Source organism: Chamaea fasciata, unplaced genomic scaffold, assembly GCF_029207755.1.
Source record: "Chamaea fasciata isolate MVZ Bird 193981 ecotype frontalis unplaced genomic scaffold, bChaFas1.0.hap1 SCAF_7, whole genome shotgun sequence".
In the NCBI taxonomy this organism is placed as follows: Eukaryota; Metazoa; Chordata; class Aves; order Passeriformes; family Sylviidae; genus Chamaea; species Chamaea fasciata.
This window is the reverse complement of record NW_027094092.1, coordinates 6430332-6485717: the sequence shown is the minus strand read 5'-3', so window position 1 is coordinate 6485717 and position 55386 is coordinate 6430332. Positions and strand designations below refer to the sequence as shown.

The following is a 55386-nucleotide window of genomic DNA, read 5'->3' as shown; positions in this document are numbered from 1 at the left end:
CTAAGTCACATGCCAAGGTTTTTGCTCAGGGACTGTATCAGCAAAAATCTGTCTCAGAATTTACTTTGGGCAAATACTGTCCAGTATTTGTTTAGGAGTCCTGTTTTCTGCCCCTTTGGAAAGATCATGTACGAGAAGGGCACAGGTAGAGTCAGGATAAATGATATTAACGTGTGGGTAGGAGTCGTGGAAACTTTCCCTTTGTGTATATCTTGATCTCTGACCTAATAATCTTCTGTATCATATTCAGACACTCACCAAAGAAGCTCTGATTAGTTTTGCATGCTTAAAACTCAGCTTTACTGTGCCTAAATTGGCGGATTTTGGGATCTGTGCCCTGTGTCCAGTAGCTAAGCTGTAAACAACAAGAGAGCTTGCTCCATTGTTCCTGATGGGACATCATCCAAGGGAAAACAGGGGTTGTCTTCAACAATTTGAAGCTTTTGTAGGCAGACAATACACTGTTTTTGCCTGTGGGCAGCAAGAACATGCCTCTACTTCAGCCCAAGAAAGCAGCTGAGAGGGACATGAATTCAAAGTCCTCACATGCTGCCGAGAGGATGGGACAGGCCCTGGGCAGCTGGGAATATTGGGGGATAAAAAGGTACTAAAATAAGGGAAGATTTTCTTCCTAAACAGTAAAGATTTTTTTCCTAAAGAACTTTACAGACATTCTTGGGAAGAAGCCTGCTAAAAGCATCACCTTACTCAAGCTGGGCTTTCCATCCAGTGACTTTCATATTTAGGAGGGAATTCTTCCCTGTGAGGGTGCTGAGGCCCTGGCACAGGGTGCCCAGAGAAGCTGTGGCTGCCCCTGGATCCCTGGAAGTGTCCAAGGCCAGCTTGGATGGGTCTTGGAGCAACCTGGGATAGTGGAAGGTGTCCCTGCCCATGGCAAGGGTGGAACAGGACGATGTTTAAGGTCCCTTATAACCGAAATCAATCAGGGATTTTATTTTAAATGCATTTGCACAAAGAGCAGCACAAGATAAAAGGAGGCCTGAACCGAGCCGTGAGGAAACAATATGAAGTAAAGTCAAAATTAAAACAGTAATTTGAGACAGGAAAAATTTGGGAATGGCTGAACCTAATTCCGTATGAGAGCAGTGTTGAATTCTTCATCTTGGTCACCAAGACATGACCCCCGTAGCTGTGCAACCCCATGTTTCCTCTCCTGCCCACATAAATCCACTCTCATCAAAAACAATGTGCATTGTGCAACTCCAGAAAGCAGAATTTAGGACTTCTCTAATTCTACTGACGTGTGATCACGGGTGGCACAGACTGTCCAAGCTGCAGAGGAAATATTCCCGTAACAAACTTTGCAGTTGTGGAGGTTTGTTTGATGTTCCTGTTATGAAGACAGTCCCCTGTGAACAGAGTAATAAAGAAAAAAAAAAAAAAAGGTTCTGCCCAGCAGCTACTTTTTTTTTTCTTTTTACATAAGCATTTCTGTGGGAGGAGAACAGGAGATCTGAAATGTACCTGGCAGCCTGCTGAAGCATAGGTATGACCCACGTTATCTTATAGATCTTAATTACTTGTGATGGTTAACCGACAGGGGCAGCAGAAAACCCTGAAACAAAGGGAGGCCGAGGCTCCCTGTTCCCTCCAGGGCATTTGGAGTGTCTGGAAAAGCGCCCTGGTGCTGCCCTTTACCCACACACAGGCACTTGTGCAGTTGGGCGTGGGGCATCCCGCAGTACCGGGAAGGGTCAAAGACCGGATAAAAATGCGTAGAAAGAACTGGTGAGAGGAAAACAAGTATTTAATCCGAGTTTATGGTCTGAGTACATACAGGAAAAAGTATTTAATTTGAGTTTTCAGGCTCAGTACGTAGACGAAAAATTATTTATTCTGAGTTCACAGGCTCAGTAAATTGTATTTCTGATGGATTTCAGCAGGAACGTTGGCTTGGGAAAAACCAGGGTTGAACGTCGGCTTGGGAAAAACCAAGATTGGGGCGTTCAGTGCTATGGGATGACCTCAGTTTAAGTAGTTTCTATTCCTTTATATTCTGGTTAAGAAAGCAGAAACTAAAAGACTCCAGTGCTTATTGTAAATTAATGACTGAACTGAATGACTGAAGAACCCGATATTTATTGAAAATAAATGAAGGCACACACCGAGTGACTGGGATAGCACTAACAGTAGCTGAGATAGTCATCTCATTGCCAACAGGTTCAGTTTTTGACATCTGGCCTTCAATTTCTGGATTTAACTTGGATTTTAGGAACTTTTTCTTCTCACGGGGAGGGCGGTCAGGCATTGGCACCAACCGCCCGGGGTAGCGGCGGAGGCCCCGGCCCCTGAGGGATGTAGGATGTAGGACACGGGTTGGCGGCAGACTTTGCAGCGTGGTCGAGGGGAAATGGCCGGATTTGGTGATTTTGGGGGGATTTCCCAACAATCGCAATCACCAGCCATTCCGTGATGGACGGCGCGCGCGGCGGGAAACGAGGGCGCGCCGGGGCCCCGCCCCTTTTGTGGGCGTGGCCAAGGCGGGTGCTGAGTCACGCCGGGCCAGCAGACGGGCGCCAGGACGCCCCGCCCCTTGGTGGGGGCGTGGCCTTGCGCGCGGCAGTATAAAAACCGCGTCGAGGGGCAGGCGGTCGTCATAGCGCGTCGGCGGCGGAGCGAAGCGGGTTCCTGCGTCAACAGTGCTTGGACGGAACCGGCTGCGCTCGGGCCCGCCGCGCCTTCCCCCCCCCCAACACCACCGCCTACACAGTCACCGCAGCACCCACCGGAGCACCCCAGCCATGGCAGCGCCCCCCTCTCAGGTGCGCCAGAACTACCACCAGGACTGCGAGGCCGCCGTCAACCGCCAGATCAACCTGGAGCTCTATGCGTCCTACGTATACCTCAGCATGGTGAGGGCCGCGGGGACAGCGGGCGCGGCGGCGTGAGGGAAGGGTCCTACGAGGGATGAAGGGGCTGCACTTAGGCCTTGCTCGGCTGGGGGTTCCTGGGTGCCGGGCGGTGTCTGCGGACCCAGCTCCTCCTCCTCTTTTTTCTCCACCTCCTCCTCCCCCCTCTGCCTTCAGGCCCGTCTGGGCCGTCCCCTGGGTGTAGGTGAGGCCTTTTTATCTCGGCGGGCCCCGCCGCGGCAGTTGCCCTTGGCGGCCCCGTTATCAGCCGCGCTCAGCGCCTCGCCGGCGGCTCTGCCCTTGGGGCCGGGCTGGGTGCGGGAGGCGCCTAACGAGGCGCTTGGCACCTTTCCCGCAGGCGTGCTCGCCTCCCAGGCTCGGGTTTTCCTCCAGGAATCGGTAGGAATCCGTGGTTTCCTTGGGCCCTGTGTTTACATGTCTCCTTTGGCCCGAGGCACCCGTTTTAGCCGTTCCCTGACCTCTGTGCAGCAATCCTGGTGCTTTGGGCGTGCTGGGACATTGAGACTTCCTAGTGACGCTGTGCTTTGGCACTTTTTTTGTAGCTTTTTTTTCTGTATTAATTTGTTTCTGAGCCGTGCTTTGAGCTTCTGTTGGTGGGTGATGGTGGTACACAAGCACCGGTGCCGTTCCTTAAACCTCCAGGCCGCTGGTTTAAGAGCAGGGAATTCTGTAGTAGGTTGGTAAATAATTGGCAGTTGATATAGGACTTTCCATTGAATCCTGGTAATGGCTCTGAGCAAGGAATAAGCAAGCTGTGTGATGGCTTCTAAGTGCTGTTACAGGTTTTTTTGGCTTTCAGAAAAATAGTTACTGTTGAATTCATAATGTAGTTCAATTTATCTGTAGTATTTTAAATGTGACTTACTTTTCTGCCCCCCCCCCCCCTCCCCCCTCGAAAAGTAGAAAGTGTATTCCTTAGGCCAATCCCTGGAAAGCCCAGGGAAGCAAGTGAGCTTTATTGCAAAAGTACCTAAAAGTTCTTGGCTAACCTTACCTGGTGTTGCAAGTCATGACCCTGACTTGGAGTTTGATCATTGTAAACAAGCTCAGGTCAACAAAGGGAAGATTTCTCCTTGAAAAGGGCTTTTCAAGGCTGCAGTTTAATGGTGCTTAGAGCAGGTATCTGTGGGCTTTCAAGGTTTTTTCGTTTTTGTATTTTCAGAACTGAGCCGAGGACACAAACAGCATTTATTTGTGCCCTTGGTAGGGATACAGGTTAAAATTTAATCCTAGCTGGAAAAATCAAATGATACTGAGGGCAGAGTTGTTCTGCACTGCCTTGCTGGTCTGAGCTTGGACTGCAGCCGTCCTGAAGTAGAGGTTTTAGAGCCTGTGAACTCCTTTATTTTTCAGTCCTACTATTTCGACCGGGATGATGTGGCCCTGAAAAACTTTGCCAAGTATTTCCTGCATCAGTCCCACGAGGAGCGGGAGCACGCTGAGAAGCTGATGAAGCTGCAGAACCAGAGGGGTGGGCGCATCTTCCTGCAGGACATCAAGGTGAGCTGGGGGCTGCCCAGCTGCAAGGGGATGAATTTTCCTCTGGGTCCTCTCCAGAAAGACCAGCAGCTGACACTGGAGAGGCACAGTAATTTGAGATGTGGAGCAATTTGGTTATTTGTGCTGTTTGACTAATAAAAAAAGCACTCCTTGTGTAAGGAGAAGGTGCTGAGCCCCAGGTTGTTTGCTGTGGGGTGAGGGCAGAACCAAAAGGCAGCTGGTTCATCACCATCATGAAATTGGACACATATCAGATGTGCTTTGTGCGCTGTTTTGAGAAGTGGGACTTTGAGGGTTTGCTCAGTTCTGTTCTGAGGGTGCACTTCAAATTTTTGACTTTGCATAAATGCCTAAACTTAGTCTAAACAGGTTTTGAGAATGCTCTAAAGATTCTCCGCCTGCTGGTCTGTGGGTTGTTACAGAAAACATGTCCTGTGCTTTCCCCTTGCAGAAGCCAGACCGTGATGACTGGGAGAATGGCCTGACTGCCATGGAGTGTGCCCTGCACCTGGAGAAAAATGTGAACCAGTCACTGCTAGAACTGCACAAATTGGCAACCGAAAAGAATGACCCACATGTAAGTGCATGCTGAGGATCAGTGTGGCTGTCCAAGAACCTGTCTTCTAATTGTGTGGCTTTAGGGCAGAGCTTTGTCTCCCTGGTGTTGTTAGAGGTGAAAAAAGGTGTGAACCAGGGGTGCAGCCCTTCTAGAGTCTGTTGGTGGGGTCATTGCTGCCCTTCTAGGAGCATTTTTAAAGTGGCTGGGACCTACTTTTTTCCCTCTGAAGTGTGTCTGTGAAGAGTCTCTATGGAGACCGTTTCTGAGGGGGTTGAGTTCCATCTTAAGGCTTTTTGTCACAAGGGTTTTTTGCCACAAAATTCTAGAGTATTAAAAGCCCCGATGTTTCAAAACAGCATCTGAAAACACAGAATTCTCCTCAGATGGCAGTTTTTGGCAAGGCTGGATTGGATTAAGGTTGCTTAGTATCAGGAAGAGAAATCAAGCACTCTTGGGAGTGTTCTGCCTGAGTTAGAGGGACTTCTTAAAACAAAATGCGGTGTAAATCCTCACTCCTGTGAGTTTGCTGTGCAGTGGGAGTGTCTCAATCTGTTCAGGAGCTTGGCTAATGCCTCCTGCTGTGAGGAAGAGGAGAGGCTTCCTGAGCTGCCTGGCTCTTTGGGGTTCTGGAGCAAGTGAGCTTACATAAGGCTGGCTCACTTTGATCTTGTTCTGCAACAAAACTAGAAGCTGCTTCCTCTCAGCTTGAAAACTCTGCACCCTCTCCTTTCCTTAGAGAGCCTCAGTAAATTTCAGGCCTGAATTTAAACCTCTGGTCTCGTTTTCAGTTGTGTGACTTCATTGAGACCCATTACCTGGATGAGCAGGTGAAAGCCATCAAGGAGCTGGGTGACCATGTGACCAACCTGCGGAAGATGGGGGCCCCGAAATACGGCATGGCAGAGTACCTCTTCGACAAGCACACCCTTGGGGACTGTGACAGCTGAAGCCTTGCCACCAGCCACGCTGTGGGTTTCATTGGGACTCCTACTTACTGTCCAGCCATGCATGCAGCTTCAGCTACCTAGATAAACAGTTCCATACTCTGTACCAAATATCCCCCCCTCTCTTTGTGTTTTATGTACTGCCCTCCAGCCAATAAAGTGACTTGGTTCCAGCTGGCTTTTCCTGTTTAGTTTAGAGGGAGGGCAGGCAGCTGTAGTGAAGGCAGTGGGACATCGGTTGGTTGTGTGACATGGGGAATTTGCAGCTACTGCTGAAGGCAGAAGTAGGAAAACCTCTGGTTTCTTTGAATTCCTTGCAGGGAACTAAAACGAGGAAACAAAACCAAGGTCCTGGGCTTGAGCCTCACTTTTATTTTCTGAGGGTGGGCAGTAAAAATCAGCTGAGTGGTGTCTGCTGCCATCCAGCTTTCTCTGAGCACTGTCAAATCCGTGGTGGGGAATGTGGAACTTCAGAAGGAAGTAATGTGCTGGGCAGATGCTGCCACTGCCTGTGCTTGCAGGCCCTTACCCTGGCTTTATCCCAGTACTGGAAAATACCAGCCAGATAGGACTGGAAGAGGCACTGTGGGTCTGCATCACAAATGATGGGACTTTATTCAGTCCCTTACTTTATGCTGGAGTATCTTGCTAGGAGTGCAAGTTCTGCCTGAGGAAGGACTCATTCTTGCTGTGAGGAGGAGGGAAGTATCCATATTAACTGAGCTGCTGTTGTAGGCTACACCTGGCTGGTCAGGCTGGTACCTGCAATATTTAACACTCAAATTCTTGTGCTTTAGCTACAAATTGGGGTTTTTGGTGCTTTTGTTTCTGTTGCAACACGAGTTGTGCCTGCTGCTGTAGCTGAGGCCAGGAGCAGCATGTCCTTAATGCTGGTTTCAGCCCAGGCTGGGCTCCAGCTGCATGTCCAGCACTTCTGTCTGGGTGAGTGCCAGGATATGGCAGGTATCCCATGGGTTCCTCTTTAGCTGTACTGGTCCATCTGCTCCTCCCCCGGGCTTTCACTGGCCTCCAGGATCACCTCCATCAGCCCCACGTAGTCACCCTCAGCTAGGGAGATTCCAGAGTCGTTAGGGGATGGACTCTCTGCTCTCCTGGGCTCTTTGGGAGCTGGGGGGTTAGTGTTTCCATTCCCAGTGTCTCTCATGTTCCTGGAAACGTCTGGGTGCTGGTCTGGAGCACTGGCTGCATCTTCCAAACTCAGGCTGCGAGCCTCAGGGCCCAGGTTGCCCTTATGGGACCTTTCCAGCGCTGGAGAGGTGACAGGAGTGAAGGAGAAGCAGAGGGAGGTGCTGCCTCCGGGGGTTTTGTTACTGGGGGTGTGAAAGGCACTGGAATGCTCTGAATTGGGAGTGGCCGAGGCCATGCTTTCCAGGTTTAGCCAGGGTGGGTGCGAGGCTTTGGAGCTCTTCAAGCTTTTGAAGCTGCCTTGCTTCTCATGCTCAGGGGGCTCTGGCGGGAAGGGGAATTTGGGACTGTTGGATGCTGTGGACTGCACTTCTGGGCTTCCCATGATGGCAGCTTCCCTGGAGCTGCTCTTTCCTTCTTCCCCTGTCACAGCCATGGAGTCAGGACCTTTGCTCCGCTCTGTTGGCCAGACAAAGGTTTCCTTTGCAGCAGAGCCCAGGGAGCTCTGGCTCTTGTCCACATCGCTGGCCCTGGATGGGGAGGTGTTGACAATGACATCCCGAAGGGAAGTGGAGCACGCAGCGATGCTGGAGAGCGCTGGTGGCTTCTTGCGCCCTTGGCGTCGGGAAGGGAAGATCATGGGGATGGAGCTGATGGGCGTCTGTGGAGCGCTGTAGAACCCAGGCCTCTCGTAAAAGGGGGTGGACATGAAAGCATCAAACTCCCTTAGTTTTCCCTCTTCGCTGTCCCACTGCTCCTGGGAGTCTCCCCTTGGCTGATTGATGCCACAAGGGCTTCCGGCCTTCCCCATGTCCTGGTAGGTGTAATGGGAGAAGGGCGATGCGGGATCTCCTCGCCGGCGCAGCAGGTTCATCCGGGAAGAGGACCTGGAGAAGTTTGGGGATTGGACACCCAGGAGGCGGCCCAGGTGTCCCAGCAAGGGAGTGGAGTGGTTGGCCTCCTCGTTCTCTTTAATCTGCTCCAGGGGCTGGAACTCCATCTCTTCCTTCTGCATGCTGGGAAAGGCAAAGTGGACTGTTACACAGCCACAGAGGGAGGGATCTGGAGAGGCTGGCAGCACTGGGAATGCTGCTGCCAGTGGCAAGCCTCTCCCTGTATTCCCACTAGCCCCCCTAAACAGGGATGCTCATCATACAGGTGAGTGAGAAAAAGAGGTTAGATTTATCCTTTTCCTTGGAGAATCTTGGCTGTTGCTGATGAGCCTAAAAGCTCCTCAAGTGCAGTGTCCTATGCCAGACCTGATCCAGGTGTTGTGACACTTTGCCCCTGCACTCACCTGATGTCAAAAGTGGAGCCCAGGAAGGATGGGCGCTTGTACTCAGCAGTGGCTGCAGTGTAGGGTGGCTGGGGATCGGGCTCGTTCCAGTACAGGTCCTTCTCCAGAATGGGTAAATCCTGGTGCATCTCATCCACTGCCATGAGGGAGACCTGCAGAGGACAGCAGGAATGTCACGGGGAGTGAGCAGCCTTTTGTGTGCCTGTTATCATAGGACAAATGAAGACAGAGCTGGAGGAAGTGGTGCAAGCACAGAAGCCAGGCAAGTGGCTGGGGTTGCTGTGGTTTCCTGTCATTTGGGTTGTTTCTCACACAGGGATTTGATTAATTGGAAGGAAAATGGTGCTGAAGGAGACTAGGACAGAAGGGCAGGAGGTGTGGAGTTCTTGCATGACAGCAGAGGAGGCAGTTTTAGATGGACACAGGTAAGAAAGCAAGGAGGGGCAGGAATGACATGTCATTCAAAGGCAGTTGAGGCCTGAAACAAGCAGCCTGGATCCATCCTATGTGCCAGAGCATGGACTGAAGCTGCAGTTGCCCTCTGTGTACAAAGATAGGCCAGAAGCCCCAAATTCCCTGGTGTGGACTGGGGGGATCCTTCCTATTGCATGCAGGGAGGTGGGGGCAGAGGTGTTGCAGGAGAATTTGGTCACTGTCCTGCCGTGGTGTTCTTCAGATGAGGCTCACCTGGTATATTTTCCTCCCCTTTACCTGCAGGTTCCTGTCGATGAGCCAGTTGGCTTCAAAGTCATCATCGTCCTCCCCAAAAGGGTTGATGAGCTGCTCGGCCACCTGCATGTGGAGAGCACACAGCAAAGGTCACCATCGCCCCTTTCCCTACAGGGAGAGGTCAGGTGTGATGTCCCTTGAATTGCAAGCCCTGTTTTCCCTCCTAAAAGGGGGCAGGTTAAAAGTGGAGGCATCCCAGGGGCTGGGAGACATTGGAATTTGTATTTTTCCCCCTGCTTACACAACCCTCCTGCAACTAAAGGAGCTCCTTTTTTGCCTCTAGTAAGGACCAAAGCCTAGGAAAAGTGCAGCTGGTGTCCAGAATGAGACAGTTGGAAAATTAGAGAGTCCTGGCAGTTCCCTCAGCCCCTCTTGGCTTCCTGTTGTTGCCTGTAGATCAAAGAACACAGCTGGGTTCCTGGTGAGTTCACACTGGGAAAAACCCTTGGCTGGGTCAGTCCAGCTCCAGCCATGTTTTCTTGGACTTACCTTTAACCAGCCAGCATAGAAGAAGAACTGCAAAAATGTAAAGACAGGCACGAAGAGATCCAGCTCATGGCCAGGATATGCTTTCTCTGGATCCAGGAATTGCCTCCCGATCAGACAGGCCAGGAAGAAGCTGTAAACAGCCACGGTCACCACCTGGGAAGGATGCCAAGGGACACACCAGGGCAGCGTGAGTTCCCAGCATCTCCCTTCAGTCCCACCCCACACAGCTCCAAAGCCAGGCTCTGTAGCCTCTGGAAAGCCTTGGATTCAGTTCTGACAGGCTTTTTTCAGGAGGATGCATTTCCCTGCAGAAAGCTACAGACATTCCTTTTTCCCTTCAGCTTTTACCTACACTGTGTGCTGTCTCTGGAATGATACCTGTGCAGGTGTCACAGGTCAGTGGCAGCAGCAAGCACATGACATGCTGGATGGGCTGGAAGCTGTCTCATCGCTCATTCCATGCTGGCAGGCTACTTCAAGTCCAGGAAGGGAACCCTGGCATTGCTATTTGCTCCTTCCTTCCTGCTCCTCGTGCTGAGCTTTTATTAATATTTGCCTGCCTGGATTTCAGGCTGTGCTGAGCTTTGTGCTTTTCCCTGTCACCACAGGACTGGAAACTTCCCCTTTTCAAGTTAAAAGTAACCAAGACTCTCACGTGGTCCCTTGTTGCAAACAAGGGGGTTCAAAACAGGAATACACTTTCCAACATGTTCCCCATTAACCTCTGGGGCTGCCAGGGCAGCTCCTGTTTCATGGTGAAGGGCATCCCTGTTATCTGAGCAGCTGGATTGTAGGAGACAAAGGAGCAAGGTGGTGCCAAAGTGTCTGCCTGGCCTGATAAGCAGCTGAGTACATGCCTGGCACAACCTGCCCGGGATGTGATCCCTGTGAGGTGGTGCAGGGAGTGCATCTCTGTGTTCCTGTGTTTTCCATGGATATGGATGGATTTGTTACCCCTGGATAGAGGTTATTTCTGGAGAAATGGATGTGTCTGAGTTAGGGAAAGGAGGCTGGGCTGGGTGTGTACTGAGGTACCGATGGAAGAGAGATGATGTGTGCAGTTGGGAGATGAGGGATTCAAGAGTATCCTGCATTTTTCATGGGTGGGTCAGGTAAGAAGCACTTCTACAAAGATAGGCTGAGAGAGCTGGGGTTATTCAGCCTGGAGATGAGAAGGTTTTGGGGAGGCTGTGGCCCTTCAGTACCTTAAAGGAGCTTACAGAAAAGGAGGGACAGGGACTTCTTACACAGGCAGATAGTGACAGCACAGGGAACAATGGTTTAAAACTCATAATGGGCAGGTTTAGATTAGATATGAAGAAGAAATTCTTTACTGAGGGTGTGAGTCCCTGGCATAGGTTTTCCAGAGAAGCTGTGGCTGCCCCATCCCTGGAAGCGCCCATGGCCAGGTTGGACAGGGCTTGGAGCAGCTTTGTCTAGTGGAAGGTGTCCCTGGATGAACTTTAGGGTCCCTTCCAACCCAAAGCATTCTGGGATTCCAGGTGTGGGTGTAACTGGGGATGTGCACAGGCAGTGGTGGAGCAATGGGTGTGAGGATTCCCTTCTCACCTGCGTGTAGACCAGGGGGATGCTGATCCAGTCATATCCATAGAGTTTCCCGCACTGGCTGCGCAAGGTGTTGAGCTCCTGCAGCAGGGAAAAGGGAATGGCATGTCAGGATAATTTCACATCTCCTTGCAGAGCCTCTCCAAGCACCACTGTCCTCCATTGCTCCAGCCCTTTCCCTTCTGCTTATACCTTCTCTGGAAGAGGAGCTCAGTCTCAGCCTTGGAGGAATTCCCTGCTGCCTGGGTGTCTTCTCCTGAGCCCAAGATCCCTTCCTAGCTCAGTTCACAGCAGAGTTTCTCCTCAAAAAATGAGCAGCCAACAGGTGAGGCAAAGAATGCCCTCAGGAGCATCCATTTTTCTTTCCTGTCTATAGATAAATATCCCAGAGGGAGATCTCTCTCTCTGTGGGCAGATGAATGCTACTCCAGGCAACAGAAACCACATGACTTTCTCTGCATATGAATACCAAGAAGGATGAGCTGCTCCAGAGCCTTTCTATGTGCAGCTGGGCAGGGATTGTTGCCAGGTTTTGCTTGTGGAGCAGGGCTTGTTGCCCAAAACTATCTAAGAGTTTTTAATAGCAAAGTCTTCTACTGGACCTCGGTTGCTGAGGATGTTTTTGACCTCTCCTAGACTCCCAGATACATTCTTCCTTGTGGCTTTCCATCTGGATCCTATAAACCTCCACTAGCATTGGCTGGAATGTGTCGAGGACCTGCTTCACAGGTGCCTCCTGTTCCCCAGGCTCTCAAAGACCTGCCTGTCCCCTCTGTCACTCACATTCAGGATGCCTTGGAGCAGCACACTGTCCCGGATCCTCCCATCATTCCTTGCCTTCACGGCCAGGTTGGAGAACCACACACACGGGATCCAAAACTTGTTGTGGGGGGAATTCAAGCTCTCAAACTTCTTGTGCTCTTCTGGTGTCATGAGCCCTGGATGGGAAAGAGCAGATGGGAGAAGGATGGACATAGAGGGCAGAAAGAACTGATCTGCTCTGAAATTAAAGCATCTGAATCTCAGGTGGATGCCCTGGCTCTCCCTAAAAATCCCAGTAATGACTCAGAATTTGGGGAGACCTGCAGAAGGACAAGGCTCCTTGTTAAAACATTGAGTCATGGAGGTGGGATAATGGGATTTCACTTTGGATGTCTGCAGCACATCAGATCAGAGCCATCAGGGAGATAAAGCACTGCTGAGGGTGCAGCTGCCTAGTGTCCATAGATAGTTATTGAGAGTGGGATAATTTGTGTCCCTGAAGTGGCTTTACCTTTTAGGAGGCCAACAATATCACATCTCTGTGGATTGCCAAAGGAACCCAGACAGTGTGGGCAGACTGGGAACCACTGCACCTTGAAGGGCATCTCCCAAGAAGATTCAGGATGCCCAGCAGTTAAGCTCAGAGACCAGGGGCTTGAATTCCCACTTGCCCTGAGGGAACAGCACCACCCCATTTCTAAAGAACCATTCCCAGGGCTCCCTGCCCCTAGAGAAGCAGCAAGGAGCAGTGCTGACCCGCCCTCACGACGTGCTCCATGCTGGGGAAGCGCTTGTAGACGGCAGTGCTGACGGAGCGCAGGATCAGCACGCTGACCAGGTTGCTGTAGCGCATCAGCGTGCGGCGCAGGAGCCTCCCGTACTCGTCCTCCCCATCCACGTTGCAGGACACCAGGTTCATGATCCGGTCTGGCCACGGGATGCTCTCATACTGGGCCCACCAGCGGGACACCACCAGGGCCACATAGAAGCCTAGAGGGGAGCTGAGAGAGTCAGGCATCTGAAGAGAGCTTCTTCCTCCCACTCTGTCTGCTCTCTATGGGTGCAGGAAGGTCTGGAGAGGAATTCAGTCCTCCATGCTGACAGGAATCTAGATTTCCTACTTGGCTTCACAGAATCAGAACAGTTTAAGTTGGAAGGGACCTTAAAGATGATCTCATTTCAACCCCCTGCTGTGGACAGGGACATCTTCCACTAGACCAGGTTGCTCAGAGCTCCACCCAGTGTGGCCTTGAAAACTTCCAGGGATGTGGCAGCCACAAATTCCCTGGGCATATCTGGTGCCACTTGGAGCTTGCCCTCCTGTGCTAGGGGACGCTCACAGCTGTGACAAAAAAAAAGACATATTCCACTTGAGGAGTTTTACAAAAGGCAGAGGGAGGGACCTGCTCTGCCAGCAGAGCTCTGCTGAGCCAAGGAGAAGAAGTGCTGTACCATTCCCCTCCCTGCTGGATTCCAGACAGCTCCTTACCCAGCACGAAGGACACAGGGATTAGCTCGGCGTAGCTGTTGCAGTACAGTGCCAGCTTCTCAAACATCAGCCTTTGGCTCTCACTGAGGATCAGCCTACAAGGGACAAATAGAAGCAGTTCTCCCTCTCCCTTCTCCTGAGAAGAGAGTCTGGCAAGTGCCTGTCCAGCAGGATCCCTGCCCTAATCCTGTGTTTCTCCCGTGTCCTGCCCCAGGCCAGGCTGTGGGTTTGAAGTTGCTCACCTGTAGACAAGGCTGATGGTGAAGTAGAGCGAGATGAAGATCAGGAACTCGGAGTAGAGCAGTTTGTAGATGCTGCCTTTCCATTGGAGCAGGAGCTGGGAGAAGGTGCCCAGGCGGGCATCAGCCACACGGTTGGTGTACGTCACTGTCATCACAGCTCCTGTGCAGGTACATGACAAGCAGGGCTTGGAGCTTGAGCAGGAGGAGGACACAGGGACATCCCAAGTGTCCCATCAAGCAAGATGGGAAGGAAGGAGAAAATGGAATGAGCTGAGATCAAAAGCTAGGTAAAATGGAGGCAGCAGCACAGAGAACCAGGAGGCAATCTTTGGCAGGCAATTAATTTGATGAGTTTGCCATCTTTTCTCTGTCCTTGAGCTGGTTATAGTGACCAAGGATGTATTTTCTGGTGGGTCCACTTGTTTTTAGTGTTTGGTTTTTTTTGGTCAGCATTCAAGTGGGTTGGAGAGGTTGGTTGGAGAGGACAAAGCCCACCTTTACCACCCCCTTCTACAAAACACTTGTGGTAAGATCAATCTCAGGGACACAAACTCCAAAGTTTATGCTTATCCCAGTAATTTTCTTAATATAACTTTTGTTCCAAATATGTTTCTGTAAACCTACTTGCTGGGAAACTGCTGGGAAAAAAACCCCAACCCAAAGGAAGGGAAAAACCCCAGAAAGATTTCTTGGGACTGATCCAGATGAAGGCATCCCAGCAAGGATAGCTGTCTGCACTCTACTGGTCCTAGTCCTGCAGGCAGAGCAGCCTTCCCTATTGGAGATCTGTGGGATGGAGTTCGGCCAGGCTCACAGGGCCCAAATTCCAGCAGCTCCACCTCCCCTCTCCTTCAACCATATGTTGCACAATAAATCACAGTAGCTGAAAAATAAGCATCCAGGCTCCTAAAATGCTCCCCAGACATGCAGCATCCCCATTTCACTTCTAGTCTAACTTGCATAAATAATTCTTTATAATCAATTAATAATCAGACTCATAGTTGCATAAACCTGAATTTATTTTAAAAACACCCCAACAAACAACAAGACACCAGTGTTATCCAGGCCAGGCAAATTGGTGAATGATTTCTTGGGTTAGAAATAATTATCCAGTGTGAAACTATTGGTATTTCAGAATCCTAACATGTCACCAGGCATTGCTGTTTAACAGAGGTAATAATGTTGATGATTATGGGGCCTTGGGCTCTTCCCTGAATGATGGGGATGAAAAAGCACTTCAGGGGACAGTTCACACCCTGAAGCAGCTGAAGGCAGGTAAGTTTGGGCCCATGTTCCTCATTTGTTTCTCTTTTAACCATCCTACTGGAAGGTTTACACTTAGGTGGGGACAACTCGGGTCCCAATGAGCTGCTGCTGTGAAGAAAACCAGCAGTCTGGATTTTCAGCTGTTTCAACCAAGCAGCATCTTTGTCCCACAGATGTTATCAAACCCAATCTGGGTTTGGTGGTTTTGTCATCAAATCCAGTCTAGGTTTGGTGGTTTTGTCATCAAACCAAGTCTGGGTTTGGTGGTTTTGTCATCAAACCCAATCTGGGTTTGGCTTTTTGGTGCTGCTCCTCCTTTGGGTTTCCCTGTCATAACTCAGGTCCCTGAGTCCCTTCTTTAAGGGTGATAAAGAGGAACAGAGCTGTCCCTGTCCCCAGCTGCACAAATGCCCATTTCAGTAAATCCTTGTGTCCATTCCATATGGGCACAGAACTTGGAGGAGTGGGTTTCAACTGCCCCAGATGTTGCACACACAGGTTCTCCAGAAGAGAAAAACATGCCCAAAACCCCATATATTTTTGGGGCCCCTTACGAAAAGCTGCATCTTTTCTCTGGGCTTCAGGGATTGAAAGCGCTCAGGGAGATTCTTTGTTGCGTAATTCAAATACAGATTCCCTTTTTTACCAAAGAAGGAAAACTCCAGCTCTTGTCCATGTAAATAATGGATGTCGCTCACCTCTACTCTGTTCTACTCCCATGTGGGATATGGGGCTTTCCCCAGTGTTTTTCCCTCCAGCCCTGAATGGTTAAAGCACCTCCCTGCCCACCTGCCAGCCTGTGCTGGGCTGCCCTGGGATGTCACTGGGCAGCTGGCACATTCCACTTGTGGCTGAGGTCTGTGGTGGGAGGTGGCTCGCTGGCACACTGGAGCTGGGATGGGCAGGAAGAGCCCACCCAGGCAGCTGCTGCCTGCCGCTGCCTGCATCCCCTGCACGTCCCTCTGGACTAACCAACACACCTGGAAGTCGACTGACCAGGAATTCAGTTGTGGGAGCCCACAGCAAGGAAGATTCTGGGACACCAGGTGCATCACCCACCGCAAACAGACCCGAACAGGTATCACAAAGATGGACAACAAGCAGACAGAGCAGAGGGACAGAGGCAGAGGAGGTCACGGATAGACAGGAACATGGATCTCTGCAGGAGAGAGTGATCCTCCTGCTGCTGTTAGGAGGACCAGATACTCACAGTCATGGGCTCCTGAGTCGTGCTGGAGGCTGGAGAGGTTTGGTCCTGCACGTGTCCCCGCAGAGTCCTTTGTGGCCCGGGCCACCACCCGCCTCCTCGTGCCCCCTTGGCTCATAGGGGGATTGGACCTGCCCCACACGGTGTGCTAAGGAGCCTGAGACCCACTTGGGAGCTGCAGCCGGTCACTTGATGCTGTAATCCCTCCTCATTACAAAAGAGACTCTGTTGTCTTTTGCCCTGTTCCCTCCTAATCTTCTGAGTAAGCCCTGCGTGTTTATAGAGGCGGACGGAGGAGGGGGAGGCAGGGCTGGCTGCTCTGCTGCTAACTCCTGGCACAGCCATGGTGGCTGCCAGAAGAGAGGCATTTTTCCCCTAATTCTTTCCTGTTTGGTCCCTCTCTCTGTGTCACAATCTTACAGGAACCCCAGGAGATTATGCAGGGCTGGAATTTTCCACCAAGGCTGTAAAACATGGCACGCTTGGGGGCTGCCCTCTCTTCCCTAGGTCAGTGAAACACCTGGTCCATGCTCTGCCTTGTTCTCACAGGCTGTTTCCCTGTCATCCCTCACTCTCCCTGGATGAGTTTGCCGCCTCTTCCAGCTGTGGTTTGGATGCTGGGGATTTCCACTCTGCCACTGGCTCTCTGGGACTTTCCATGTGTTCACTTTCTTTTGCTCTTGCTTTTCCAGTAGTGCTTGAGAGCTGTCACTGTGCTTCCTTGTATGACATCCTGAGAAACGTTGGTCCTTGCCTTCCCCTCAAACTTCCACCAAGCCAGGGGACTTCTTCCCTCTGTCTTTCCAGGGTCCCTAGTCCCTTTTCTGCTCCTGCTCCTTCCCAATTGTGACCATTCTTTTCTTCCACCACCTCAATGCCTCTGGTCAGGTCTTTAGGACATTCCCCTTCCATGAAGCTCTGAATCAAGATCTCTTCTTAATGAACTGGTCTTCCATTGTTTAGGCAGCTGTGGGACACTGTGGAGAGGGAGCACAGGTCTGATCCTTGCAGGTAAGAGCATCTGGAGACCCAGACTCCTGTAATAACTAACTTTCTCTTGTGCTTTGTCTTTGACACTTACTTAACATCAGTAGTTGGGATCAATTTGTCCCATCTGTAGTTTTCTCCTTCCTGTGGCTGATCCTTGGCAAGGGGAGTGGGTTGTTTCACTGCTCCTCTGGAGCAGGTGCTGCCTGGCATCTGCCTAATGTGGGATTTCTGGTGCAGTCCTGGGAATTGTTGCCAGTGGCAGGGAGATCATAATTTAAAACATGGGATTCAGTGCTCTGTGAAGGGAGATGAGAGCAGGGGGACCCTCTCTGAAGGGAATATCGTCCACTTCCAGGGATGGAATTGGTGAACAGGAGGCCGAGATAGAGCTTGAGGGTCTTGGTGCCTGAACTCTCATTCCCACACACAGCACGGAGACCAAAATGCTTCAGGTGAGACATTTCCTGCAGCTGTTGGGAGCAGCTCAGCTGCTCCTGGGGACATGGAACAACAACCCCCTGAGTGCCCTGCTATTTGTGGAGGGATGTGCTGGCATCTGGGGGCCTCTGCTGCCCTCCTTCGAGAGCAGCTCTGCTGGCAGCTCGTGTGCTCCACAACTGCCCTTGGGACAGCAGGAACTATGTGTGGAATTTAATATTTTAAAGTAAATAACTGAGGGGCTACCAGCGTGGCAGAGCTGCTTGGATCTCTTTCCACATCCCTTATGGCCTCAGACCTTGAGGAAGAGAATGGTCTGAAAGCCTGCCTTGCTCAGCAGAGCAGGAAGCAAAGAGGTGCTGACAACCATCCTCAGCCTCAGAGCCCTGGAATCATCATTTTCTCCATGCTAAAGATATAGAGATTGAATTGCTGTGCTGAGAGTTGAATCCCTGTTTTGGGAATGCCAAAGGGCCACTCTCAGTGCTGAGTTAGAAGCAGCTGCCTGGGAAAGGCACAAGTGCCCTCCTTGCACTCTCCCAGAGAATAGTAAGTGTTTTTAGGGACAGCGGGTCCCAAAGCTTGGTGAAATCCCTGTCCCTTGTCCAGTTTCAGTGCTGGGATTGACACAGAGGCAGCTGGCATCAGAGGTGTATCTCCAAATTACATTCTTCCTCGGAATCTGATATAATTTTAAAGCAATTGACGTGGGAAGTGTCTGGGGAGATTCTGTTTTTCATGGATAGGATTTATCCAGAGGTTTGAGCTGGACAGAAACATTTGAAGAGGCTGCAGTCACCCCGCAGTGCTTTTGTGAGGACCCCCAGGTTTGTTTCCCTTATACTGCAGAATTTCTTACTAATTCTGTGCCACCCTGGGCTGCCCCAGGAGCTGGGAGTGCCTGTCCCTGTGCCAAGCTCCATCTGACCTTTTGCATTTTGCTTTTAGGGGCTTGGATGGTGACAAATTTCTCACTTTCCCTCTGATGTTGCACAGTTCAGTGTGTACAGCATGAAAATGAGGGAGGGGTCCTTAATGAGGTCCCTTTTCTCTTGCCTTAGGAATTGTGGTGGGGATTAGGTGCCACAGGGAGGTTCTAATGTGCTGGTGCTGGAAATAAGAAATGCCAGCAGAGCCTTGCTGCAGCCCTTACAGCCAGTAGAGCAAATGTGGCACGTCTGAGGAGCCAGCCGGGGGAGTGGGGTGAGGGGGGATGGAGCCTGCAGTTTTAGGCTACTTGTTCTCCTTTCCATGGCAATAACATCCGGTTTGAGTTTTCTGGGTAAGGGCTGTCAGCAGGTCAGATCCTGCTTTCCAAACTCAAAGATAATCCCTGTTCTTCCTTCCCTCCCCAGCCTCTGTCTGCCTTTTTCCTCTCCTCCCTTCTTCCCCCTTTCCTTTCCCTTTCTCCTTTTCTTTCTTGTCATTTCCCTTCCTTTTATTTTCCTTTTCCCCTTCTTCTTTTTCCTTTTCTTTCCTGCTTCCCGTCTGGGAAAAAGAGGTGAGCACATGCCACTCTCCCCCTTGTGACAAGTTACTTTTTCAAGTGGCTGGGATTCAGCATCTCCAGGACATCCCTCTCAAAGCTTCCTGTACTATCAGTTCTCATCCTTCCTGCCTTTGTTGTCTCCTGGAAGCACTTCTTTCTTTCTACCTTTCTAATCCAAGGACCTTCTGTCGCTGCTGGCCAAGCCTAGGGAGTTAATAATTACAAAGACTAATTACTTCTAGTGCTGCTTTGCAGAGCTGAAGATCTTTCACCTCCTCCCAAAAGTTCCCTGAAGATAGCAAAGGTTGCAGCCAGAGACACAAACATCCCGGACACTCTGTTCTCAGACTTCAGAGCATGGGCTTGGCCTGTGCTGTCCCCATGGACCCCAGCCATGAGGCAGGGCAGGACTGGAAGTGACACGGACACCCAGAAGATGCTGGGGCAGAGAACTGCTCCCTGTGTGGTATCCACAGCAAAATCCTGCAGTGGACAAGAGGATCACCATGTCTGACTCTCCTGCCTCTGGCACTGGGTCTGTCCCAGAGGCAGAGGATGGACAAGCTGAGAGCAGGGAGGGAGCTGTTGCTGTGTGTGACGGCTCCAAAGGCATACGGCTGACTGGAGGGAAGCCTAGAGCAATGGCAAGGTAGGATGTGATGGGAAATGTCCTCTGAGGACAGGAGCAGTTTTGGGCTCAAAATTCCAATGCTGTCAATCCACAGGTGGCAATGGGATCAACTGTGGGGCAGGGGTGACAGCAGGAGTGGTTTGCCTGTTGGGTTCCAAGCCCAGTGCTCCCCTCGAAGTATAAAAACCCTGGACAATCAGCAGCCTTTTTTCCCCCAGCCAGACTTCCCCCATCCTTCCATCTTCCTGCATTTACGTCCCAGGTTTCCCCTCTGTATTGGTTTTGTGTGGCACCGTTTTGGTAGTGGGAGGCTAGAGGGGAGCAGAGATCCACCTGCAGCCCATGGAGGAGCCCACGCTGGAGCAGAGGCATGCCCGAAGGAGACTGTCACCCACAGGGAGCCTGTGCCGGAGCAGGGTCCTGGCAGGACATGTGAAGAGAGGAGCCCACGCTGGAGCAGCCTAGTCCTGGAGGAATGACCCTGTGGAAGGGATCCACGCTGGGGCAGTGCATGAAGAACTCCTTGGAGAAGGAGGATTTCTCCCGTGGGAGGAACCCCACGCTGGAGCGGGGGCGGAGTGTGAGGCATCCTTCTCTTGAGGAAGGAGAGGCAGCAGAGGCAGCAGCCCCGATTCCCCATCCCGCTGTCGGGAAGGAGGCGGAGGAAGCCAGGAGCTATTCCGAGCCGGGGACGAACAGCGGAGCAGAGGGACGGTTGTTGGGCATTTCCTTTTCCCTCCCCACTGCCCCGCGCTGAACTGATGGGTGACAAGCGCCGCTAACTCGCAGCTCCAGCCCGTTGTGCCCGGGGTCCGCAGAGCGGCCCCGCGGGCCCGGCGGCGCTCAGGGCGCAGCCGCGCCCGCGTCACGTGGGCGGCGGGGCCGCGGCGGCTCGGGCTCCGCTCCGGCTCCTCCGGGCACGGCTCCGGCGGCGGCTCTGATCCCGCTCCGGCTCCTCCGGGCACGGCTCCCGCTCCGCCTGCGGCTTCTCCGGGCGCGTCTCCGCTTCTCTCTCCGGCATCTCCTCCGGACCCAGCTCCGGCTTTTCCCCCGGGCACGGCTCCCGCTCCCGGTGCGGCTGCCCCGGCCATGGGGGTGGCGGCGGGCGCGCCTCCGCCGTGAGCAGCAGCAGCAGCAGCGGGACCCAGCGATGTTGCGGGGGTAGGTGCGGGTCTGGACGGGGAAGGAGTGGCGTCCATATGCCGGGGCTCTGTGTCTCCGTAGAATCCTGGAACGGTTAGTGTTGGAAGGGCTCTTAAAGTTCATCTTCTCCTGCCACGGGCAGGGTCGCCTTCCACTAGAAACGGGTTGCTCCAAGCCTTGTCCAGCCTGGCATGGACACTTCTAGGGATGGGGCGGCAATGGCTTCTCTGGGAAATCCATTCCATCACCCTCACGGGGAAGAAATTGTGTGGAAGCCAAGTAAGGAGATGGAATAGGGAGACAGCAGCATCCCCAGACACGGGACTTGGCGTTTCATTGCTGAGGCAAAGACAAGAAACACCGATGTGTGTTCAGCTATAATGTAATAACATAAAAATATAATTATCACTGCCAGATGCTTTGCCAAACACTTGAGGGATGATGCTGAGCACACATGGGATGATGAGCCACTCTGGACTGATGCTGGTCCGTGGTGGTGCAGGTCAAGCGTCCGTCCCGATGGGGATGGAAAAGTCAGGCCCTGCTCCCAAACCTGCGGGTGGGAGTTGAACCTGGAGAGAGCCAGAGGCTGCTTGCACGGGAAACAACCCCGTCGGATCAGTGCTGCAGGAAACATGTGGGGCCCACTGGAAAAAGTGCAGATCTTGCACATTTTTTTGCTTTTTCTACAGAAAACAACTGTAGAAGGTTGTGGCGTGCTGGGACTTTTTTTTTTTCCCTTTTTTTTTCCTTTTTTTTTTTTTTTTTTTTTTTTTTTTTTTTTTTTTTTTTTTTTTTGTGTGTGTAGTTTGCATTTCTTGTGTCAGTGCGTGACACTTAGGATATGATCCATTTTTCCTGGAAAGGCAGCTAGCTACCAGTCAGCAAGAGAGGGAGTGTTTGTGATAGTCCTTTTGGTCTGTGGGATTGGATTTCAGAGCTCCACCTGGACACTGAGCAAAATCCAGCATAGCCAAGGCTTCCATAGGGATTCTGTTTGCATGACAGAGAGTAAGAATGAGCTATTCCATCACAGATGATTTTCCAGGATATGTTTTTTGGCATTACAGTGTGTGGGTGGGACTGTTTAATTCCTCCATATCCTCCAGTTTTCTTCCGTAGTGAGTGGAAATACGCTGAAATATTTGTCTCCTTAGGCAACTTTCAGTTGAGAATTAGAGAGTCATAAAGGACCAACATTATTTTTTCTTCCTGTGGGTTAGATTAAGTGTATTCATATCAGTAGACTGGTGAAATGTCCCTTTTCCTTGCTGCTTCTTTGATTTATTATTTTTATTCTCTGTGCTCTGGTTTCCTTGCTCCTTTCTGATGTGATTTCTTCCCAGTGTTCAGAGAGTTCTTCACGTGTATTTTTCCACATGCTTTCCTATAATACCTGAGCTGATTTAGCTGGGAGCTGCTGCTTTGTTCCCTCTTTGGAAGGTGGCTGTGGGCAGTTTGGGGGGCACAGAAAGGGAGAAATTAGAGTGGAAAAGGTGATAGGACACTCTTGCACTGAGGAGATAAGCCCAGCCTGTGTGGAGTCAGAGTAAGGGGAAGGAGCATGGCCTAGCTGGAATGCAGGAGAGGAAAACACTGAGATGGAGCAAAGGGAAGAGGAAAAAGTGAACCTGAGCAAAAAAAGTGATGGCTGCTCTGCAGGAGGAGGTGGTGGGCAAGGAGCAGTGTCCAGGAGTGTGGGAGGAGGTGAACAAAAAGAAGGTCGCCAGGGCTTGTGAGCCAGAGATAAGCAGCAGCAGGTTAATCTGCAGCGCAGTGTCTGTGTCTGGGCAGGATAGAAAACTTCCACATGGGGAAGGCTTGGACACGCTGCCCCTGCCTTCAAATGGAGGGAGATTCCATGGGGAGAGTTCAGTGAGGAAGAGGAGTAATGCAAATACTGCAGTGACAGCAGTGCCCTGCATGCAGGCACTCAAATGATGTTTTCTGTTCCTAAAACTTCTCCAGCATCTCTGTTAATTAGGGAGTTGACAGCGCACTGGGGTGCAGTGTCTTAGGTGACTCTTCTGGTTTCTTCTTTCTAGCACATCTCTGCTTGCTGGCCACTGAATCTAAAAAATAGGGCTTTGACCCAGCTTGGGGAAAATACACTGGTTTAGACAGCTCTGTGGAGGATTTCAGTGGGAAATAGGTGGGAAAATAGGTTAAATCTGTTAAAAATAGATTTTTTTTTTTTACCTTCTGAAGCAGGTGCAGGAGGTAAGGGAGGGCAGGATTGGACAATGGAGGGGATTGGGGTCTTTATAATAGAAATTGGAAAGCTGTATTCTTTTTTTTTTTTTTTTGTTAATTCAATAGGGAAGTCTGACCTTAGGTCTACTGGGTGTATCCTGGAATCCTAAAAATCCATCTGCAGGGTATTTCTCTTGGACAGCAGGTGAGAATGGGATCCCTGGAGGAGCTGTCCTTAGTTCTTCTGCCTTATCCTGAGTTAATAAGGACAGCCTGCCAAACGGGTAAAGCACTTCCATAGGGATGCAGGACAAAGGAACAGGTGCAGCTGTTGCTGCCCAAATTCTTCCCCATCACCCTCCCTGCCTCATTCCCACTGCTTGTGCCTGGGACTGAATATGTTGTGAGTGTAGGAGGAAGGCTCTGGATCACCCCCACACTGATTTTCCCTGTGCTGTTACCCCACAGCCAGGTCAGTTTTGAGGAAGAGAGCCAGAATCCACCCGCTGTGGGACACTGGAAGCCCCTGATGCCATCCAAAGGTGACAAGGAGGAGCCAGAGAGTGGATGCCAGGATGCTGGAGGTGTGCATGAACCCCAGTCCGTGGAGCAGCTCAACGTGTCCCGGCTGCGCAGCTCCTCAGTGGAGATCCGGGAAAAGGGCTCTGAATTCCTGAGAGATGAGCTGCACAAAGCACAGAAGGTGAGCCCCAGAGTTTTTAGGAGCTCCTGGGGAGGGTGGCACAGGTTGGAGCAGGGGGGGCTTTCCTAGAGGTCGTGTCAGGAATCGGGTCAGGGATCAGGTGCTGGGGTGGGGAGGAAGGGCTGTAATTGACAGGCTGGGGGCAGGGCATTCCTATCCCTCTCCATTTCCTCTACAGGAGCTGAAGCTCAAGGACAAAGAATGTGAGAGATTGTCCAAAGTCAGGGAACAGCTGGAGCAGGAACTGGAGGAGTTAACAGCCAGCTTGTTTGAGGTACCACCCTCTTCCTTTTCCCATCATTTCTTAAGCTAAGCTTACATCCAGCTCCTTTAAGACAGGCTTTCCCTAGACTTCTGGCCATCTCCTCCCACAGTTTCCTCCTCTCCCCTGTTGTTCTTTCCCACTTGGAGAAGCAGAGCTGGCCAGTGCTGCAGGTGGAGCCTTTTCCTGGATTTCTTTCCCCTTCTAGCAGCTGTGGGGTGGCATAAAGAGCACAGTAGTTATGGTTCCAAAATGTGGGAATGCCTGGAGCTGGAGCCAAGCACAGCCCTCTGTCCCTCTCCATGCCTGCTCTGTAGTCTGGGCAGCCGCTGTGTAATAGAGACGATTCCCTGGCTCATCCCAGCCCTTGCTGGGAGTTGGGACCATGCTGGATGTCCTCATCCACCCAGCTTCAGTGAGTGTCCAGAAGGCCTGTTGGTTGTTGGCTTGGTTTTGTTTTGGTGATTATTTTTGTTGTAATGTGATTCTTGCCAAGCTGTATCCTGGCAAAATCCCATTCACCAGCAGCTCTAATGTCTGGATCTGTCTGGATAATGAGGAAAGCCAGAGCCCATCTGTGCCTTTGAAACACAGGGCTGTGAGAGCCAAGGGAGCACCCGCCTCCCAAAATTTTGGCTGCCTGAGCCCAGAGTGATCTTGGAGATCATGTTGCCGAGGGCTGTCCCCTTCCTTTCTTTGGTGGTCTTGGCCAGATGTTGCTTCCAGATTTCAGGGAGGCCCTAGCTGGGCTTCAACCCGCTCCCCTCTTCCTGTGGGAGAAGTTTCTAAGCCGGTTTCCACATTTGGTCCCCACCTGAGCTCCAGGTCCTGCTGTGTCACAGCCGTGCCTGGGGCAGTGGGGATCAACTACTCCGAAAGGGAAGTGGGAGCAAAGTGCAATAGCAAGGCAGGCAAGAGCGATGCTCTCACCAAGACATGGAGCAGCAAGTCTGGATCAGGATCAGAGCCACAAGCAGCAGTCAGGGTCAGGAATCAGTGCAGGGATCACCCAGCAAGGCTGCAGTGACTGCAGGAGCCAGGTTGAGGTGAGGTTGGAGTCGCAGGGCTGTTGGAATAGGGGCAGGCACAGCTGTGGTGTGGAACAGGTGGGTTCCAGTGTTAAAGCAATTCCCAAGGGCAAGGAAAGGCAGGTCCTTGCTTCTGGCATTCTTCTCAGCAGCCCCTATCAGTGAGAGATGACCTTGGCTAGCTAAACTCCTTAACTTAGCCAGCTACAGTCCTGGAAAGGGGAGTCTTCTCTGGGAAATTCTGAGGGAAGGCTCTGCACAGCTGAGGAACAAACCCCCTGGATGTGGCAGGGATGTCTGTCCCCTTGCCTGGAACACATGATGTGGCAGATCTGTGACCTGCCTTGTTGGCTCTGTGAGCTGGGGTGCAGCAGGTGGATTAAAACTCTCTCTGGTGCAGGAAGCCCACAAGATGGTGAGAGAAGCCAACACCAAACAGGCTGCGGCAGAGAAACAGCTCAGGGAGGCCCGGGGCAAGGTGAGTGGGTGACTTCATTTTTGGGGTTGGTGTGGTGGCATCTCTGCCCAGCCTGGCCACAGGGCTGTTTGTTGGCTGAGCAGAGTGAAGTGTAGCTTCATCTCTCTGGAATGCTCTGGTCCCTTTCCGGCAGACACTTGAGTGAGAGGGAAAAGGCCTCACAGACATCCTTGCAGTCTCCTGTTGATCCAATTCTCATTTGGGAAATGGATCCACAGAGAAATAATGAGTTTAATTGTCACTGCTCTGGGATGGAAGGATAGAGCAGGGACCCAGGGAGTTGGAATTTCCTGACACAGCTGCACCACAGGCCTGCTCAAATGGCTCCATCTTGAGGAGAGAGAAATTTCTTTGACGTTACCAGTTCTGAAAAGAGCCTGGGGCAAAAGGGCTAGATTCCCAAACAGCTGCTGTTTAAAATTCTGAGTGATGGTGGCACTGGGAAGATGGGAAGAGGCATCGTGGCTGGGCTTGTAGCTGCTTCCCTGTGGTTTCAATGTTTGATGGGGTGCAGCAAACTGGAGTCCAGCAGGTGCTGAGGGTGACTCTTGCTTGTGTCCCCAGATTGACATGCTGCAGGCAGAGGTGACAGCCCTGAAGACGCTGGTGATCACATCTACACCGTCCTCCCCGAACCGGGAGCTGCACCCTCAGCTGCAGAGCCCTTCCAAAGCTGGCTTCAGGAAGGGCCACGGGCGGAACAAGAGCACCAGCAGCGCCATGGTGTCAGCTGCCAGCCAGAATGTGGGTCCAGAGCCTGTCAGCCGGGAATGCAAGGAGGTGGGTCAGGGACATTCGCTACATTGGCCTGGGAGCTCAGGGCTCAGACTCTCCACAGAGCTCTGTGGTCTCACTGAGCAGCTGTTTGTGCCTTGTTCCCTAAATTTGTGCTGAGGCAGGTGCTGGAGGGTTTCCTTTTGCGGGGGTTTCCTCTTTGTCGGGACAGGAAGCAGCTGAGGGATCACTGAGGGGCAGATCCAGGGGGTGCCGGTGCTGTGAGCGGATATCGAGAGCTGCTGAGCAGAAGCCAGTTCCACTAGCCAGATGTGGACACAGCTGTCCTAGGAAGCAAATAGGAGGCACTTGGTCAGGAAAAAAGAAACTGATAAAGAATGTGGTGGGGGAATATGTCTCACTAGTGGTTTTTTGGGAACTGCAGCCTGTGTTGTGAGTAACTGTGGTGGGAACACAAGACTTGTTAAAGATTTGGATCTGTTATTTCTTCATGGGGGCAACTTCCACAGGGTGCAGATCTCCTGGGATTTCAAATTTCAAGGCTCAGCCTCCAGAATGCCCAGTGTTGTGTATCAAGGATGGGATGGGTTTTTTGTTCCTCAGAATCCTTATGTGAGAGGTGATAAAAGGGAACCAGAGAGTTGGTGCTCTATGGGAAAGATCCTAAATTGAGCCTAAAAATGGTTCCCCTTTTTGCACCTCATGCTGAAGTCTAAAGACGTGGCTTGTGACCCTGTGGTGCCTTGAGGACCATGCTCAGTTCCTGCAGGGGAGGACTTGAGCCTTTCTCTGTATCTCATGTTTTTTGCCTCCCTCTTTGCCTGTCTCTCTAAACTTCTTCACTGTCTGTCTCTCCCTCTGCCATCCAAGTCTGGTTTCCCTGCTCTTCTCTCCCTGCTCCTTTGCATCCTCCCTGGGAAGGCTATCCACATCACCTATGAGCCAGGCTGGCAGGCCTTGGGAGCAGATGCTTCCTCCTCCTCCTCCTCACGGCAGGTAACCAACCTCTGGGAACGGGTGGGACCCACCTGCCTCTCACGCTTCCAGCCTTTCACTTCCAGCTTCCTTTTATGCTAATCTCCATTTTTTTTTTCCTTTCATTTTGTTTTACTCCATTTTTTTTCCATCTTGTGGCTCTGAAGCTGTTGCTGGTCCCAGGTGAGCAGTCTCCATGGCACAGAGGGGATGTGCTGGAATCCGGACTTTCCAGCTGCGTTCACTCATGTTCGTTGTGTTGCTCAGCTTACTTTTATTTTTTCCTTTCAGAAGCTTTTGTTGGGCTTGTAGGAGCTGCTCTGTCAGTCATGTTGGTGCTTTGCCCAGTGATCCATCTGGGATTTAAATGCCAGATCCCACAGAGTCTTCTATTGCTCTTCAGCTGCTCCCATCATTCCTGCCATGGGTTGAGCGTGCACTTCATCAATTCAGTGGTTGTGTGGTGGCTTTCTTGCAACCACAGGAAAGAGGAAAAGCCACCTAGAGGAAAATGGGATAGAGAGGTGCCTGTAGGCTTCTGGCACACACAGCCCAGGGTGGCTGTGCCACTCTGACACAGAACTGCTGCTGGGTGGGAAACGAGAGATCCTTGGAGCCAGGCAGCTTCCCTCGGATACTTCTGTGATGTCTGAGCCTCTCCAGATGGCAGAGCAGATGTTTCATGGGTTTCCTGCATAGTAACAGGTACCTTCTGAGATGATATTCCTCCCTCTTCCCCCTCCCCCTGGACATTTACTGCAGGTCGACTCCATTTTATTTGCTGAGTTCCAGGCCTGGAAGGAATCTCCAACTTTGGATAAATCCTGCTCCTTCCTGGACAGAATTTACCGAGAAGATGTAGGACCTTGTCTGGATTTCACCAAGCAGGAGGTGAGTGCTGGGAAAAGCAGGAGCAGCTGGCAGCTCTGGAGTGTTACCTTCCTGGAATTCATTCCTGCTCTCCCTTGTTTTTCTGCAGCTGTCAGAGCTGGTGCGAGTGGCTGTGGAGCAGAACACCCTCACCATCGAGCCAGTGGCTTCCCAGACTGTCCCTGTGGGGAAGATGGCAGCAGAAGAGTGTGGTGGCCCCAAGTAAGGACTGTGTCTCTCTGCCTTGTCCCCTTCTTGCTGCTGGTTTGTCCCCTGCCATGGAGTGGTGTGACAAGCAGCTTGGGGCCACCTCACACTAGCAGGAGTGATGTGATATTCCAAACAAAGAGGAGGGATTTTATTCCGATATTAAATTTAAGTCCTTTCTTACCTTCCAAGGTGTCCCTGTGACAGAAGGGATGTGCAGGTTTCCTACCACTCTCCTGCAAATTATTCCCCAAACAACCCATCCTGTGTTTATCCTTACCGCTTTCCTTTTGGTTTTTTAAAATTTTATTTTTTTGTCTTCACAGTGGCTTCCGGTCACAAATCCTAATGTAAGTGAAATATTTATTGTTCAGCCAGTGATCAAAGGTCTCTGGAGCATTAACAAGTCGCTAACTCAGTGCCATGTGGCAGCTTGGAGGCTTTTGCTGAGCTGACCTAACTCTTTAACCCTGTTTAAGTTCCACCCAGGCAGGGTGGGAAGGAACTCATTTGCAATAAAAGGCCCAAAAGGACTTTGTTCCCTTTTTTCCCAGATGCAAAACACTGATTTCTATGGCAGTTTTGGTTAGTTTGGTTGTGATAGCTGTGGTTTTACACCAAGTGGTACCAATCAAGCAAGAGTCACTCTTTTCCAGGATGTTGCAATGCTCAAATATGTGGCTTCTTACTGGTATCTTGTTTACAAAGGTTTTGGTCATCCTGCACCTCCTAGGAATTTAATCTCCTCAAGTTGTGTTAATACCTGGTCAATGATTACTTCTCCTTGCATCAGGACACTTGGAACCTGTGCTTCCACTCTTGGCTAATGTTTTCCTTGAGAGTAGTGGCAAACAAGCCCAGGGACAAGCTCAGGAGCTCTCTGAAATATCTGCTCCCCTCTGCTCTCACCTCCTGTGGCTCCCCAAAGAAGTTTTTTTGCAGTTTGGGAGTGATGTTCCTCTTCCTGCTGAGTCCCTGAGGAACGTGGTGATAACTGTGCACTAGAAAATTCTGCTTTATTGCTTAAAGTGGTGATGGGATAAGCTGCCTTGCAATAGCAGGAGAAAAGGGAAGAAAATAAAGGACTGCTGCACCCCTTGCTCATGATTGTTTAGAAAAGGCTGTTTTCACCCTCTGAAATCTTAAAATTGGGAAGCCACGCTCCTATCCTGTCTGCCCAAGGAGGGGCTGACTTGTTTTGAGTTCTTGGTATGTGCAAATCCTGCTCAAATGCTGGATTTACCTGTTTTGAGGCCAGCTTTGGTGCCCAGCCAGCATGTTTACATCTCACCCAGGAAAGCTGATACACCTGAGCCTGCCCTGGAATGTGGGGAACATGTGCAGAGACCAGGGGACTCTGGTTGTGCTCTGCTCCAGCCTCACCTCTTTAATATTTCCTGTGGTTTCCTCTGGGGCTGTGTTTCAGGGAAAATGTGCTTTCCCCTAAAGTCTCCTAAACTTGCTATTTATGGAATATTTCCAGGGGTGAAAGAATATCAGCCACGGTTTGTTTTTTTTTCCCCTCTTCACGCTGCCTGACCCAGGAGCGGCTTCTGATCTTTCACTTCCATCTCTCCAGGTGGCTGAATTGCTGGATCTGTGCTGTGCCACTGGATTGCTGAAGTGCTTTTCCCTTTTCCTGCAGGAAATGTGCTCTGAGTGGCCTCCCCAGGACCTGCAAGCACCGGATCATGTTGGGGGATTCTGGGAATTACTACTACATTTCCCCTTCCTGCAGGGCCAGGGTGAGTCCTTCACCTCCCCAGGGTGCCTTGACCTTCTGAAATTATTTCATGCTCTGTAGTGGATGAGTTCCTGAGGGTCAGCCCTGGAACTGAGGAGAAACTGTGGGATTTGAGGTCATTCCTGAGGTTGAGGTGGTTCTTAGTTGATGATGATTAGGGGCCAGATCCAGCTCTTCCTTCTACTTTCAGATAACCTTCAATGTGTTCACTTTCCGTGATTTCATTCAGTACAGAGCTTTGATTGTTTGGCTTTATTGTTATTATTTAATTCCCCTTTGTAAAACACAATAATTTTCTGCTCTTTAGAGGCTGTTGCTGTTCCAGTCAGATCTGTGCCTGGCTGTGGGAACAAACTGTCCTTTCCGTGGAGGGGAGGGAGAAGGTGGATCATTTGTTAATATTGCTGTTGAAGCTCTTGTTCAGTGAAGGATTTTAGAAGTTAATTCTTTCCTGAGCTGCATTTTTGAAGGGCTGATCCCACAAAAAGTTGTTTTTTGTGCACGGGTTTGACTCATTTTCGTTATTTGCAGCAAAGTAATGTCTCAAATCTTTCTTCCTTTTTTTTTTTTTTCTTTTTCCTCCCCCTCTTTCCCTCTGTCGTGCAGATCACAGCAGTGTGCAACTTCTTCACTTACATCCGCTATATCCAGCAAGGCCTGGTGAGGCAGGATGGTAAGATCTGGGCTCCAGTGGGATGCTTTCTGTGGAGGCAGCTGGGAGGAACTGGGAGGAGCTGTTTGGAGTGACAGGAGTGGGGCCAGCTGGGGTTGTCTTTGAGAAGCAGATAAAAGAAAGCATGAGGGGAGGAGTGGAGCATCTCTTCCTTGCTTATCAGCTTACTGGGAGCTTTGCTCTGGGGTGGAGCTGGTCAAGGGTGACCTGATGGGCCTATCCTGCTTCCCTCCCCTTTGGGAATGCTGGGAGCACAGCAGAGCAGGAGCTGGTGGCCAGCTGTGCCCTCCTTACCGATTTTTTTGTGTTTTTCCCCCTTCTCTGCCCCGGTTGTGCTTTGCAGTGGAGCTGATGTACTGGGAGGTCATGCGGCTCCGGAGGGAGATGTCTCTGGCCAAACTTGGATTTTATCCCAGCGAGATGTAAGCAGAGCCCTGAGCGTGGAAGGAAACTGCTCCTGGAGGAAGGGCTTGGAGTGCAGTGCCTGTCCTGCTCCCTCCCACCTTTCCTCTGCCTTTAGCAAGGAGCAAGAGGCATAAGTTCCACCTTCAGCTGTCCCACTCCTCCAAGTGTGACTGGAATGCAGCTGCCACGCTGCCCCTGGAGCTGGGCTGGCCCTGGCTGCTCCAGGATGGCCATCCATGGACTCTGGAGTCTCCTATATGCAATGTATATCCGTTTTTTTAAAACCTTTTGTTTTTATATACAGCCTGCTTTGGCATAACCCGAGGCCAGGCCTGTGCAGGGTGGGAATTCTGGACCTTCCTTGTGAGCCAGCCCATCAGGACAGATGCTGGCTGTCTGTTCCACTTGTTTGTTTGGGATGGAGGGTGCTGTCCCCGAGGTCCTGCTGACCACAGCAGCCCTGAAAATGCCAGCAGAGCACAATAATCTTGAACAGTTTGTTTCTAAGTACTTCCTTGTTCCTTTTCAAGGAGCCTGTGAGAGAAGCTTGTTGCCAGCAGAGTCACAAAGAGGGATTTGTTCCTGCTTTTAGCTGGATGTTTGGCACTGGGTTATGCAGGCTGGGGAATGGCTGGAGCTGTGCACCTGGGGCCTCCAGCAGAAGAAAGAGTGCGGGGAAATTCCCTAACTCCCAGCTGGCTGCAGGATTTTTTCCCCCTGGACTCGGGAATCTGCTGCAGTTGTTGGAGGCAGATGCAGGACCCTGTGACAGTCCCTGGTATGACGTCCCCCATGATGCTCCTAAACACAAACCTCACCCACAAACAAGCTGGAGCTGTTCCTCCTCTTGAGGGAGCTTTGGGCAGTCCTGTTCCCACTCTTCAGGCAGAACCCATGTTCCCAGGTTGGGCTCTTTGTGTCTCCAGGAGGAGAGTGCCCAGGCTGGGCAGTCCCAAAGCCCAGAGATTCCTTCCCAGTGTTACACCAGACCTCGAGATGCCTGTCCACTGGGAATCACAACTTTTCCTGGGCTGCCATTCCCTGGTGAAGGAATCTGAGACCTCTTTGTGTGCACATGAGGGATGTGACTGAGGTTCCTGCCTGCCCCAAAATGTGCTGGGAGAGAGGGATCTCAGTGGAGCTGTAGGAATGCACAAGCCTGACACATCCTGAACTCAGACGCAGGTTTATTAAAGCCATGACAGTATTTTGTACCTAATTTAGCCTTTTTTAAAGTGACTCTGGAATCAGCTCAACCACTCTGGGGTTCTCACTTCTGCCACCCTCAGCAAGCTGGTGCCCATCCTCAGCTCCATAATTCCATCATCTCCTGAAGGATATAACAGTAGGAACTCATTTTTTCTTCCACTGAGCTGCTGGATTTTGCCTAGGGGAAAGAGAAATAACACAGCTTTGGTTTCCCCAGCTGTGATTTCAGCTCAGTGAATTCCACCCCTGAAATTTCTCCCTGCATCTCTTCCCCCTGTCCTTTTGATCTCTCCATGTCTTCCTGTGCCATGAGCTGCTACACTGCACAAACGTTGCAGCATTGGGAATGAGATGTTCTCTCTGGGTGGGAGATCTTTTCGTTTGTGGGGTATTTTTTCCCCCTCAGTGTCACGTTGAAAAGCACTTTGAGACAGGAGGAACTGGAGCAATGCTTTGTCTGGGGTTGTCTTGCATTTCAAATGAAGCAGAGAGAACAGTTGGTGGAGGAAAATGAAGTCACTCCGTTTGCTGCGGGATGGTTGCACCCTGCTCTTTCATAAAGGAAAATAAACATATGCTATTAACCTCTACAAGCCTGGTTGGAGCTGGAGGTTTGGGGTGCTTGGGGTGCAAGAGAAAAGCCTACAGGATGGGGTTTGGGATGCTTTTATTCATCAGAGCAGGTACCTGTTCTTCCTGAGGGAAGCTGAGGCTTCTCCTCCTCGGTTGTGTCTCCTTTAATTTGCTGGCTTGAAACGCTGCACGGGTGCTGGGTAATTGGAGGATCTTCCTCTCTCCTGATCAGTCTCCCCTTCTCTCAGCAGGCAGAGGTTTTGGGTCACTCTGGTTTCACTAAAACCACTTTTTCTCCTCCCTGCTCGGCTCTGCACATTAACGTGGAAGATCTCATCCCCCCTGGGAGATGACATGGGAGAGCTGTGTACAGAAAGGGATTTAATTTCATATTCTATTAAAAAGCCACACAAGAATCTGGTTGTGCAGCACAGTCAGGCAGCCACGAGAGGGCACAGGCAGCCCAGGCAGGGACTCTTCCCTTCCTCATTCCCTCCCTGTCTTCCCTGGGAGAATGGAGCATCTCCAGGTCGGACCCGCTTCTGACCATCCCTGCAGTGCCTTGACAGGAATACATTCTTGGAGCTTCCCTGTGTTGCTGGGAAAGGAAATTGGGCAGCAGGAGAGTGGAAAGGAAAGGAAGGCTTTGGATTGTAAAGGATGGTCAGGTGAGAGACTGGGAATGTTTTGCTGTGTCTGGGTCTTTCGGTGTAATGTCAGCAGGGATTGCTGTCAGAAACTTTCCTGTGACGCTGGCTTCTAAACTTCTAATGTATGAGAAGACATACATTACATCCCAACCTTTTCCACCAGAACTTTCCTGCCGTTTTTCCCCTCATAAATAAACCAGAGTTTGAGTAGAGTTTTTGGATCCTCTGATACCTCCTGCAATCTTCCTTGCATCTATTTGCCCCCACAAAGGGTCTGCCAGCCTGTCCTGGGCCAAAACAAAGAGCTTCAAAGGGATGGGAGTTCAAAAATCTGCTTTAATAGATGTGTTTGACTTGTTTGATTTTGTTTTTATCCCTGTTTCTGTCGAGTTTGGGAGAGAAAAGGGATATATAGATATTTGAATGATGGTGGAGGCTAGTGTTGTGCACAATGAGGTGCTTTTAAGCATTTGGATATTAGTATTTGAGAAACTGGGATCTAGACCAGAGAGATTTGGTTGCTCCTGGCAGTTCCCTGTGTCTGCTGGCTGTGTCCTTTCCCTGCCTGTGGAATTACTCCAGATTTGCTCAGGGCTGTAAATCAAGCTGTTTTTGCACAGCCGGTCAGGCTGTCCCCACACACCCACGGAGATGGATGGCTCCTGTTTCCAGGAACCAACAAATGAAAGATTTTTTTTTTTTTTAATTATTATTTGCTCCAGGTGCAATCAAGGAAAAGAGAGAAGATAAGCAGTTGGGCTTAGAAAAGTCAGGACTTTACAAGCTTTCCTGACCTTCCTGTAGGATGAATCCATCAAAGCAGTGAGGATCCCTGCAGAACAGGCAACACTGGGCCAGCCATGAGGAAATTCCAGTCATTTCGGACATTCAGGGAACATGGCCCTGCCAGGAAAAAGTCAGATGTCCTGGCACAGCTCTCAGTGTGCACGTGGCACCTAGGGCTGGGGCTGGCTGGCTCTGCCAAGGCAACCCGTTCTTAATAGGAGCAAATCCCTGTGGTGCCACCAGTGCTGGGAGCCAAGAGGTCAGATTTGCTGTTTATCATGTCAATATTCTCATGTTTGTGCAAGGCTCACTGGACTGAGCTGGAAGGTTGACCTTAGCCAGGCTGAAAAGGCAGCTGGACTTTGTGCTGGTTTATATAACTTCCAGAGAATGTTTCACCTCCTTTGGGAGTGGATTAGGAGGGAAAGGAAATGTAGAGAAAATGAGACTTGGCCTAGTTGTAGGCTGAATGTGAGGGCAAGAAGGGAAAATGGCTTTGGAGTGTCCTTAAGATGAAGGAGGGTGGATTTGGATGAGATATGGGGAAGAAATCCTTCCCTGTAAGGGTGCTGAGGCCCTGGCACAGGTTGCCCAGAGAAGCTGTGGTTTCCCTTGGGTCCCTGGAAGTGTTTCAGGCTAGGTTGGATGGGACTTGGAGCAGACTGGAATAATGCAAGGTTTCCCTGCCCATGGCAGGGCTTTGGAATGAGATGAGCTTTGAGATCCCTTCCAACCCAAACCATTCTGGGATTCTGTGATAAATCTGAGCTGCCAGTGGTGCCAGTGGTATCTCAGGAGGTGAGATAGCACTGGCTGGAGTGATGGAGCAGACGGACAGCAGGGAATGTTTAGGAAGGAAAAGATACTCCTTAGCTTTCGTTTGGCTTAATCTGGAAATGATTCCCCTTGTAGGAGAAGACGGAGAAAACATCTGCTGCATGGGGAAAGCTGAGTCACTGGTATAAATCTGGTTACTTACAAGTGACTCCAGTGATGGAAAAGCCATTTGTGCAGGAGTAGAAGTCCCAAAACAGCTCCCATGGGACTGTGCCAGAGAGGGGAGCTGGGAGAAGGAAGCTGAAGGTGTTCCCCAGCAAGCTTTGCAGTGCAAACCCCAGCACTCTCTGTGCTGCTTACAGAGCTTCCAGGGGTGGGCACATAGAACATTCTGAGCTTTTAACTCTGCTAATGCTTCCAGTTTCTGCTCCCTCTGGTTCTGGGGCTGCAGACTCCCCTCTGGCAGACGTAGCCATGGGATTGGCTCAAGGACAGTTCCCTGCCCTTAATTCCCCTGGCTCACTGTGCTAATTCTGCTGTGTTAATCACCTTAGAGTCAATTTAAGGTGCTTCACGCCAGTGGACACTTGGGTGGGTCACAGGTCAGTGACACCTTTGCTCTTTCTGCCTCAGCACCTGGACAGAGGTGACTTGTCCCTTGCCTTTGGTGACCTTCGCCTCTGTTGGGCCACCAGTGCCATCTGGCAAAAGCAGGAGAAAGGAGGGAAGCACCAATCCAACTTCCCATCAAACTGAGGGCAGTAATAAATGATGTCTCAGGAGACCTGGAGCAGTGTCTGATGATCCCATGGTGCTTTTGGGCAAGGGAAATTTTGCACCCCCCCCCAAAATCTTGGTAGTTCTGGCAGATATTACTCTTTAATATGGGAGGGAAACTGGGTTCCAAATCTGATTAATTTCACACTGGAATGATGTTTTTGTGGAGAAGACTTCGTGGGCTGTGTTTGAGTAGTGCCTGAACAAACTGAGTTGGGAAAACCCAAACCCACATTTTTCTGTTGTCAGCAGCTGAGCATCGCTACTTTCTCCTCACTGTGCTGGTTTTAAAAGCCTGATTTTATACACTCAAAATACACAAATGACTTGAGTCCTCAAACCCTCTCTCTTACTGCAGCATGTGTCCCAACACCACCTCATCCAAGAGAGCTTCTCTGAAATCATTTACTAAATATTTCAAAAGAGACCTTAAAAACTGTTCCTCTCTGTTTAGAAAGACATTGCAGAAAGGAAATTGCTTCTTAATCTCTGTCCCCTGTTTTGTGTTTGATTCATTTGTGCATCACAGGGCAGAGCAGGCTCAACATCTCTTTGCTCTTAATTTTTTATTTATTTTACGCACACAGAACCCTTCCCAGGGAATGGTTTGGGCTGGAAGGGATCTCTAAAGATCATCCAGTTCTGGACTTGCCCAGAAGCTCCTGCTGCACCATTCAAGCCCAGACATTCTGTTACTGTGGAGCTGTTGATTTTCTGCAGGGATGTGGAAGGAGTCATGGTGCTGGAATGTTGCTGGAACACTGTGGCTTCACCATTCCTTGCCCTCTAGTGCTGTTGGATTCCGTTTCACTTGCATACCTTCACCAAATCAGGTGTTCAATTTTAGCACTCACTGAGCTCCAGCATGATGGGGAGACAAGAATGAGCAAAGCATGGAACTGGAATTGGCAGCAGCACTTTGATTTCTGTTCACACTTTATTTCCCCCTCCCCAGGGTGATGGTGAAGCACAGGCTGTGCTGCTTTGCTCCATTTGGAGTTGTGAGCATGGTCTAAAGGTTTGTGAACTTGCAAAGGGTGATAATTTCAACTCTGAGTGGTTTACCTGGAGATGCCAGACCAGGAGCTGGCTCCAGCTGAGAAACCAACAGCATCTTCATCTCAGAATCCAAGCTTCCAGGTTTTATCAGGCAATAAGGGAACAAAACACACAGAGAAAGTGCAATATGGCTCCTATATTTTATAAAACACCAACTGCTGCTTAATGAAGGGAAGGCTAATTGAGGGCAATTAAATTAATCAGGCAAGTGAACCAGCCACACCCATTCTAAGGAGGATGGGTGCAATCACAGGCAATTACTGTGATTAATCGTCTCATTGTCATCCCCACAGCCAGCACCTGGCCAAGAAGTTGGGGAGTTACCTAACTGTGCTCAGGAGGATGCTGCAGGCGAAGGTGGTGCTTCCAGGTGAGGATCCTTCTTCTTGGCCTTTTCCCACTCCTTTGTCAAATTTCTCCTGAGCCTCCCTTGACCTAAGCAGCCTGGGCTTGACCTTCAAACTTTGGTGGTTGGCAGAAGGTGGAAAAGCTCTGACATAGGATATTTTAGAGCACATCATCATTCACCCCAGTGAAGCTTACGTTTGTACTCTCCAACCGCTGTGGGGGGTAAATAACACTTTTTATTTTATATTCTTATTTTTTGTATAATTTATGCTTTTTTTATTATATTTTACTTTCTGCTATGGGGCAATGATTCACCTTCTGTCTCCCTCTGGAATTCTGGTTTATTCCCTTCATTCCCTTATTCCTCTTTACAACACGGTTTCCAAATGGATAATAACTGTGTGGCTGAAAATGTGAATGGAATATTCACCTTACAGCAGCTCCAACAATGCCCTGTTCTGTAGAATCCCTAGGAGAGAGGGATGGTGTCAGAAGGACTCAGTATGGAAGTGTTTCTATCTGATATTTGAGGAATTTAGGCTAATTTTTCAATAAAATATATCTGATAACATGATATAACCCAGCATGAACACTGGAAAAAAATTGAGGGTTTTTCAGAGGCTGATCTTGCTGTTGTTCTTGGGTGGGTTTGTTGTTGTTGTTGTTGTTGTTGTTGTTGTTGTTGTTGTTGTTTTGTTTTGTTTTGGGGTGTTTTGGGGGGGGTGTTTGTTTTTTGTTGGTTTTTTTTTTTTTTGGTGTTTTTTTGTGTTTTTTTGTTTGTTTGTTTTAACAGAATTTTAAAAACCTGTTGCAAGAAAGAAGCTCACAAATGTGGCTGCACCATCCTTGGAAATGTTCAAGGCCAGCTTGGAAGGGATAAAAACTGTACATCTTAACACCATGAAGCCATTCCTCCCCATGCTGATGCCACACACAAATTATATTATGAAGAAGTTTCCTGAAACCTCTAGAACTTGGCCCCTGCAGAGTAGGTAAAACGTGATTTTTTTTTTAAGCAATATTGTTCATGGATGAGGCTATTGATTTGTAACAGTTAACTTTTGTGTAAGAGCCCCCTGTGTTTGCACTGGGGGAACCTGTTTATTCTGGGATGAAATGAAAGCCTTAAAAACTGGGTCATTTTCTGCTTTGAGTTCTGTGACACCTCATGGCACCTGCTTTTGAGCAGGATGAGTTTGCCTATGGAGCAATTCCTGTGGACTCTGACAAGCTCCAGTGTTGGTTTTAGGGGACAGATAAGGATAATCTGGCCATCACTTTGTCTCCTGACCCTGGAAAAAAACCTGTGGGTTTCCTTTTTCTGCCCCTCCACCTGATGGGACAGGTTTCAATGGGTTCATCTGGCAGAAACCAGCTCTGTTAAAGGCTCTGGGCTGACCTCGAGACAGTTTTGACCTAAAATCCGCTGCTGGTGTCGACCCAAAACCCACCAAAGCATTAGATGGAGCTGTGGGTTGGAAAAGCTGCTGCAAGGTGCTTGCCACACCCCAGAATAAGCCATGAATGGGCACAAAATGGACTTTAAGAAAATTGGAAAATGCTTCTATGAAGTTTTCACAACAATTTTTTTACCAGCTGCCTCCTCAGACAGTCTGGAGGCTGAGTTTGAGTGGGCAGGCAAATCTTTGACAGGAAAATCTCCTTTCCTTTGGTGTTTGTTCCTAGGACGAGAGGAAGCAGCATTGATCCTGAGATCAGTGAAGGCTAATAAAGAAATCCATCTGTGCTATTAAAGTCAATGGTATCAAAGTAATTCCACTAATTTTACCATGTGAAGTGGAAAAAGAACTTTCCACACTCACTGGCTGACAGCTCCTCCATAAAAAGCCCCAGGAAAACCAAAGGAAGCCATAATAAGCAAGTCTGATTCAGGTCCTTTTTTAGTTTGCTTCCACAGTGTTCTTGGCTTGGGATCTGATTTTGAGCTGCTAAAAAAACCCACAAGGCTAAATCTGAAATTGGAGTTTGAATCACCCTTTATGTCAAATCCCACCCTCTTTACAATTCTGAATTTGAACATGGTTTTGATCTCAGAGCAAAACCTGGATGGTGACATTCCCACCCTAGAAATGTCCTGACTTGCTTAGTTGGCATCTCCATGCCACCTGCTTGTGGGTTTGTATGGCAGAAGGCACTCCAAGAGGGAACAAATTCCCTGAGCACCACTGACTCTGGAAAAAAACCACATAAATCATTTGTATGGTCAACAAATAGTTATGATTTTATTGAGTGGTAGAATACACAAGGAAAAAAAATGTTCTTTTTGAGTTACTGGATTTTTATTTTTTTTTTAGAATTAAAAAAACCCAGGAGCTGTCCTATAAGGAATGTGGGTTTGCTGTTTTAACATTGGAAATGTTAGGGCTTTGTTAGGAAGGCTTTCTCGGGAATGCATCTACTAAGGAAAAGGATGTCTTTGCCCTAATGAAGACCTCAAATTCAGCCAGAGAGCTCAGCCCCTGCAGCAGGGAATGATGGTGCCAGGACATTGGTCCTGACAAGCCTCCCAAGCCCTGTTTCAGTGAGCAGTTGGGATCTAGACTCCTCAAATCCATGCTTGGAGGGAAAACAACAAGGAAAGTCCCCTAATTCCCACTGTGCCTCTCCCTGGAAACTGGGAGCAGTGAGTCCCTGCTTCCAGAGCTGTGGGAGGGGGGGCTCAGTGTAAGATCCAGCTCATTCTAAGGTGCCTGTGGATGTCACCAGTCCCTACCACCCCCTCTAAGCCCCAGCTCTGCCCCTGTCCTGCCCTGTGTCTCCAGCACAGTCCTCCAGGCAGATTCCAGCCATGCTGGGAGATCATGGGACACCTGATTCCAAATTTCTCCTCCTTCACCTCTCAGTATTTTTTCTCCCACTCTCATGCATCCCTCCCAACCCCTGACCTTCCCAAACTTCTCCCATCTCTCATTCTCCTCCTAAAACCCAGAGGCTTCTCCTTGCTGCAGTTTTTGCTTTTCTCTGGCATCCTCGATCATCCTGGTCCTCCATCTCCTACTCCAGTCCCCCACAGTGAGTGGGGAGAACAAATCCAGTCCTTCCCTGGCTGTTGTTTGATTCTCTGCCCTGAAACCAGCTCTGTGTTTCCAGCTCCCCATTGCCATGTGGTGTAGCTGGGTTCAATAAACCCTGGCAGGTTCCCAGCACCTCTTACTGGCTTAGGGTTTGGGGTTTTTTTTCATGTCTGTGTCTCATTACAATACAAATGAATGACCTTTATCACAAGAGAAAGTGGACAAGACTTCATCTCATTATTTTCAGAGAAACTGGTTAGTTAAGAGTCCTCAGAAAGCTAGGCAAAGCTGTGCTGAAAATTCTGTGTTTTGGTCATTTTGATGGCAGATTTTAACCTGCTCGTGTCTCACTCATTGTTGCCTTGTTGGAGACAAAGCTCATGGGAAATTTATATCCATCTACATTTCCAGTCTTACTGAAACTTCTGGAGTATCTCCAGATAAACCTAATTTTACTTGGAAAACAATGATAACAAAGCAGAGTGATCCAGACTTCCACGGCTCTTTGTTTGGGATCTCTTTGACCTTCTCCAATTAAAGAGTGGAGAGCCTGTAGATGGTTTGGGTTGGAAGGGACAATAAAGATCATCCAATTCCACCCTCCTGCCATGGACAGGGACACCTTGCCTAGACCAGGTTGCTCCAAACATCATCCAACCTGGCCTGTAACACTTGCAGGGATGGGGTGTCAACAAGGAATCAAGGCACATAGAAAACAGTTCAAATTCCAAGATAGAAAGCTGGGATTTTTTGGAAGGAGAGGAAAAACCTGTATGAGCCAGAGCGGCTTTGCCTGAAAAAATTATATGTTTTTTGGGGAAAGAAATGCCCATTTGCCTAAGAGCTGATCTTTCCCCAAGATCAACCCAAACAGTTTCCCAAGAAGAAAGGTGAGAAGAAAAGAGGGGGACAGGGCTAAGGAGGAAAACATTTGCTCTGGAAACAAGACAAAAAACTCCAAGGGCTGTCAGAGGAACAAGCTGGATATTTAAAAACTTGCACTGCTGATGCCACTGTGCTTGTGGTCATCCTTGGTGGAGCACAATGAAGTACATTCAAGGAAGGGATGCACAAATTAAGGCAGCGCTGATGAGGTTAGTCAATTTCCAGGCTAGCTCCTTACTACCTGCCTGGGAAAGGAGCATCCAGAAGGATGTTATTCATGTAGCTTTTCATAAACACCCTAAACATTCCTGGTGGTACTGGGGTGAGCAAAACCCCCAGAACAAGCCCTTTACAAACCATAAATATTGCTTGCTGAAGTTGCAAGATGCTGAATTCCCCATCTGTAATCAAAGATAAAATCTCATTTTATTCTCCAAAGAAAGCAGGGAGGGAATACTTTTCTGGGTTTTTTTTTGCAATGCTGGCCACAGTCCCAGAGTCATCTCTGTTCATGATGAAGCACCTTGCTGATTCTGTGGGATGCTGCTAGGATTCAGGGATTTGATAGAGAAGATCCAGTTTCAGAGCTGAGGGAAGTGATGAGGCATGCAAAGGAACCAAAGTCTCCTTCCTGGTATTTCCAGGGAGCACTGAGGCAGATGCTGGAGCTGGAGGCTGCTTTTGGAACCACGGCAGTTGGACTAAACCAAATCTCTCTTCTGTTGTGTTGCAGCTGAACCTGAACCCCTGGATTTATTTGGGGTCAGGTTACCTGTTCCAGAAGCACCTGGAAGCTGTTCAACCATATCTCCTGATAAGCCATTGGTGAATTTTGGTAATTAGGTGCTGGGCAGAAAATTGAGTTTTAGACAACTTGTAAGAGGGTTCTCCAAAGGTCTCACATCAGCAGTACAGGACAGGGCTGATTCCAGCTCTTCCTTTTGCAGGGAGAACTCCTTTTCTTCTGTGATTGTTCCCAAGGGAAGCGTGAACAGCCATGGCTCCTGGCCTCGGGCAGGCAGGAAGAGGCTTAGTGCCTGCCAGGCGTGTGCAGACAGGCAGAACTCTGGGTTTCTGCTGGGCAGGATGGTGAAAAGGCCATTTGTGGTTCCCCTGGAGCACTGAGGAGCAATTAGCAAGTTTTGCTTGTGTGATTGTTTTGGTCTTTTTGTGTGATTTACTGGCAATTCTCCGTGCCAGACCTGCTGCTCATTAAAGAGAAAACAGACCCTCTCCTAAAGGAGACATTTTGCTATTTAAACCCAGAAATCTTCTACCGACCCTGGGAAGAGGGGCTGATCCTAAAAACACGGCTATGTTAACCCTGCTGTGGTTAGGGATTAGCTGTGCAGGGCCAGAGTCACAGCTTGCACTAAAGGGATGCTATGATTAGAGAAGGGAAAGAGACAGGGAAAGGAGCGAGCTGGGTTCTGGACAGGGCTGGAAGCATAGTCCAGCAGCTGCCAGTCCTGTGGGATGTGAATCCTCTTTCACACAAACATGGGAAAGAGGCATGAGCTGACTGGGGTGTCCTTGGATTGCAAACACTCACTGAGGCCTAAAAACCCTTAGGTGTGAATCGGGGTTTGTGTGGTTTAGGCAGAATGAGAATGAATCTTGTGAAAAGAAGGTCACGGTCAGGTATTAATGCCCCTTTTTTTAACATTCATCATCATCGTCTCCCAACCTTCTGTTCCTTGCACTGCTGGCCTTGCTTTCCACTCTCTGGAGCACATTTTAAATCTGCCTGGATTAAACAGGTTGCCTGGGCCCGCACTAGAAGCAGCTGACAAACAGGAAACTCTCCTCCAACCATGGATTTAGACTGAGTCTGAGAGTAAAAGACACAAGTGTGATACCTCCCACTCCCCCACCCCCCCCATCCCTCCCGGTCACTCACACCTCCCCAGAAAGATTCATGATCACTTATGGAGATAAGCATCCAGCCAGAGATCTCCGGATTTCTTTAGGGACCTGTGGGAAGAAAAGGAGAAGTTTGGGAATCTTGCCTCTGTCGTGTTTTTCTTGCAGTGAAGGCTGTTTACTGAATTTTAATATCAATCATAGGATCACACTCATAGAACCCACCCTCTGTCAGTGTGAAGTGATTCCCCCTTGTCCTGTCACTCCAGACCTGTGTCCAAAGTCCCTCTCCAGCTCCTTTGGAGCCCTTTTAGGCACTGGAAGGGGCTGTAAGTTCTGGGAGCCTCCAGGCTTCGCTCCACTGTGCCTTGGTGCTGCATGGGCCTGCCCTGACTGGATTTGAGGACAAGAGCAGGTTTGGAACCAGCTCTCCTGCCCATTGTGGCCACCCCACTTTAATCTGCCCATGCTCAGAGTGGTTTGTGCAGGAGGTGCCTGGACTGCAGAGCTTTCTCATGTTCCCTGCCATGAATTATTCCCCTCGGAGGAACTGAGACAGCAACATTAACACCGAGGCTTGCTGACAAGGACTGTTAGACTAGCTCTGCCTGTAGGGAATTGCCTGTTGCTGCTGGCAGAGCTCTCAGGGGACACAGCAGGGGCTGTAACCTGACCTGTTTCCCTTTGATTCATCTCACTTTGCAGCAGGAGATCTGCTGGCAGGTCCCGACAGCAGGAGCCACCAGCTGTCAGATAAAAATCAGAATCTTTAAGATTGGAAAAGCCCTCTAAGATCGATCCCAGTGCTGCCGAGCCACCAGGTCCCCAGATGCCACAGTCAGGTTTGTCTATAGGTCAAGTTTTTGGTACTTTGACAGTAACAACACAAATTTCTGAAGGGTCTGCCATGTCCTGGATCCTCTGTGCTAGAAAATATCAGGTGTCCCTGGAGAAATGAGCTGCAGGTGGGATCAGGAAGGTCTTACCCAACGATGTCTACAAACGCTTTTCCAAGAGGCTTCTCCTCATACTGCACTCCATACTTGGCACATAATGACTTCACCAAAGGCTTCACCTTCCAGAAGTTGTGCCGTGGCATTGTTGGAAACAGGCTGGAGAGGAGAGAGAGAAAACAAAGCTGAGAAAACAAAGCTGAGAAAACCCACAAGACAAGTGACAAGGGATGGGCATTAGGGTTTGCATCCTCAGGGGCTCATTGTTGGTGCCGCCTCCTCAAGCTGCACAAAGAAAGGAAGGGAGGCACAAAGACACCCCTGCTTTACACTCCTCTGTCTCAAAAGGTGATGAAAACTGATTTTCCTGTCATGCCCAAGGCAAAGCCATGCTCAGGACACACTGAAAGCCAGTTTGCGCAAGAAGGAACACGAGTGCAATGAGAGAGCAGCAGGAGTGAGGGAAGAGCCTCAGAGATGGCTGTCCATTCCTCTGGGAATAATTGTTTCTTGCTGAACTGAATTCCCAGTGACCTGCTTTTCCACTTCTGGAAGCAGGTAAAGAAGGATTTTGGGGGCACCTTGGCCTATGCTCTTCCATGGAGATTTCCTAAGCTGGCTCCCAAACCAGCCAGCCTCACCCTAAAAGCCATTTCTTTTACATTTGCTGTTGCCATTGGCAACAGACTGTCCATATGGCCCTGTTTTCCATGTTTTTTTTCTGGAATCTGTTACCCAGCATCCTACACAGTCCCACATTCTATAAAACACTGGAGTCCTTTAGGGGAGGGGAGTTTTCTGAGGTGGATGCTTGGGATTTGAGCCCACAGCTTTTATAACTACTAGATGCATAATGATGACTCCTAGTTAAACCCAAATTAAGGCTGTGAGAGTGAAAGTTTTGAAGCAAGAGAGAAAAATGTCATGGCTGTAATAGAAGCAGACTATCATAGAATGGTTTGGGTGGGAAGGGATCTTAAAGCTCATTCAGTTCCTGCCCTGCTGTGGGCAGGGTCACCTTCCACTAGTGCAGGTTGCTCCAAGCCCCATCCAGCCTGGGCTTGAGCGCTTCCAGGGACGGGGCAGCCACAACTTCCATCCCTGTGTGGTCTGAGACTCTGTTTCCTTGGTATACAATCCTGCCCCAACTCATCATTCCCTCCCCTGGGCTGTGACAAGCTGGCAGTGCCCTCGTGATCCCGGCTCTGTACTCACTGGTGCTCGATCTGGAAGTTCAGGTGCCCGGTGAACCAGTCGTTGAAAAAGGACTGCTCAATGTTGCAGGTCGCTGCCATCTGCCAGGGAGAGAGAAAACTGAGGATTAGGGATGTCTCATCCCAAAACCAGGGTGAGATTCCTCGTCCCTGAGCTCTGGGAGTGCAGAGCCTGCCTTGCTGGGCCTGCTGGGTGCAGCAAGGGGAGCTTTAATCCTCCCTCAGGGCCTCAGGTAATCAAATTCTCACTAGGGGTGAAGTGATGTAGCAGCCCAAGCCCAGATTCTTAAATCTCAGCCTCTCCCATTGTAGATTAGAGGGTTGACAGCAGTACCAAGGTGGAAAACAGGAGGAAAATGCATGGACACAAAGCTTCCCCATCCCCGTGTAGTTATTACCCTGCAGTTTGCCTTAAGTGCGATATTCTGAGAATATTCCTTAGGTATTCTTGCCATTAATGACCATAAAATTAGATATTTTTTCTTAAAATTCAATCAAGTTTTTTATTAGGTTCCTCGGTCACACATTTTACTTGGTTTTGCAGGGAGATACAACTGCCCAAATATCAAGGATTTGATTCTAGAACAAAAAAGAGGAAATGGAGCACTCAGTCACTCCTCTTCCAGAACAAAAGGACAAAGGCAGGCTCCAAAATGAAAAGTCAAAATTTTTTCCTCAGCTGTTTTATTGCTGGGATCTACAGGCCTGGCCAAAACACCCCAGGAATGGATTTTGGATTTGCAGTCACATCCAGCTTCAGTCACCACAGTCACCCCTTCTCTGGACTTGCCTTCAGGGGCAGGTAACTTTTTGATTGTCAAAGTAATTGCAGAACTTTGGAATTCCATGTCTTTCCCCAGCATTGCTGCTGGCTCTGGGAGGAACATCTTTATGGGAGAAGTCATGGACAAGACACTCTATCCTAGTAAGGGATGGTGGTAACACTTGGGGTGATGGTAACTCTCACACTCTTTGAGTAAATCCCATTTCGGTGTGAGTCAGGGGTGTTTTTCCCTCCTCTCAGTTACCTGGGAGCTCAGCCAGTCTCTGTGCTTCTCAGAATCAATTTCCATTGGAATGTGATTCATCTGGGTGACCCACACGAACCAGTGACTCTCCAGAAACCTGCAAAACCAGGAAAAATCATGACAATTTCTACTGGAAGTGGGGACATCAGGTAATTAGAGTGGGGTTTGCAGGGAACAGCAGAGATTGGATGGATGCTAACAAGGAATTGCCTGGAATCATCCTTGTTCGAGGCTTGTTTTCTGTAAGAGCAGATGATCCAATTTTGCTTTTTTTTTTCCCCCTGCACTTCGAGTTTCATCAGAAATTTTGGGAATAATGGGCTGGTTGTGATAAGTTTTCCAGCTTGATTTCTGACTTGGAGCATGCACAGAATTACCTCCACAGTCAGCTGGGAAGAGGGTGGGATGAGGCACTCTGGGAGGGTCCAGGCATAACCAAAGTGGGATCAGGAGTGTGTGAGATCAGGGAATGAGGAAAGGCAGGAGAATCCTGGCTGGACCATCATGGGGCAGGGGAAGATGCAGGAAGAGTGCCAGAGGAGCTGGAACTCGGAGATGCTGACAGGAAAGTGAAGCAGTGGGACACAGCGGAGCTGAGGTCAGGCTCAAACAGCACTGGAGGAATGGGAGAGCAGCAGGGATGCCTTTGAGCCCCTACCTGACAAACGTGAGGAGACACAGGGATCCCAGGACACCATAGAACGGGATGTAGGTGATGAAGTAGCGCAGGTAGTAGCTGATGGCCCAGGCCAGGTCCTGGGGGGATAGAGAAAACACACCAGGCATCACTTTGCCCATCTTGGATAACGTGTCCTTGCTGGTGATGTTGGAAGCACTGAGTAATTCCTGCCTGGCCCCTGGCCTCCCTCTCTGTTCCAGTTTCCGGCCAGACCCCGTAAGGATGGAGGGAATGTTTCACTCACCGCCCAGAACCTGCGCCTGATCATGGTCGAGATGATTTGGATTTGGAAATACACAGGAATGAGCAGAGGCGGGAAGACTGCAAGGCAAAGGGAAATGGTTTGGCCATCAGAGGGGTGGGAAGGGGTGTGACATGAGGGACTGCTTCCATGCAACTGGGAATGTGCAGTTTTTCCATGGAGCCTCTCACATGGAGGTTATTCCCAGCCTCAGCTGTTTTGCATTCCCTTCCTCTATAGGACAATGTTCCAGGTGCTTGGATGTCCCTGAGCTGATCTTGGGACCTCCACAGGGTCCTGAGGAAGGGTGGGATGAGTTGGGATTTGAGGAGCTGCTCTGCTCACACAGTGAGGGCTGGAAAGGACAAGTGGCATTCCAGGAAAAGGGAAGAGAGGAGGGTGGATACTCACTGAGGAAGAAGTACTCGTGCTGGTGGTTGTAAGGCAGGTACTTCAGCTTCTTCTTGCCATACTGCAGGACACAAAGAGACAGCTCAGCCTGGGATTGGGACATTCCCAGGTAAAAGCAGGTTCTCTGTAATAGTTCTTAATTTATTGACCAGGGAGTTTTGACTGAATTCTCACCCGCGGGTAAGAAGAGATTTGGTGTGATTAAATGTCCTGACTTTGTCATTGTGTTAGATGTAAACTCAATTTTTAAAGATAGGTTTTATTTACTTGGTGGAATTTTGATGCACTTTACCTTCTGCCATCCCTGTGTCTGTGAGAAGGGCTGCCAGCACCTCCATCTTTACTAATATGAACATGATAGGCATAAAGTCTGATTTTTTGAAGGGAAGACTTGTAACACCAATAAATCAGGCACATTATTCCTTCCGAGCTGAGTTCCGCAAGACTCTGCGCTTGGCATCATTTGGAGAAGGATTTTATACCAATGTGAGAATACTGGAATAGACTGATTCTGGCCTAATATCAGGTATTTTGAGGTAGAAATGCAGTTTTCCTTGTTACCGCAAATGTTTAGGTTTTCCTTTAAGCAGAAGAGCCATGGTCTGCTTTCTCAATAACACAAAATGTGGCTGAAAAACCATTTTAATGTTGTAGTTCCCTGTGTTGTCCTTGCTGCTTGTCCATTTTCAAGGGTTTTTGTTTTTAAAACTAGAAATCCTTGTTCCATTGTGAAAAACACCATGATAAAGTGCTTTGGGTAGGTTTTTATAAGCAGGCAGTAAATATTTTTGCTCTGGAGGGGTGGACTGAATTAAAATTAAAATCACTTGATGCTGAAGATATTTGCTATGGAAATGGAAGGTCAGTTTTGAAATGCTCCTGCTGGAATACTGAGAAATGCTGTATTTCCCCCTCATGTTGATACTTCAAGCCAGCAGGATGAAGTGGCCTTTAGTGGCTTTTTGCTTTCTCTCCAGTCCCATCTGCATTATTTTTCCCAAGTTAACTCAGGACACTTTTTCTCCTGTGGTCAGGGGAAAGGAAATGGATTGGAATTAGTAGTCAATGCTGCTCCTCAGCCCAAGGGTTGGCTCCAAACTCCTGTCAGACAACATAGCCAGACGAAATCCCTGGATTAAGCATTTCCTTTCTAGCATTCCTGGAAGTCCTGCCTGTGTAAGTCATGTCTAACAATGGGAGCCAACTCCTGGATTTGCGCAACCACTCTCTGAGGCCCTCTCGGACAGTAGTTTTCCATGTTTTCCCCACTTTTCCTTACCTCAACGGGCTGCGTGTCTCCCAGGACAAAAATGTGCAGCATGTTCACATCTGGGTCCTTCTGGAAGATGTTGGGCTTGGCGTGATGCTGGAAGTGGCGGTGGTTCCACCAGTTTGCAGAGGCACCCTGGGCAAGGAGAACAAGGAGTTTTCATCCATGGAGAGCTGCTCCCAAGGTGGGATTACCCAACCATTCATGGGAACTAAAGAAATGTGACTCAGATTGTGGCCAAAGTGGGATTTGCTTTGGAAAGAGCAGTAAGCAGGGAGTGGTGGAGTTGTTGGTTGCTATGCGACTGCTGCTTCCAGAGGGATCCCTAAGGATCATCCGTATTGAAAGAACATGGAATAAATACACTCTGAGTGAGTTACAGGCCACTGTGTCTTCCCAGAAAATTCTGAAATGGTTTGGGTTTGAAGGGACTTTAAAGTTCATCCAGTCCCAAACCCCTGCCATGGGGAGGGACGCCTTCCACTATAGCAGTTTGCTCCATGGGCAATGGTCACCAACTTTTTTTGTGCCTCTGCTCACTCTGGGAAGGTTGAGAGCTTCCCTTTCCTACTCTGCCACAGCCAAAGTGATGCATTCCCAGAATTCTCTGGCTCCATAATTCCCTTTACCTTCAGGTGCCCAATGACAAACTTGTGGACAATGTGGTTCCAGGAAGACTTCTTGAAGACAGAGAGATGTCCAAAATCATGTTGCAGCCACCCTGCCTGGGCCTGGGATGAGGGGAAACCAGATAGTTAGGAAGCTATTGGGAATCAGAGCTAAGTAGGAAAGAAATGGAGATGGAGGGCACGTTGGAAGGGCGAGGAAGATCTCTCTTGTCACCTGGGAAGTTGTAAGGATGCAGGCAAGGATGAGAGTTGTGATCCAGCTGGTTCCGAAGTAGGAAACCATGAGCCAAGCCAAAACTTCCATGGCAATGATGTGGCCCAGGTAAAGGGAGAAGAACAAGGGGCTGGCTCGGAACAGGTTCATGTCCTCCGCTGTCTTCCGCAGGGTCCGGAAATCCTCCACCAGCTGGGACTGCAACAGGACAGATAAGAGCAGGGTGAGGCTTGGAAGTGAGTCTGACTGAGTTGTGGGATGGATGCAGGGAGGATGAACTCCATGCTAAGGACCCTGGCTCCATATTCCAGCTTTTTGCCCTGCATTCCTATGAATAAACACCCTGACCGGTCAGAGCCCACATCCTGACCTTTAGCCAGGAGAGTAATCCAAGCTCTGTTGAGTGTCATGTCACCTGATGAGCTTCCTAAGCACTAAGGAGGAGCAAGAGGGAATTCAGTGCTATTGTGCCTATTTGCAGAGCTCTGATAATGAGCACCCACTATCACCCGTCATCCATTCAATCCATGGGCCAGCTCCTGTGCAGCCATCCATGAGGAGCATTCCTGGGTCACTGGGCCCCAGCGTTGTCCCCTCTATTGTGAGTGACACAGATATATCACAATCATGGCCAGCCACAAACAACAGGGCAGGATTGAGTTTCCTGGCCAGAGCCAGCTGTGCCATGCTCTGGGCCTGAATAATGGATAAGCAAGAATACAGAGCTGCCCTGGTGATGGTAGCAAGGCCACCAAAATGAGACATCTGGGGACTTGTGTTTTGGTACTTGGTCACCAGCAAAGGAGCAGCAGAAGGGACCACAGTCACCAGAGCAGGTGCACATTTCCCATCCCATGTCTCAGTTCACATTTCCCTTCAGGATGGGCTCAGTCCAGCCTGGGTGCCTGGAATGGGCTGCCAGAAATTGGCTGTTGGTGGCTCTGTGGGAAAGAAAAGGTTTGTACAGCCAAAAGTGTCACCTCCTTTGCACACATATTTGAATCCATGATAAGATGAAAATACTCTACATAAAGATGTTCAGTCACTGAGAATTTCTCTCCCTCTCTGGAGATCATCCTAAGAAGGGATGCTCTCCCCATGGCAGGGGTTTGGGACTGAATGAACTTTAAAGTCCCTTCAAACCCAAACCATGGGAAATGGTGGGAATAACCACCCAGAAGCCAGTTGAGGAATAAATACTCACATTTTTGTCTCGGTCCTGGCTGGGCTCCCCCGGAGCGAGTTCTCCGATAAGCAGCGGCTTGAGAAACTTCTGCACCAAGGTGGGATTGATATGGAAGGCCTGGAATGCATCCTGGAGTGGAAACAGGAGGAACTGTGTGAGATCCAGGAGTAAGATGTGCTTCCTATTCACTGTGTCATTCCCACCCACCTCTAGCAGTTGTGGAACCTGTGGAAGAGGGGGGCCAGGTGACCTCCAGCTCTGTGATCACTTTTTGGGACATTAATTCCACTAAAGCCTGATGAATTTGCTGTCCTGGGAACGGTGAGACCTGGGATGGCATCCAGCCATATGGTGAAAGGCACCTCAAGAAATTCTTTCTAAGCAACTAAATACTTAAATCCTGTTAATTCCCTTAGAAGGTAGGCAGAGGGGAATTTGTGCAAATCCCTCCTCGTAGGATATAAATACCCTTGGAAAGTCTGCTCCTGGAGGCAAGTCAAGAGAGGGGGTGACTGTGGTGACTGAAGCTGAATGTGACTGCAAACACAAAAAATACTCCTGGGTATTTTGGCCAGGCCTGGAGATCCCAGCAGTAAAACAGCTGAGGAAAAAGTGGTGACTTTTCAGAAGAATAATGTCTTGTTTGTGGAGTCATTTTGATCCTGGCATTCATGAGTTTATCAGACTCTTTCTCTATTCCTTCCCCTTTCCACATATTTTTGTCTGCCTGTATCCCACCAGGTGCCTGATGCTCGTAGTGAGATCTTGGCCAGATCTTTTCACATGGCGCAGTTGGAATTTTAACCCCAAGGACAGCAGCTGGGACAGAAAGCTAACCCAGATCAGAAACCCTCACTCTGTCCTTGCCCTTTCCTTGCTGCACAGAACTGGAGTCAGCTCTTGGAATTCACCTGGGAGAACAGGAAAGATTGGTTCCATGAAGTGCTAAGAGAGTATGGAAAAAAAAAAATCGTTAGAAACAGGAGTCAGGAGAACCATGCTCCAGCCTTTCCACCTTTGTCCCATTGCCTATTGATTGTAGGGACCAACTAATATCTCCCTCCTGGCTCTAAAGAGAAAGGGCAGACTGGAAAGTGCTTCCTGTGTCCAGCTGACCCTTCTGGGAGCTGCCCTCCATAAAAGTCTGGCATTCAAAAATGGGGTTGGCTGAAAGTCCACCAAAATCAATAGAAACTTGGATCCAGAAATGTGTCACTGAAGTGTTTACTCTTGTTCTTGGTTTCCCTCTCTGGAACAATTTGCAGAAGATGTGAAAGAGGAGGGAAAAGCAGAATGAGGGGGGAAGTGAATAGCTGACTGTGCTTACTGCAAGGCTCTGCAGTTCTGTGTGAAAAAAAAAAAAAGGGGGAAAGAAAGGGAAAGAGAGAGAGGGCGACACATAAGAACTGTTAAAAAATGTTGATTCAGTATTATTTTAACTGCTGAGAATAAAAAAGTCTTTGGAGGTCAGACTGGGTGCTCACTGCCTGGAGATCCTGCAAATGATGGAAGGATTGGATTTTTGTTATGTATATCCCATGAAGCTCCTGTACTAATAGGTCCCAAATTTTGGAATTGTTCTCAGTTCTGTACTGCAGGAGATAAAAAGCTTAAGGGAAAAAATAATCCCTGGGAAATGCTGTGTGATATGGGCACTTGACCTCCCAACTTTGTGATCTACTGACCAAATAAGCCGAAGTGTTTTATGGGATGTGGGAATTATTCCAGCTGCTTTTGGTGAGAAAAAAGCTTTGTATAATTGAGATATGGGCTGTACTTGAGCATTGGGAGTGCTTAGAGTAGTCAGCACGAGGATTTTGTTATACATCCCTGAACACCTCTGGGACAGAGACACTGCGAAGTGTCCCTGCCTTTGTGTTCTGTGCATGAGGTGACACCAGAACAGGTTGGCCCAGACTCGGATGTTGTGTTTAAAAAAAATCAGACCCATGGAATGCTTTGGTTGGAAGGGACTTCAAAAATCATCTCTTTCCAGTCCCCTGCCATGGGCAAGGACACCTTCCACAGACCAGGTTGCTCCAAATCCCATCTAGCCTGGCCTGGGACATTTCCCAGGGATGGGGGAACCACAGCTTCTTTGGACAACCTGTGCCAGGGCCTCCCCACCCTCACAAAAAAAAAAAAAAAATTCCTTCTAAAATCCAATCTAAACCCACACAGGGTCAAGGCCAAGCCTTTTTCCCCCTGAATGAGAGAATGGGTTTTCTGGCTGTAAATGGTTGTTCACCACAGGGAAGCTGAAAACTGATGCCAATCCTGGTTTAGTGCTCGAAGCGGTGATTTCAGGGCATTTTTAAGGCCCTGCCTTCATGGAGTGTGGGATGCAATGTAGGGTGGGGAGGTGGGAGGAGAACCAGCAATCCTGGAACCACCAACCTGTGTTTCAGCCTCCCTTTCAAGGATTCCAGACAACTGCAGTAGCAGATGCTTTTTGGTTGCTAATGGAGATATTGGAGTTAAATTCTTGGGGATAGGAGTCAAACTCCTCCTGTTTCAGCAGCTCTGTGTTTAAGCAATTGAAAGCAAAACCTAGCCCATTTTTCTGAGGGAGAAAGCTATTCATTCAGAGGATTTACTGAAAAGGGACAGAAGGGCCAAAATGCAGCTCAGTGCTTCAAGGAAAAGAATGCAAAATAACCACAGGACACAGGGAAATGGGGGCTGATGGAAAGGGAGGGTTCTGCCAAATTTTGTCACACATGAAGCCTCCTGTTGCTAAAGTGTCAGGAGCCGTGGGAGACCAGCAGTTCCTGTTCCTGCTTGGTCTCTGCACGTTTTGGGAAGAGCTCTAAGGCAGCTTGGATTTCATTAACACGCCCTGAGGGGAGAACATGCTCTCTGGATGCACTTCTGAGGAAGGTGGTTTTAAGGGGAACTCCAGACAACAAAACAATTTATTTCTAATTTGTTCCTGTTTCAAGGTTCGGGGTTTTTTTGTTGTTGTTTGGTTTCTTATCTTTTACGTTCCTGAAACCTGAGAGGTGACCAAACCCAGCAAAGAAGCTGCTGGAGCAGCAGCAAATGGTTTGCTGCTTTTTTTATTCCCCCCCCCCCCCCCTCTTTTCTGTAGCAACCTGTAACCAAATTCTCCGGAGAATTTTCTCCTGGGGAAAAAAAAAAAGCTAAAAAGCTCCTTGTTTTAAAGCCTCCTCACAGAAGCAACTTTGAGACACAGCCTGGCCTCTGTTTAACCCTCCCTGTACTTGGCTCTGTGACTCCGCATGTCACAACCTCCACACTGGAAAAGAGGAGATTTGGGACACTTTGCTCCTGAATTCAGGGCTCGACGCATGGCACAAGCAGGACACAAAGGCAAACTAGCAGGATTTATGCAGAGCAATCCCTACCAACCCATCCTCCAGACACCACGGCTCCAGGGGGGGACCTGCATCCGCTTGGACCGAGCTGGGAGCAGCGAAAGGGGTGAGCCGGGTGTCCAGCAGGTGTCGGGGAGATGGGGACAGGGGACAGCAGGCAGCTGGCTCCCTTCGGGGAGGGAAGGAGCTGTCAGAGGATGCTGCTGGAGCCGGGAGAGCCGCGGGGGTCGGTCCTTACCGTGGCATCTTCGCCGGCGCAGTGGCTGATCACTCGCTGGCCCCCCGGGTGCCTGTTTGCCCACTTGGTGACATTATAAACCTTTCGCTCTATCACCAGCCACTTATCCGTCCTCAGGTTGTGCTTTTGGATCTCCTCCCAGGTGTAGAAGCGGATCTGTGCCGCCGGCTCCCCCGAATCCCCCCCTTGTTCACCCCCTTTCCCCATGGGGCCACTCGATTCTTTGTCTTCTTGACCAAAGAGGGGAAGGGGGGGGGGGGGAAGACCTGTCCCTGCGCCTCTCGGGGACGTGCCGGAGGGGAAGAGATTTCCTGGCGGGATTGAACTCAGCTGATGCCCTGCTCCCTCCCTTCGCCTTCGCTCATGTCCTCCTTTCCCTTTGTTTCTCGCTTCTCTCCGCCTGCTCGGAAGTGCCCCCTAGGCTGGCTGTCCCCGCACTGATGCACTTTATCCTCGCACATAGCCCTGTGTTTTGAGGGAAGCTCGGCCCCTTCCACCCACACCCCCCCTCGCACCCCCCCTCTCGGGCATCCCCCCCCCGGGCATTCTCCTCCCTCGGCATCCCCTCCCTCTCCCGGCATCATCTTTTCTCCCTCGGCATTCTCCTCCCTCCCGGCATCCCCCCACCCCAAATTCAGCTTCCTCCTCCCCCCTTGCCCGGTATCCCGCCCTCCTTTCCCCGGCGCCCCCCGCCCCCCCCGGCTCCGCTCGGTGCCCGGGGCTCTCCCAGCGGGATCAGCCGAGCCCCAGCGCCAATCCCGGCTGTCCCGCCGCCCTCCCACTCCCGCCCATTGGCCCGTCCCGATCTTTCGAAGCGGCTGCGGGCCGGGACTGCCGGGGCACGGGAGGGTGGGAGCCCCTCGCCTCCTTCTTCTCCTCCACCTCCCGTTCCGAGTTTCATGTCCTCCAGATTTTTTTTTTTTTTTTTTTTTTTTTTTTTTTTGGCTCCTGCTGTAAAAAGCTTCCCCCGCC

At 49.8% G+C, this 55386-nt stretch overlaps 4 protein-coding genes across 8 annotated transcripts; 2 read left to right on the top strand and 2 right to left on the bottom strand.

The window, feature by feature from the left end:
* The first annotated feature begins 2616 nt into the window (after positions 1-2616).
* On the top strand, positions 2617-6067 carry FTH1 (ferritin heavy chain 1). Its single transcript, XM_066187309.1, has 4 exons — positions 2617-2873; positions 4245-4391; positions 4843-4968; positions 5739-6067. Exons 1-4 carry the CDS (start codon positions 2763-2765, stop codon positions 5895-5897), a joined length of 543 nt encoding a protein of 180 aa, XP_066043406.1. The 5' UTR covers positions 2617-2762; the 3' UTR covers positions 5898-6067.
* Positions 6068-6248: 181 nt separating this feature from the next.
* BEST1 (bestrophin 1) lies at positions 6249-13766 on the bottom strand. The gene is made up of 9 exons (XM_066187308.1): positions 13615-13766; positions 13373-13467; positions 12640-12873; positions 11905-12059; positions 11125-11202; positions 9556-9708; positions 9049-9129; positions 8338-8489; positions 6249-8056 (listed from the first exon to the last, which is right to left on the bottom strand). The coding sequence occupies exons 1-9, from the start codon at positions 13764-13766 to the stop codon at positions 6877-6879; spliced, it is 2280 nt and encodes a 759-aa protein (XP_066043405.1). The 3' UTR covers positions 6249-6876.
* A 5672-nt stretch (positions 13767-19438) lies between these two features.
* RAB3IL1 (RAB3A interacting protein like 1) lies at positions 19439-40792 on the top strand. Of its 5 annotated transcripts, XM_066187302.1 has the most exons (14): positions 21693-23176; positions 23440-23674; positions 23853-23948; positions 25365-25442; positions 26007-26222; positions 27048-27173; positions 27915-28043; positions 28132-28244; positions 28556-28579; positions 29875-29974; positions 30580-30646; positions 30990-31068; positions 37176-37252; positions 38024-40792. In XM_066187302.1, exons 2-14 carry the CDS (start codon positions 23501-23503, stop codon positions 38029-38031), a joined length of 1287 nt encoding a protein of 428 aa, XP_066043399.1. In that variant the 5' UTR covers positions 21693-23176; positions 23440-23500; the 3' UTR covers positions 38032-40792. The 5 variants fall into 5 exon arrangements, with proteins under 5 accessions (XP_066043396.1, XP_066043397.1, XP_066043400.1 ...); XM_066187299.1 differs by lacking the exons at positions 21693-23176; positions 28556-28579 and adding an exon at positions 19439-19653; XM_066187300.1 differs by lacking the exons at positions 21693-23176; positions 27048-27173; positions 28556-28579 and adding an exon at positions 19443-19653.
* Positions 40793-43044: 2252 nt separating this feature from the next.
* On the bottom strand, positions 43045-54916 carry LOC136292060 (acyl-CoA 6-desaturase-like). The gene is made up of 12 exons (XM_066187305.1): positions 54415-54916; positions 50857-50967; positions 49653-49850; positions 49439-49540; positions 48819-48944; positions 47540-47600; positions 47132-47208; positions 46867-46964; positions 46209-46305; positions 45182-45261; positions 44000-44125; positions 43045-43124 (listed from the first exon to the last, which is right to left on the bottom strand). Exons 1-12 carry the CDS (start codon positions 54619-54621, stop codon positions 43073-43075), a joined length of 1335 nt encoding a protein of 444 aa, XP_066043402.1. The 5' UTR covers positions 54622-54916; the 3' UTR covers positions 43045-43072.
* Between the last annotated feature and the right edge of the window lie 470 nt (positions 54917-55386).

Bases quoted from the DNA above. Each gene is read 5' to 3' on its own strand.
- RAB3IL1 (XM_066187299.1), top strand. From the start codon at position 19,511: ATGTCTGACTCTCCTGCCTCTGGCACTGGGTCTGTCCCAGAGGCAGAG. The intron at 26,223-27,047 runs GTGGGTCAGGGA...CTGCCATCCAAG, and splicing joins TCAGCCGGGAATGCAAGGAG to TCTGGTTTCCCTGCTCTTCT. The intron at 30,647-30,989 runs GTAAGATCTGGG...TGTGCTTTGCAG, and splicing joins AGGCCTGGTGAGGCAGGATG to TGGAGCTGATGTACTGGGAG.
- BEST1 (XM_066187308.1), bottom strand. From the start codon at position 13,766: ATGACAGTGACGTACACCAACCGTGTGGCTGATGCCCGCCTGGGCACC. The intron at 12,060-12,639 runs GTCAGCACTGCT...TTTCCCATCCAG, and splicing joins GGAGCACGTCGTGAGGGCGG to GGCTCATGACACCAGAAGAG. The intron at 9,709-11,124 runs GTGAGAAGGGAA...CATCCTTCCCAG, and splicing joins TCCCCCTGGTCTACACGCAG to GTGGTGACCGTGGCTGTTTA.
- FTH1 (XM_066187309.1), top strand. From the start codon at position 2,763: ATGGCAGCGCCCCCCTCTCAGGTGCGCCAGAACTACCACCAGGACTGC. The intron at 4,392-4,842 runs GTGAGCTGGGGG...TTCCCCTTGCAG, and splicing joins TCTTCCTGCAGGACATCAAG to AAGCCAGACCGTGATGACTG. The intron at 4,969-5,738 runs GTAAGTGCATGC...TCTCGTTTTCAG, and splicing joins CCGAAAAGAATGACCCACAT to TTGTGTGACTTCATTGAGAC.
- LOC136292060 (XM_066187305.1), bottom strand. From the start codon at position 54,621: ATGGGGAAAGGGGGTGAACAAGGGGGGGATTCGGGGGAGCCGGCGGCA. The intron at 49,541-49,652 runs GTGACAAGAGAG...CCCTCATCCCAG, and splicing joins GCATCCTTACAACTTCCCAG to GCCCAGGCAGGGTGGCTGCA. The intron at 47,209-47,539 runs GTGAGTATCCAC...TTTGCCTTGCAG, and splicing joins GCACGAGTACTTCTTCCTCA to TCTTCCCGCCTCTGCTCATT.